Source organism: Saccopteryx leptura, chromosome 3, assembly GCF_036850995.1.
Source record: "Saccopteryx leptura isolate mSacLep1 chromosome 3, mSacLep1_pri_phased_curated, whole genome shotgun sequence".
NCBI lineage: Eukaryota > Metazoa > Chordata > Mammalia > Chiroptera > Emballonuridae > Saccopteryx > Saccopteryx leptura.
This window is the reverse complement of record NC_089505.1, coordinates 74433898-74504502: the sequence shown is the minus strand read 5'-3', so window position 1 is coordinate 74504502 and position 70605 is coordinate 74433898. Positions and strand designations below refer to the sequence as shown.

Below are 70605 nucleotides of genomic sequence, written 5' to 3'. Positions count from 1 at the left end.
TGTCTTTGCAAAATAAGCATTAGTCTTTGAAAATGTTCTTATTCCATAGCGGGTTAGGGACATGACCACTACTCCAGCTGTAGAACCTAGTTCACACCAGGAATGTTTTCTTGAAAAGATCTGAAATCGGACAGAGTTGAGGAGCATGGAGGTGTCAAAAATGAGATGGGAAGTCTAGTGACGTGAGGAAGGGAAGAGGTAGAGAAGCTTTTCTATTTTTAGATCTTGTATAATTTATTTTCTTTCTTTTCTATTGACATATAATTCACAATCCATAACTGCACCCATTTAAAATGTAAAATTCAGCAGCGTTTAATATTTGCAAAGCGATGCAACCATCCCCACTAATATCATATAACCTCCAAAAGAAAATTGGTACCCACTGAGCAGTCAGTTCTCATTCCCCTTTCACACCAAGCCTGGCAAACCATTAACATGCTGACTGTATGGTCTTGCTTCTTTGAGACAGTTCCTATAAATGGAATCACACGATATGTGGTCTTTTGTGCCTGGCTTCTTTCATTCAGCATCATGTTTTCAAGGTTCATCCATGTTGCCATGTGTACCAGGGCTTTGTTCCTCTTCATGGCTGAATAGTATTCTACTGTGTCGATCGATCGCCTTTTGGTTCTCCATTCACCCATTGTTGGTACCCTCTGGCCACTCTGAATAGTGCTGCTGTGAACAGGGGTATACAAACATGAATTCCCGCTTTCAACTGGGTTCTAGCTACGAGTAGACTTCCTGAGTAGATTTCCTGGGATGTACGGTAACTCTATGTTTAACTTCTTGAGAACCTGCCAGACTGCTTCCCAATGTGACTGCACCATATTCTCTTCCCACCAGCCGCATATGTGGGTTCCAACATTTCCACATTCTTGCCAACCCTTGTCAATTTCCTTTCATTTTATCATAGCCATGCAAGTGAGTTTGCATACCATTTTTAAAAATGTATTGAGTTCACACTTTTAACACCACTGTTTTAAACAGAATAACAAATCTTTAAGCAGCCTGTGAATGCACGCCTCTAAGCTGCCAGAGAAGGACCCTATGCTCCCACTCCGTGCAGATTGATAATGAACTTCATAACCTAACTTGGGCACATGGCCAGGCTTTCTTTCCAGTGCCTAGGTCAAGGTGTATCTCATTACTTAGATTCCTCCAGACCAACATCATAGACCCTTTGTAATTTATCTTGACTATTTGTAAATAGATGTGTGACATTTGACCAGGATATGTGGACATCTCAGGGCGAACCCAGATCATAAGCCTGTGGGGCCATAGGAAGAGATAGTTTTGCAATAATTCACTTCTCATTTCTAGCAAATTGTTATGGGAGAGAAACTGTAAGCTGGACAAGAGGAGAAGTGAAAGGTTAACGCAGGAGTGATGCCTCTCTGCTGCCATCGAAGGTCCAGGGACAACTGTTCCCGCCCTGTGTTTACGTGTCCATGCAGATGTCCTTATAGAATTGGTGCTTTTGAGGGGTTTTTGGGGTTAATGCTATCAGAAGCAGACTCTTTTTTTTCTGAAGTGAGAAGCTGGGAGGCAGAGAGACAGACTCCTGCATGCGCCTGACCAGGATCCACCCGCCATGCCCACTAGGGGGTGATGCTCTGCCCATCTGGGGCATTGCTCCATTGCAACCAGAGCCATTCTAGCACCTGAGGCAGGGGCCATGGAGCCGTCCTCAGCACCTGGGCCAACTTGCTCCAGTGGAGCCTTGGCTGCAGGAGGGGAAGAGAGAGACAGAGAGAAAAGAGAGGGAGGAAGGGTGGAGAAGCAGATGGATGCTTCTCCTCTGTGCCCTGATCAGAAATCAAACCCAGGACATTCACATGCCGGGCTGATGCTCTACCACTGAGCCAACTGGCCAGGGCCAGAAGCAGACAAATATTCACACAAAAGTGGCATTATGGGGGGAGTGGGGAAGAAGGACTTTGAGGAGAGGAGACTAAACAACGGTGGGATATTCTAGTCCCTCAGCTCACTCCTGCTGGAAAGCACAGGAGACAGAGAAGGGCACAAATATGGGTGGGAGCTAGGACACTCCTGTCCTCCCCAAATAACAGTCATCGCTAAAAGGGTGATCCTGCGGCACATAAATTCCAAGTCATCTGGGATACTTCCAGATGCAAATGCTCATGTAGGAAAGGGAAAGAAGCTATGATCTAGAATGGAAAAAAGTGGCAAAGGCGCCTGGGGGAACACAGGTGCGAAAGCAACCACAGCGGCTATTACGGAGGGAGGTGAGGTGGGTGGGATACTGGGTGGGAAGACTGTCTTGTTGCTGCAATCTCGTTATCCTGCACAACGAGGCAGAGTCCCCACGGGGTGCATGAGCCAGTGTTTTCATCATCTCCTCTCCACGTTGGAGATCCTCATCTTCCTTCAGCTTTATTGAGGTACATACTGACACAATGGTAAGATAGTGAATGCAATGATTTGGTATACATATATATTGTGAAAGGATTTCCCCCATTGAATTGATGAACACTTCTCTCACCTCATCTATTTGCCTCTTTTTCTCCCCTTGGCTGAGAATGCTTAAGATCTACTGCGTTAGCAAATTTCAGTTATGCAATCCAGTGCTGTTAACAATAGTCACCATGCTGTTCCTTAGGTTCTCAGAGCTTATTAATATCTTATAACTGAAAGTGTGTACCCTTTCACCAACCTCTCCCTGTGTCCCCCACCTCTCAGCTCCTGGAAACCACCATCTTGCTCTCTGTTTCTTTCTCTGTTTCTTTTTTTTTTTTTTTCTTTTTACAGAGACAGAGAGAGAGTCAGAGTGAGGGATAGACAGGGACAGACAGACAGGAACGGAGAGATGAGAAGCATCAATCATTAGTGTTTTTTTTTTGTTTTTTTTTCCGAAACTGGAAATGGGGAGAGATAGTCAGACAGACTCCCGCATGCGCCCGACCGGGATCCACCCGGCACGCCCACCAGGGGCGACGCTCTGCCCACCAGGGGGCGATGCTCTGCCCCTCCGGGGCATCGCTCTGCCCCGACCAGAGCCACTCTAGCGCCTGGGGCAGAGGCCAAGGAGCCATCCCCAGCGCCCGGGCCATCTTTGCTCCAATGGAGCCTTGGCTGTGGGAGGGGAAGAGAGAGAGAGAGAGGAAGGAGGGGGGGTGGAGAAGCAAATGGGCGCTTCTCCTATGTGCCCTGGCCGGGAATCGAACCCGGGACCCCTTGCACGCCAGGCCGACGCTCTACCGCTGAGCCAACCGGCCAGGGCTAATCATTAGTTTTTTGTTGCTCATTGTGACACCTTAGTTGTTCATTGATTGTTTTCTCATATGTGCCTTGACCACAGGCCTTCAGCAGACCGAGTAACCCCTTGCTCGAGCCAGTGACCTTGGGTCCAAGCTGGTGAGCTTTGCTCAAACCAGATGAGCCCGCGCTCAAGCTGGTGACCTCGGGGTCCCGAACCTGGGTCTTCCGCATCCCAGTCTGACGCTCTATCCACTGCACCACTGCCTGGTCAGGCTCTCTGTTTCATTTTTAAAATAATTTTTATTGATTGATTTTAGAGAGAGAGAGATGAAGGGAAGGAGAGAGGGAGAGAGAGAGTGAGCAACATCGATTTGTTGTTCCAGTTATTTATGCATTCATTGGTTGATTCTTTTTTTCCCTTTTGAGAGAGAGAGAGGGACAGACAGGGACAGACAGACAGGAAAGGAGAGAGATGAGAAGCACCAATTCTTCATTGCGGCACCTTAGTTGTTCATTGACTGCCTTCTCAGATGTGCCTTGACAGGGGGGAGGGGCCGGCCTCCTGCTGAGCCAACAACCTTGAGCTCAAGCCAGTAGCTGGACTCAAGCCAGAGACCATGAGGTCATGTCTATGATCCCACACTCAAGCCAGCAGCCCCACGCTCACGCTGGTGAGCCCAAACTCAAACCAGTGACCTCGGGGTTTCAAACCTGGGTCCTCAGCGTCCCAGGCAGATGCTCTATCCACTGCACCACCGCCTGGTCAGGCTCATTGGTTGATTCTTGTATGTGTTCTGAAACCTTCAATGTTGGTGTATTGGGATGACGCTCTAACCAACTGAGCTGCCAGGCCAGGGCCCTACTCTCTGTTTCTATGACATTAGTATTATCATTGTTGTTGTTGCTGTTATTTAGATTCCACGTGTAGGCAATACCACACAGTAGTTGTCTTTTCTCACTTGGCACCAACACCCTCAAGGTCCATTCATGTTGTTGCAAATGGCAGGCTACTCTTTTCTTTCATGGCCGAGTAGCATTCTGTTGTATATACATATACCTCATAGGAAATGATTTCTGAACTGGGTGAGAATTTGGACTTTCATTCGCCTGTGACTGGACTTGCCAGTAGCTCTGAGCATTACAGCTGGTTGGGTACGCGTGTTACCTCACCAGACTATCTGTTCCCTGGCGCAGGTTTAGAATATCACATCTCTCCAGTATTGACACCCAGTGGCCATCCCAGAGCTGCCCTGACCTTGTGGCAGACTAGCCTAACAGGTTGGACACACCAGGATTCCAGTCTCTCCTCCCTGTGAGACCTGAGGGGATTCAGCTGACTTCCTGGTACTCGGTTTACTTAGGAATGAAATGGGAATAGTTCACGTATCGTATGTGCTTATTGCCAAGATGGGAAAGCAAGCCTGCATGGCTCGCAATAAACGATTGCTATTACTGCAATCAGTGGAATATTACTGGACATTTCCCACGTGTGAGTCGTGCTTTAGAAGTACTGACCCATTTAATGTCCAGGAAATGAGCTATTATTGTTATGTTTGCTTTGAATGGAGAAGATTAAACAAAATGCTTAAAGCAATGGGACATTCCTGCTCTGAGGTGGCAGCTCTACTTTAAAAAAAACAAAAAAACTTTATTTTCCAGTTATAGTTGACATACAATATTATATTAGTTTCAGGTGTACAGCATAGTGGTTAGACATTTATGTACCTTACAAAGCGATCACCCCGTTAAGTCTTGAACTCCCTGGCACCATCCCATGGTTATTACAATGTTATTGATTATATTCCCTGTGCTGTTCTTTACACCCCCATGACTGTTCTGTAACTACCAGCCTGTATTTCCTATTCCCTTCACCTTTTCCACCCAGCCCACCAACCTGGCTCCCATTTGGCAACCATCCGTTTTTTTTCCTCTGGATCTGAGTATCCTTGTGGTTTGTTTGTTTGTTCATTTATTTTGTTTTCTAGATTCTGCATAGTAGTGAAACCACATGGTACTTGGCCTTTCTCTGTTTGACCCCACAATTCCATTTCCGGGTATTTATCTGAAGAAATCGTAAACACTATGCACCCCTAGGTCCATGGCAGCATTATTTACAATAGCCAAGATATGGAAGGAACCTGAGTATTCGTCGATAGACAAGTAGATTTAAAAAGCTGCGGTATAGGCCCTGGTTGGTTGGCTCAGTGGTAGAGCATCAGCCCAGCGTGTAGATTTCCTGAGTTTGATTCTCAGCCAGGGCACACAGGAGAGGCACCCATCTGCTTCTCCACCCTTCCCCCTCTCCTTTCTCTTTATCTCTCTCCCTCCCACACACAGCCAAGGCACCACTGGAGCAAAGTTGGCCTCAGCCAGGGGCTGAGGATTGCTCCATGGCCTCTGCCTCAGGCGCTAGAATGACTCCAGTTGCAACCAAGCAATGCCCCAGATGGGCAGAGCATCGCCCCCTAGTGGGCATGCCGGGTGGATCCCAGTTGGGCGCATGCAGGAGTCTGTCTCTGCCTCCACACTTCTCACTTCAGAAAAATACAAAAAAAAAAAAAGCTGTAGTATATTTACACAACGGAATACTACACAGCCATACAAAAGGATAAAATATTGCTAAACATTACTTGTTCTGCTAAAATCCATTGGGGTGTTTCAGGAGCCAAACTAACTCTTTGACCTGCTCCTCTCCCTCCAGACTCCAGAATAATCTTCGTCTCCGCCTTTAGCTGCATCATCATCTTTCTCCTCTTTCCCTCTGTCTTCCTCATCTACAGATGCAGTCAGCACGGTGAGTTGTTTTTTTTTTTGTATTTTTCTAAAGTTGGAAACAGGGAGGCAGTCAGACAGACTCCTGCATGCACCCGACCAGGATCCACCCAGTATGCCCACCAGGGGGTGGTGCTTTGCCCATCTGGGGTGTTGCTCTGTTGCAACCAGAGCCATTCTAGCACCTGAGGCAGAGGCCATAGAGCCATCCTCAGTGCCCCGGCCAACTTTGCTCCAATGGAGCTTTGTCTGCGGGAGGGGAAGAGAGAGACAGAGAGGAAGGAGAGGGGGAGGGGTGGAGAAGCAGATGAGCGCTTCTCCTGTGTGCCCTGGCCAGGAATTGAACCTGGGACTCCTGCACGCCAGACCGACGCTCTACCACTGAGCCAACGGCCAGGGCAGCACAGTGAGTTTATAGAAACACCGGTGAAAGCCACTGGGGAAGGGGAGTAAAGACAAGGAGTCTCTCATTAGGTAAATTCCTTCCTGTGTTTTTTTTTATAGGTTCATCACATGAAGAATCCACCAAGAGGTACATATACTTGGCGGGTCTCGCACTGCATCCTTCAGAGACCCCATTTACCCAAACTCCATTTCTCATGCCCAGCCCCACCCTGTTCCCCCTGGCAACCGCCCCTCAGAGTCTGTGCTATGACCTTCCTCCTCTCCTCTCCAGAGCCCTGATCCACCCTCCAAAATCTTCACATCGCATACTTTTTTTTTTTTAACTGAGACAGAGAGAGGGATAGATAGGGACAGACAGACAGGAACAGAGAGAGATGAGAAGCATCATTAGTTTTTCATTGATTAGTTATTGATTATTTCATTGACAACTTAGTTATTCATTGATTGCCTTCTCATATGTGCCTTGACCGTGGGGCTACAGAAGACTAACCCCTTGCTCGAGCCAGCGACCTTGGGTCCAAGCTGGTGAGCTTTGCTCAAACCAGATGAGCCCGCGCTCACCCTGGCGACCTTGGGGTCTCGAACCTGGGTCCTCTGCATCCCAGTCCGACGCTCTATCCACTGTGCCACCGCCTGGTCAGGCTCATATCACATACTTTAATGTGCATTTCTTTCTCTCAGAACTAGCCATTCCGAATTTTCCAAGCAGGAGGCTTCAGGTAAGCGATAAGGGAAGAACCCGGGAGAGAATCATGGGATAGAAGTACTCTTGCCATCTGTGAACTGAGTTGTTGTTCCTCATTTGCATGCAAATTCATTGAAGCTGGAGAGGGCATCATTCTCGGTGAGTTCTCCGTGTGGAATTTCCCCCACAGCTCGCTTAGCACCCAGGCTGGTCCCCTCTGCTTCCCGGTTCAGCCCACACTCTGCTTCTATGGGTGCTCCAACTCCCAATTAGGAGGCCAATTAACATCATGCTGAAAAACATGTGCTTTGACCAAACTCCTAAAATCAGAAAGGAGGATGGTACTTCCCAGGGGCTGCAGGTTGGGGGGTAGGGGACGAATTGGGGAGATGATGTTTAAGGGTGCACACTTGAAACTCGTAGATTAATGTCCTGAAGATCTAATACCAGCATAATCATTATAGCCCACAATATGTATTACAAAATTTAAAGCAATAATGTGCCAGTATGGAGATGTGAGTTAATGCCAAGGTGGTATCCAAATGACGATGTATAAATGTACCAAGTCAATGATCTGTAAGCCTTAAACTTATACAATGTTATATGTCAATTATATCTCAAAAAAACAACCAAACAACAACAAAAAAGTGCCACGTACTTTGAATGACAAAGTAGCTGATTCTCAGCTCCCAAAGTCTCTCCTCATCACCAGTGTGGTCTGAGAAAGATCATGAAATCCCTGTGATTTGGATCCTTCATTTCCTCCCATATCTTGTGGGAATAAAAATCCCCATTTAAGAGGCTCGTGTAAATCTAGCAATATCATAAACATAAGGGTTTCCTGGAGTTTCCAGGAAATTTTCAATGTCAGATGGACAGCATGAAAGCATCAATTAACAAAGTTAATTTCCATCCATCAACTTTTTTACTATTTTAAATACCGATTAGTTGGGATTTAACATTGATTATTATTCCATCTAAGAGCAAGACCAAATAACATTTATACAGTTTTACACAGGACACAGGTTCATTGAATCATCCTTTAAGGCAGAACAAATAGAGGATTATCAAAAGGTACAAATAGTTTACTGTCTCATTTAAAAAATACTTACGCATGTTGCATTTATTTATATATAGTATACATATACATATATTTAAAGTTATTTGTTTTTTAAAAAAAGCATAGTGGCCCTGGCTGGTTGGCTCAGCGGTAGAGCGTCGGCCTGGCGTGCGGGGGACCCGGGTTCGATTCCTGACCAGGGCACATAGGAGAAGCGCCCATTTGCTTCTCCACCCCCCTCCCCTCCTTCCTCTCTGTCTCTCTCTTCCCCTCCCGCAGCCAAGGCTCCATTGGAGCAAAGATGGCCCGGGCGCTGGGGATGGCTCCTTGGCCTCTGCCCCAGGCGCTGGAGTGGCTCTGGTCGAGGCAGAGCGACGCCCCGGAGGGGCAGAGCATCGCCCCCTGGTGGGCAGAGCGACGCCCCTGGTGGGCGTGCCTGGTGGATCCCGGTCGGGCGCATACGGGAGTCTGTCTGACTATCTCTCCCCGTTTCCAGCTTCAGAAAAATACAAAAAAAAATTAAAAAAATTAAAAAAATTTTAAAAAGCATAGTTCACAGGTTCACAAATTGAGTACCAGTTAACAAATCTCATCCATTTCAAATGTTGGGTTAATGGCATCAATTAAAAAATATTGATAATAATATTATTATAATAATATGCTAGGCCTTGGCCATGTGGCTCAGTAGATAGAGTGTTGTCTCAATGCAGTAAGGTCATGGGTTGGATCCCTGTTCAGGGCATGTATGAGAATCAACCAGTGAATGCACAACTAAACAGAACAACTAAGTGGAACAGTGAGTTGACGCCTCTCTCTCTCTCTCTCTCTCTCTCTCTCTCTCCCTCTCTCTCTCTCTCTGTCTCTTCCTTCCCTCTTTCTCTCAAATGAATTAAAAAAAATTTTTTTTGTAAGTGAGAGAAGGGGAGATAGTGAGACAGAGTCCTGCATGCACCCTGACCAGGATTCACCAGGCAACCCCCATCTAGGGCCAATGCTTGAATCAACCGAGCTATCCTCAGCGTCAGGGGCTGACACTCAAACCAATCAGTCCACTGGCTGCGAGAAGGGAAGAGAGAGAAAAGGGGGAGAAGGTAGGGGAGAGAAGCAGATGGTTGCTTCTCCTGTATGCCCTGACTGGGAATGGAGCCTAGGACATCTATACGCCGAGTGGACACTCTATTCACTGAGCCAAATGGCTGGGGCCAAAAGAAATTTAAAATATGTAATATTATGATGTGGTACCTCCAGGTACTGGAATACTATTAAGCTATGAAAAAATGAGGAAACTACTGATAGATGTGATAAACGGGGTATATTTCAAAAACACTTTGCTAAATGAAATAAGCCACACACGAAAAGCTATATATGGTATTTCTCTATATAAAATCTCTAGAAAAGACAAATTAGTAGTATGGCTGGGGTGGAGGTGGGGGTAAGGGTAGGACTAGGGCAGGGGTCAGGAACCTATGGCTCACGAGCCAGATGTGGCTCTTTTGATGGCTGCATCTGGCTCACAGACAAATCTTTAATAAAAAAAAATAATAACATTAAAATATAAAACATTCTCATGTATTACAATCCATTCATTTCCTACTGCTCATGTTCATGGTTGCAGGTGGCTGGAGCCAATCACAGCTGCCCTCTGGGATAATACCAAATTTTTATTGGATAATGAGAAACGTACACGGGTCATTATATGGCTCTCATGGAATTACACTTTAAAATATGTGGCGTTCATGGCTCTCTCAGCCAAAAAGTTTCCCTACCCCTGGACTAGGGTGTAGGAGAGCAGGGTTTAACTGCAGATGGGCAAAAAAATTGGGGGATATGTATGCTCTCAAAGTGTAGCTAGTGATGGCTTCATCATTCAACAAACTGACTACAGCTTATCCAATTGTACCCTTATAATTGGGGGATTGTATTGGAATTTAGTAAGGAAATTTTAAATTGTTTCCTTATAAGTAATATCTCAATAAAACGGTTTAAAACAATGATATAATATTACATTACCAGTAGATGTTCTCATAGGATGGTAGGTAGGTTTTTTAAGAAAGAGAGAAGAAGGGCGGAGAGAAAAACATCAACTTGTTGTTCCACTTATTTATACATTCATTGGTTGATTCTTGTATGTGCCCTGACCTGGTATTGAACCTATAACCTTCGCATATCAGGACAATACTGAGCTACCCGGCCAGGGCTAAGACAGTAGCTCTTATTCTCAAAGGCAATATGTGTAATGATTTTCCTTAGCACCAGCTAGGATTGGTTGTTGGTAGCATATTAGTAATACTAGAGCCGAAGTCCTCATCCTTCCTGAGACACAGCCGTTCTAGAATGTCTACTGGAACTGTCTGCCAATACGGAAACGTCCTGTGGCTGCACTGTCCGCTACCACAGCCCTCAGCTGCATGTGGCTATCCCCTTTGAAATACATCTTGTCTGATGCACTTTAAAATTCAGTTCATTGAAATCTAAATATGTGGCTCACGGCTACCACACTGGACAACTCAACTCAGAATGCCCGTGTGTATCCATCTCTTTTCCCCCAAAGACTGAAGACCCCCAGGATGAGACCTGTGCTGACCTAAAGGACAAGGCACCCCCTGAGCCAGCTTCTGTCCCCTCCGAGGAGCCCCCAGGATCTTGTGAATGTGCAACATTGGATGTGTAGGAGGCCGGCAGAGCCGCTGCAGGAAGGACTGCTCCCAGGGGAGGAGGGTTTGGAGTCAGGCGGCCGAGATAACTGGAAATCCACGTCTCTCTGTGTCCTTGGCTCATCCGTAATAATAAAATTAAGTTCTTTCTTCTTTTTAAAGTATTTCCTACTGCTTGGCCTGTGGTGGCGCAGTGAATAAAGCATTGACCTGGAATGCTGAGGTCACTGGTTCAAAACCCTGGGCTTGCCGGGTCAAGGCACATAGGAATGCTTCTCATTCTCTCTCTCCCCCCGCCAAAAATAAATAAAATCTTTAAAAATATAAAAAATAAAAATAAAGTATTTCTTACTGATTGATTTGAGTGAAAGAGAGAGAGAGCAAGGCATCAATTTGTTGTTCCACTTTTTTTTATGTATTTATAGGTTGATTCTTGTATGTGCGCTGAGCGGAGATCGAACCCACAACCTTGGTGTATCGGAACCATGCTCTAACCAACTGAGCTACCTGGCCAGAGCAAGATTTCTCTTTTTGTAATTTTTATTTATTTATTTAAGCAAAAGAGGAAAGGAGAGAGAGAGAGAGAGAGACAGGAATATTGACCCATTCCTGTATGTGCCCTGATCCAGATGGAAACGGCAACCTCTGCACTTTGGGAAAATGCTCTGACCAAGTAAGCTATCCGGCCAGGGCCAGGGCCAGTTTTTTCTTCTTGCTTCCACTCCTCTCAGAAACTACTAGATAGGTTTTGTCTAAAATCTGGAGAGTGACTTTAGTATGGTTTGGCTTAAAACATAGGCTAAGAATGTGTACTATTTACATGGGCTGGTGGTACTCATAAATACTTGTGGACGGCACTACATAAACAGAAAATTCTTTCCCCAGAGAAGGCTGTGGTCAGGTGAGGCATTCCCTAGACACAGGGATTTTGAAAAGGAGCACAAAACATGAGCCGCAAGAGCAGATGCTCCATTCTGAGCTCACGACAGCAGCCCTCTGTCGCATGCAGCTGGGTAAGCAGCTGTGCTGGGGTCATGATTCTTCCACGCTGTGCTGAGTAGAATGTAGTCTCAATTCAAGACCAGTTTCCTGTCTGACATGAGTGCCATTATGTTTCTGTTTATATTATTTCCTTGTTATTAAAGTCACAGGCCACAGTGAAGTTAGACTTACAGAATATAGGTGGATTTTGTCACGTGGTGCCCATAACTTAATTTATGTGAAGACATCAAACTAAAGATTTTGTTGAATGTGGACTGTTTTTGTATGTGACAACAGCACCAAGCGACATAAATACAAGAGCTTTGCCGCCTGACCAGGTGGTGGCGCAGAGGATAGAGCGTCGGACTGGGATGCTGAGGACCCAGGTTCGAGACCCCAAGGTCGCCAGCTTGAACGCGGGCTCATCTGGTTTGAGCAAAAGCTCACTAGCTTGGACCCAAGGTCGCTGGCTCCAGCAAGGGGTTACTTGGTCTGCTGAAGGCCCACAGTCAAGGCACATATGAGAAAGCAATCAATGAACAACTAAGGTGTTGCAATGCGCAATGAAAAACTAATGATTGATGCTTCTCATCTCTCTCCATTCCTGTCTGTCTGTCCCTGTCTATCCCTCTCTCTGACTCACTCTCTGTCTCTGTAAAAAAAAAAAAAAAAAAAAACAAGAGCTTTGCTTCCAAAGTTATGTCACTTAATCATGCTTGGAAGTCATTTTTTTAATATAAAAACGAATGAAAGCACAAAGATTAGGAATGTATATATAAATATTCTTAATGCGTAAATATATGTTAGATGACTTTTCTCTTTTTAAGTTTTTCATAAAGAAAAACACCAAATAACATAAGTGGAAATATCCACACCAACCTTATTTTCTTTCTTTTCTTTTTTTAGCAAGCGAGGGGTGGGAGGGACAGACAGACAGGAAGGGAGAGAGATGAGAAGCATCAATTCTTTGTTGTGGCACCTTAGTTGGTCATTGATTGCTTTTTCCTATGTGCCTCAACCGGGGGGCTACAGCTGAGCCAGTGACCCCTTGCTCAAACTAGCAACCATAGGGTCATATCTTTGATCCCACGCTCAAGCCTCGATCTGCACTCAAGTCAGTGACCTCAGGGTTTTGAACCTGGGTCCTCAGCCTCCCAGGTGGATGCGCTATCCACTGTGCCATCGCCTGGTCAGACAACCTTATCTGTTGACATTAGCATTTCGCTATGTTTTTACTTCTGCCACTCCCCATCTCTTTTCTCACTCTCTTCTCCAGAGGTCACATTATCCAAGATAATGTATATTACTCCTATGCATTTTTCATACTTTTACAGAACGAACATCTATCAATAGTTCATCTATGGCACTTTTTTATGTTATTAATATATGTACATATAAAATAATAATTCAGCCCTGGCCGGTTGGCTCAGCAGTAGAGCGTCGGCCTAGCGTGCGGAGGACCCGGGTTCGATTCCCGGCCAGGGCACACAGGAGAAGCGCCCATTTGCTTCTCCACCCCTCCGCCGTGCCTTCCTCTCTGTCTCTTTCTTCCCCTCCTGCAGCCAAGGCTCCATTGGAGCAAAGATGGCCCGGGCGCTGGGGATGGCTCTATGGCCTCTGCCTCAGGTGCTAGAGTGGCTCTGGTCGCAACATGGCGATGCCCAGGATGGGCAGAGCATCGCCCCCTGGTGGGCAGAGCGTCGCCCCATGGTGGGCGTGCCAGGTGGATCCCGGTCGGGCGCATGCGGGAGTCTGTCTGACTGTCTCTCCCTGTTTCCAGCTTCAGAAAAATGCAAAAAAATAAAATAAAATAATAATTCAAAAGAATATATGCACCCCTATTTTCATTGCAGTATTATTTACAGTAGCCAAGATCTGGAAGCAGCCCAAGTGCTCATCAGTAGATGAATGGACAAAAAAGCTGTGGTTCATTCACACAAGGGAATAAAAAGAAGAACATCTTGGCCCTGGCCAGTTGGCTCAGTAGTAGAACGTCAGTCCGGTGTGTGGAAGTCTCGGGTTCGATTTCCAGTCAGGGCACACAGGAGAAGCAACCATCTGCTTCTTCCCCCTTCCCCCTCTCCTTCCTCTCTGTCTCTCTCTTCCCCTCCTGCAGCCAAGGCTCCAATGGAGCAAAGTTGGCCTGGGCGTTGAGGATGGCTCCATGGCCTCCATCTGAGGCACTAGAATGGCTCAGGTTGCAACAGAGCAACGCCCCAGATGGGCAGAGCATCGCCCCCTAGTGGGCATGCCGGGTGGTTCCCGGTCAGGCACATGCGGGAGTCTTATCTGTCTGCCTCCCTGCTTCTCACTTCGGGGAAAAAAAAACACAACAACAACAAACAAACATCTTTCCATTTGCAACAACATGGATAGAGGGTATTATGCTTAGTAAAATAAGTCACTCAGAGAAAGACAAATACCATGTGAATTCACTCATATGTGGAATCTAGAGAACAAAATAAATGAACAAACAAACCAGAAACAGACCCATAGATACAGAGAACAGACTGGTGGTTGCCAGAGGGGAGGGGATTTGAGGGACTCATGTAAAAAGTGAAGGGATTGAGAAATAGAGGTTGGTAGTTACAGAGTAGTCATGCAGATGTAAAATATAGCACAGGGAATGAGGTTAATAATATTGTAACAACTATGTGTCTCATAGACCTGCAACTAATATAAAATGTTAATAAATGTTAACAGTAACTGAAAAAGCCCTGAATCTATGGGGGGAAATATATACATACATATGTATGGACTGATACTGCCTATTACAATTCTGTGGCCTATTTTATTGCCCACACCAGTATGCTTTTGAGATTTGTCCAGGTGGTTTTTGTGGGTCCAGCTGATTGTTTACTGTATGAAATTCGGTTGTTAATCACACTATGGAATAGTACACAGCCATAAAAAGGAATGACACACTGTTATAGCCACAACTTATATGAACCTTGAAAACATTATAAGCACAAGAAGTTAAACACTAAAAGCTACATATGGTAGCATTCCATTTATCCAGAATGAACAAGTCCTCAGATACAGCAAGCGGGTTAGTGGCATCTAGGTGGGTGGGGACAGAGGAATGAGGAGAGATTGCAAAGGGGTGTAGGGTTTTCAGGGTGATAAAAATGTTGTGGAATTAGATAGTGGTGATGGTTGTACAACCTTGTGACTATACTAAAAAACACTGAATTGTGCACTTTATTTTTTTTAATTCAGTTTTAGAGAGAGGGAAAGAGACAGAGAAGAGGGGGGAGGAGCAGGAAGCATCAACTCCCATATGTGCCTTGATCGTGCAAGCCCAGAGTTTTGAACTAGCGACCTCAGTGTTCCAGGTCCACACTTTGTCCACTGCGCCACCACGGGTCAGGCCTGAACTGTGCACTTTAGAAGTGTGGGTTTTATGGTTTGTATGTAGTATCTCAATAAAATGAATTTTTGCTAAGGACCCAAACCACAGTTTCTCTTTATTCTTTCCTCAAATGCTAGATGTTTGGGTTGTTTCCATCAGCAAAATGCTGCAATAAACACACTGTGCCTGCCTTCTTGTTCACAAGTGTGATTTCTCTAGGGTGATATTTTGGAGTAAAATCTGTCTTCTGTCCATGCCTTTCATCCCACTAAGAGAGGGAGGTTGATAACTAAAGTGGTTTTCCTTATTATATTTCCAGCAGGAGGTATACATTTCCAATTCCCCTGCATCCTGGCCAGTGTACTACATACACTTCATCATGTCTGCTGATAAAAATATGGGAACTCATAGCCCATTTTCAGCTCATTGGTTCTTTATTTTGTATTTTCCTAATATGAGTGAAGTTTATTGACTGTTCAGGGTTCCTCTTCTGTGAATTTAAGGTTTCTATTTATTGTTCCTTTTTCTGTTGAATTGTTGGCCTTTTCTTTGCTAATCTGAAGGGTGTGTTTACAGAGTGGGCACACTTTTTCTTTGTAAGGGGTATATTGCAAACATCTCATATTTTTATTCTTTTTGTACCTTTCAATGTTAGCTATTCAAGTTAGTAGTTTATTTTTTAGGGGGCTTTTTACTTACTAAATCCATTTAGGAAAAGATATTAGTGGTAGCCCTGGCCAGATGGCTCAGTTGGTTAAAGTTTTGTCCCAAAGCAGAGTTGCTAGTTCTATCCCTGGTCAGGGTACATACAGGAACAGATCAATATTCCTGTCTCACATTCTCTCTCTAAAATCAATTTTAAAAAAAGATATTAGTGGTTACTTTTAGAAGATGATAGAAAGAAAATTCACAAAAGTTGTTTTTTTTAAATTGAGAGGAGGAGAGATAGACTCCAGCACATGCTTCAGGATCCACCCAGTGATCCTCGTCTTGGGCCGATGCTCAAATCAATCAAGCTATTTTTAGTGCCTGAGGCTGACACACTCAGACCAACAGAGCTATTCTCAGCTCCCAGGGCCACACTTGAACCAATTAAGCCACTGGCTGCAGGAGGGGAAGAGGGAGAAAAATGGAAAAGGGGGAAGAAGTAAAGCAGATGGGCACTTCTCATGTGTGCCCTGACTGGGGATTGAACCCAGGACATCCATATGCCAGGTTAGCGCTCTATCCACTGAGCCAACTGTCCAGGGCCTCACAGAAAGTTTTAAACAGAAATACAACAACTAAAAATCCAGTGTTTACCCTGCCTTTCACTTATAACCTGTACCCGAAGACAACCAAATAGCTGCAGAGGCTAAGTTTTACTCACACAATTACTACAACAAATACACAAAGAAAAAACTTCCAGGTCTTATCTTCAGCTAAAGCATGTCTACCTTATCAGGCATAGTAAAAGAAGAGGTGGTTTAGTGTCTGTTCACACAGAAACTATTAATACCAGATGGATAAAACATCCAGATAAAAAATAGAAGGGAAATCAGATGCTTAGAATCAAAAGAAATTATCTTTTTTTTTTACAGAGACAGAGAGAGAGTCAGAGAGAGGGATAGACAGGGACAGACAGACAGGAACAGAGAGATGAGAAGCATCAATCATCAGTTTTTCATTGCACATTGCGACACCTTAATTGTTCATTGATTGCTTTCTCATATGTGCCTTGACTGTGGGCCTTCAGCAGACCGAGTAACCCCTTGCCGGAGCCAGCGATCTTGGGTCCAAGCTGGTGAGCTTTTGCTCAAACCAGATGAGCCCGCGCTCAAGCTGACGACCACGGGGTCTCGAACCTGGGTCCTCAGCATCCCAATCCAATGCTCTAGCCACTGTGCCACCACCTGGGCAGGCAAAAGAAATTATTTTTCAAATCTTACTGCTCACGGTGGCAGAACCAATCTAAATCCCAGGAGCCTGCTGACTGCTGGAGCAGGACTCAGCAAACTACTCCGAAAAAGAGCAGAAAGGAGTGTTTTCAGCTTCTGTCTGAAGGTAGCTGTGGCTGATGTGTGAACAGGTAGGTGCAGCTGTGTTCTAATAAAACTTTATTGACAAACACAAGTAGTGGGCCAACCATGTCCTAGAATGTCAGGAGCCGATCAATGACTGCTGGCTGACGAGGTCACAGCAGAAGAAGATCAAAAACTGCTGATTGACAAAGTCACAGCAGAGAAGACCAATGGCTGCTGGTTGACAAAGTCACTGCAGTGAAGACCAATGGCTGAGGGTTGACAAAGCCACCACAAAGGAAAGGCACAATGATACTTCCCCCTTTGACCTTTTGAATTAATCTGGCATTATATTCCCCCCTTTTCTGGGTGTGTGCTATTATTTATGGCACAGGGATAATAGTACCGTGCTTTCCCTGTAGATTCGTAGTAATTTCTTTGGAAATGAGACAGAAGGTGTAAGTTCCACAGAAAAGCCTGTAAGCCCCTTGAACTGGGTTCATAAACATAAGAGGCTGGCTATGATATCCCTCGTAAAGGGTTAAGTTTGTAGGAGAATTTCTTCTTATTAATCATGTTAGAAAGAATAAAGTTAGAACTTAACTAGTGTATGAATATAGTAATAAATAAAATTTGACTAGACAATAGAATCTTAGGTAAGGTGTAGCGGAGTGGCCTGTTGCGTGGCCTTGGATGGAAGCACAGCCGGCAAGTAAAGAATGTTTTGTTAAGAGACTTGTTTTGTGACTGAAGGCAGTTGCTGGGCTTTTTCTCAGTAAAACATTCTCATGAGATTTTTGTATTTTCCAAGAATAAGGAGAGGAATGTGGTGGAATCCATAGCAGCAATAGCAATTAATGCCTTTTGATATTATGTTGCTACTAAGCTATCTTGCAGGTGCACTCTATGTATCTTTAAGCAAAAGTTACTCTTGATGCTATGCCAGTTTCTTAATAAGCAAGCCTTTTGAAGTCTTGTGAGAAAAATTAGGACACTGCATGAACTCAGGGCCATTTGCCTGAGCAAACGATGGTCCTTTGCTAGACCTTGATGATTTCGTCTGCTATCTCTCTCTGCGCTCTTGACTCACAACAACAGTAAGGTAGAGTTATTAATTAGTACTAATCTTTTAGAAGTTTGTACCAATATTGTTATTGCTATTCAAGTTATTGTATAACTGTACTTTGAATAACTTACCACCTGATTTGTAGCTTATAGATATGAATTAACTGTTATCTGGAAATATGTAACCATAGTGAAACAAAATACCATGTGATTATAACTTAGTGTGTGTGCATAAAAAGAAAGCTAGACCAGCATTTAGCAGAGATGCCTGGCAGTAAATGCTAACGAGAGAATAAAGAGAAAGAAAAGAATTCAGCTCTCTCACTCGATTCGTGCTGACGCCGTCTCTTCCTGTGGGACCCCTGGATTCCCCCCGGGACTGGACCCCGGGACTAGAACAACAGTGCTTTATGAAATCTGAACAAATGGCCAGAATAAGAATTGAATTAAATCAAAAAATACATGTGCTAGGGTGCAAGGAAAGACTTTTTTTTTCTTTTGCCTGTTTCTCTCTCTCTCTCTCTCTCTCTCTCTTTTTTAACAGAGACAGAGAGAGATTCAGAGAGAGGGATAGACAGGGACAGACAGACAAGAATGGAGAGATGAGAAGCATCAATCTTTAGTTTTTCATTGCGCGTTGCAACATCTTAGTTGTTCATTGATTGCTTTCTCATATGTGCCTTGACCGCGGGCCTTCAGCAGACCGAGTAACCCCTTGCTGGAGCCAGCGACCTTGGGCTCAAGCTGGTGAGCTTTTGCTCAAACCAGATGAGCCCGCGCTCAAGCTGGCGAGCTCAGGGTCTCGAACCTGGGTCATCCGCATCCCAGTCCAACGCTCTATCCACTGTGCCACCGCCTGATCAGGCTTGCCTGTTTCTCAGTTTCTGAATCTGTAAAAATGGAAAACAAGGACTAGACAGTTTCTGGAGTCCTTTCTGTCTTTGACCTGTTGAGCCGCTGGTGCCATCTAACTGACAGTGGATGTGGTTTTGCCAAGGGAGGGGGTGCAATGACATCTCTTTGGAAAGAGACCCAGCTGGTTCTGCTACTCTAGTGGTTCTCAACCTGTGGATCGCAACCCCGGCAGGGGTCGAACGACCAAAACGCAGGGGTCGCCTAAAGCCATCGGAAATACATGAGAACCGCTGTGATGGGCCCTGTTTTGTAGGAAACTTTGTGCCTTGTAGTTTTGCTTTTGCAGCCTGAGTCACATCAAAAATTCAGTGATGGCCCTGGCCGGTTGGCTCAGTGGTAGAGCTTCGGCCTGGTGTGCGGAAGTCCCGGGTTTGATTCCCGGCCAGGGCACACAGGAGAAGCGCCCAACTGCTTCTCCACCCCTCCCCCTCTCCCTCCTCTCTGCCTCTCTCTTCCCCTCCCGCAGCCAAGGCTCCATTGGAGCAAAGTTTGCCGGGGCGCTGGGGATGGCTCCGTGGCCTCTGCCTCAGGCGCTAGAATGGCTCTGGTTGCAAGAGAGCGACCCCCAGATGGGCAGAGCATCGCCCCCTGGTGGGCGGGCCAGGTGGATCCCGGTCAGGCACATGCAGGAGTCTGTCTGACTGCCTCCCCGTTTCCAGCTTCAGAAAAAAAAAAAAAAAATTCAGTGACGGACCCTGGGTTGAGAAACAGGTAAAGGAGACCAAGAGCAGAGAGGTCCCCAGAGTCTGGGGCCCTGATCCTCCCACCTCCTCTGCTCCTCCCCCAACTCCAAGCCAGCAGAGAAGCACCGAACAGAGGGAACCAACCCTACCAACACCTGGACCTACCTGACTTCCAACCTCAGAACTGTGAGAAAGGAAATTTCTGTTGTCTGTGCCGCCCAGTCTGCGGTGCTCTGTTTTGGCAGCCAGAACCCATTAATCCAAGGAAGTGGGGTGGGAGCAAGAGGCCAGGCCGTGCACAAACCCGACTCCAAGTCTCTGGCTTATGCTCCAGGGTCCCATCGGAATTTATTAACAAAACGCAGATGCGAAGATAAATGATTAAGAACTTCAAGATGGTGCCCTTGCGCCCTGGCCCAGGGGCTCAGTGGATAGAGCTTCATCATGGCACTCAGAGGTCTCAGGTTTGATCCCGGGCCAGGGCACATATGAGAAGCAACCAATGAGTACACAACTAAATAGAACAACTAAGTGGAACAATGAGTTGATGCTTCTCTCTCTCTCTCTCTTCCCTTCCTCTTCTCAAACTAATGGAAAAATAAAAATAAAAATGATGGTGCCTGACCTGCGATGGCGCAGTTGATAAAGTGTCGACCTGGAACACTGAGGTCCCCGGTTCGGAAACCCCAGGCTCGTCTGGTCAAGACACATATGGAAGTTGATGCTTCCTGCTCCTCCCCTCCTTCTCTCTCCTCTCTCTCTCTCTCTCTCCTCTCTAAAATAAGTAAATAAATAAAATCTTTTTTTAAATAAGATGGTGACCTTGGAGCATTAAAGCCCAAACACAGGGTCCCCTTCTAAACAGGAGGTCTTGTTTACACTGGGCGCATGCGCACGGAGCTGGTGCGTTGCATCTTACTTCACTCAGAAGCGCAAAGGGGTGGCACCTCTGAGGGACCATCTCCTAGCCCCCGCCCCCACCAGCGCCAAGTTGACAAGATCACATCGAAGAGAGGCAAGGCGGGGGTGGCATATCTCTGTTCCTCTTGCCGTGGAAGTCATTCTCTGAAATTTGGGAGCTCTTGGTGACCATCTGGCTCACCATGTGGAGAAAGACGGTCTTTCCTGAGAAACACGAAGATGACTCACAGAACCCAGTGACAGTGCCTACAATGCCTACAGCTTCCTTTTTTTTTTTTTTTTTTTTTTTTTGCTTGCTTCCAAAATTCAGTCTCTCATCCCTCCTTGCAGCTTTCTTGTTTGATCATTCTTGGCAGCCTCTGCACCAGAAACAAAAGAAAACAAAATCCAAATAGTCCTTTGAGTCTAAACTAGTCTGAGAGGGGTTTTGTTTTGATCAAGTCATCTTGACAAGTATTTGGTGAATGAAATTGACTCTAACAGAATTAATTTATGGACGTCCATTCTCGTATTTATCATTCTTAAATTAGGAAAGTAAGCCTTTAATTTAGTTTTTTAATTTTTAAAATACGTTATTTATTTATTTTAGAAAAGAGGGAGAGAGAGAGACAGAGAAAAAAGGGGAGCAGGAAACATCAACTCCCATCTGTGCCTTGACCCAGCAAGCCCAGGGTTTCGAACCAGTGACCTCAGCATTCCAGGCTGACACTATCCACTGCGCCACTAAAGATCAGGCCTAGTTTAGTTTTTTAATGTTTTTATTTCTTGGTTTGAGAGAGAGAGAGAGAAACACTGACTTGTCCCACTTATTCAAGCATTTACTGGTTGATTCATTTTTTAAAAAGAAGAATATCTAAGGTAGTTTTATTTATTTTTATTGATCTTTAGAGAGAAAGTTGAAGAGAGAGACAGAAAAACATCTACCTGCTGTTCCACTTAGTCATGCACTCATTGGCTGATTCTTGCATGTGCCCTGGCTGGGGAATGGAACCTGCAACCTTGGCATCTTGAGATGGTTTTCTAACCTACTGAACTACCTGGCCAGGGTGCAAGTCTTTAATTTTAATAAAGTGATTCCTGACCACTTATTTTCAGAAATCACGAATACAGTAGCAAGTGGAGTCCAGGTTGTTTTATTTTCTGACCACGTGGGACATGCTGAGAAGGGACCAATAATCACGTGAAGAGGAAAGTTCTCAGTTTTTAAACACTATTGGGTATAGAAGTTCTGGGTTATGTGAACTTGGGAAGATTTCTTTCTTTCTTTTTTTTTTTTTTTTTTTTACAGAGACAGAGAGTGAGTCAGAGAGAGGGATAGACAGGGACAGACAGGAACGGAGAGAGATGAGACGCATCAATCACTAGTTTTTCATTGCGTGTTGCAACACCTTAGTTGTTCATTGATTGCTTTCTCATATGTGGCTTGACCGCGGGCCTTCAGCAGACAGAGTAACCCATTGCTGGAGCCAGCAACCTTGGGTTCAAGCTGGTGGGCTTTTGCTCAAACCAGATGAGCCTGCGCTCAAGCTGGAGACCTCGGGGTTTCGAACCTGGGTCTTCCGCATCCCAGTCCGACGCTCTATCCACTGCGCCACCGTCTGGTCAGGCGATTTCTTTCTTTTTTTATCTTTCTTTCTTTTATTTTTTTGTATTTTTCTGAAGCTGCAAACGGGGAGGCAGTCAGACAGACTCCCGCATGCGCTCGACCAGGATCCACCCAGCACACCCACCAGGGGGCGATGCTCTGCCCATCCGGGGCATCGCTCTGTTGCGACCAGAGCCAACTCTAGTGCCTGAGGCCGAGGCCATGGAGCCATCCTCAGCGCTGGGCCATATTTGCTCCAATGGAGCCTTGGCTGCAGGAGGGGAAGAGAGAGACAGAGAGGAAGGATAGGGGGAGGGGTGGAGAAGCAGATGGGCGCTTCTCCTGTGTGCCCTGGCCGAGAATCGAACCCAGGACTTCCGCACGCCAGGCCGACACTCTACCACTGAGCCAACTGGCCAGGGCTGGGAAGATTTCTTAAAATCTCTGGAACTCCACGTCCTCATCACAGACAGAGAGATGGCTGACAGGTTGCTGTGGGCAGTGTGACCAATCCTCCCAGTTTTCCCAGGACTGGGGGATTCCCAGGATATGGGGATGGGAAATTTCCCAGGACATGGACATTTCAAGGCCAAAACTGAGAATGTTCCAGGCAAATCGGAATGAGATGATCACCCTAGTTGTAAGCATATCCATTGTAAAGATGTAGATATGATAATTACAGATATGATTAAGAAAACTTTTCCTTTTCCCCCACCCCCATCATACCCACCTCATAGGTTTCATTCTTTATCTCTGCCCTTGGGGGACACCTGAGGCAAGTCTCATGACCTTTACAACCATCTTAGATATAAAGACTTACAGTCACTGTGCCCCCCCCGCCTTTTTTTTTGTTTCTTTAGTAGTATGGCAAGGGAAAAAAATAACATTGGTTCAGTAATTAAACAGCTTTTGGCAGGTTGCCACAGCTGCAGTGGGCTTGGTCAGCTTTTTCTTTATCTCCCCACCTGGAGCTTCGACGCTCCCCACGCCCACCTCCCTCGAGACTGCAGTCTTCTCACCTGCAATTAGTTCTCCATGCCTGTAAATCCATCTCCTCCAGTTGGGCACCAAGGACGACTGCCTCAATCTTTGGACGTCTAACAGAGCAGTTCCTGCTTCCCTCCGCAGGGTCCACTTGCCACCTCCAGGTGGCGCTCGTTGGAAGAATATGACACCTCCTGATTCATTCATATTTTCTCTCTCTATCTCTTTCTCTTACTCTTCATCCCACCCTCTGTCCCCACTTTTCAAATTGTCCCCTGAATCTGTTCAGAACTGTGAGCCACAATCTCGATCACTTGAAATGTTTCAAACATGAGCCAGACCCTTTGCTTCTCTGGGCCCTGCAGGGCACCCCGTATTAAGTACTGAGGGATCCATTGAAGGCTTTCTTCCTCTTGAAGGTTGAAGTGAGAAATTGTCACCCTCGCCACACTCCTACTTTGGTGAATCTGAGTGAAGAGTATGTGGATCTTCAGGGCATTATTTTGACTCTTGCAACTTAGCTGTAAATTTTAAATTACGTCCCAAAAAGTTTTAACATGTATATAAAAAGGACAGGAGAGGGGTCGATTTCAAGAAGCTTCTGGTTTAGTAAAAATTGACAGCTACAAAATAGTCACAAGAATGGAAAACACAGCTCAGGGAATATAGTCAATAATATTCTAATAACTATGAAGAGTGCCAGGTGAGGGACTAGAATTATCGGGGTGATCACTTTGTAAAATATATCATTGTCTGACTGCTATGCTGTACACCTGAAACTAATATAAAATAATATTAAATGTCAACTATAGTTGAACTCTTAAAAAATTATTGAAAAAGAAACTTCTGTTTTGTTTCACTACAAAAAAAAAATAAGGTAAAGAGATGCAATAGATTAGCTCATAATATGATGCGATTCCAGTTATTTGTCTCTGGGGGGGCCTCTATTCCCTTCTCTCACTTCTAAGAAGTCCACGAAGACCCAGGGTACAAAAGAGGGTGCAGAGGACAGACCCCTCTGGACAAACAGCCATTTCCCCATGACCGGAAGTCCCTCCCCCACAGCAGACATCTCTCTGGGGTCTTTCCTGAGCTGGCTGGGCCCAGAATCAAGTAGATTGAAAAATTGTTGATGATCCCTGTGTCTAGCACTTATCTCAGTTTATAATTACACCATTCATGAGTGTGATTATGTGATTAATATGTTTCCATCGCCAGACTGTCAGCTCATCGGGGGTCCCTTTTTTTTACTCTCTACTGTTCGCTGAGCCCCAAGCACCACTCGGGAAATAACAGCGAGACTGGTGACAGTGTAGCAAAGCGGAAGGAAGCTGCTTTTAACCCTGGGACAGGGCACAATTATTTTATAAATGTTATAATATCCATGAAATATCTGATAACATCTGTATCATAGAATATGTGATCATTATCTATGTGATATATAGGATAATGTCTATGTAATATAATGTGATATCTATATAATACATATGATAATATTTATGTAATGTGATGTAATATCGATGTAATATGTTAGAATGTAATATAACATATTATGTATTAAGGGCACACATCAGATTATTTCCTAGCAATAAATACCTGGGCAATAAATATCAAAGCAAATTAGAGAATAACCTAATGTGAAAATCTTTAAATTCAGGACAGAACAGGCTCAGTTGTATTGACACAGGTCTTTTAAAAGATGGAGATAGGTCCGTCTCAGCCCATGGAATAGAGCGTACACACCTTTCTTTGAGAAAGTTTTCTGAACCCTTTTGATAACCATTTGTGGTCTTCATTAAATGCTATTAAGTGCTTTTTAAATATATCCTACTTGCATTAAAAATATATAAATGTTATGTTACATGTTATAAATATAACATTTCTATAATATAGTGTTATATTGCATAAATATGTTACATATATGCAATATTATAAATAATATAAATATATTTACATAATGTGATAAGATATTAATATCATAAATATTATAATATATGATGATATATTATAATCATATAATATATATAATTGTATTTATAACATAATTAAATATAGAAATGTTCAAGAGAATATATTAATATACCGGTATTATAATATTCATAATATTGTTCAAATGAGAATTGATTGAATATAATTACATACTATATATACTACTGGTATAATAATATAATGTATAATATATTCTATATAATATTCTATATAATTATATTTGTAACTTATCATTAAATATAGAAACATTTGAGAGAACCGAACTCAGAATATGAATGCATTTGTATTCATAAGCCAGCACATGCTGTGCATTTTAAATATTTTTCAGTATTTAAGAGACTTTGGCCTCCAAGAGGTAAGTGATCGGCTTCAGAAATTCCTATCTAGTAGAAGAATTCAAGTTGTGATTTCTGAGTTGAAATCCGTTCATTGGTCTTCACGATGGAGGAGGCTGACCGTTCAGCCTGAGGGACTTGGAACACCTGACACGTGGTCCTCATTCACCAGTGACTACTTGTGCTGTTGTCGTTCCTGCTTCTACGACATTCTGTTCACAATGGTCAATGTGTTCTCCGAGATGAGAGACACTCTCTACAGTCCTCCCCAGAATTTTTTTTTCTGCGTCCATAGTCCTACAAAACAGTCTCATCAGGACAACCTGGGCGGTTTCTATCAATTGCCTCAAAACTCCCCAGCCCTGGCGGGTTGGCTGGGTTAGTTAGAGCAGTGGTCCCCAACCCCTGGGCCGCGGACCAGTACCGGTCCATGGGCCATTTGGTACCGGTCCACAGAGAAAGAATAACTTACATTATTTCCGTTTTATTTATATTTAAGTCTGAACGATGTTTTATTTTTTAAAAATGACCAGATTCCCTCTGTTACATCCGTCTAAGACTCACTCTTGACGCTTGTCTCGTAAGTTCAACAATTATATTTTAAAATACCACAGTTTTGGCCCCAGCCGGTTGGCTCAGTGGTAGAGCGTCAGCCTGGCATGCAGGAGTCCCGGGTTTGATTCCCGGCCAGGGCACACAGGAGAAGCACCCATCTGCTTCTCCACACCCCCTTCTCCTTCCTCTCTGTCTCTCTCTTCCCCTCCCGCAGCTGAGGTTCCGTTGGAGCAAAGTTGGCCCAGGCGTTGGGAGTGGCTCTATGGCCTCTGCCTCAGGTGCTAGAATGGCTCTGGTTGCAACAGAGGGACGACCCAGATGGGCAGAGCATCGCCCCCTGGTGGGCATGCCGGGTGGATCCCAGTCGGGCGCATGCAGGAGTCTGTCTGACTGCCTCCCCGTTTCCAACTTCAGAAAAATACAATAAATAAATAAATAAAAATAAAAATACCACAGTTTTTACTCTGGTCGCATAATTTTATTTTGTGCATTTATCCGTCCCACCCTAAAGGCCGGTCCGTGAAAATATTTTCTGACATTAAACCGGTCCGTGGCCCAAAAAAGTTTGGGGACCACTGGGTTAGAGCGTCCTACCATAAGCCAAGGTTGTGGGTTCAATCCCAGGTCAGGACACATACAAGGATCAAACAATGAATGTCTGAATAAGTGGAACAGCAAATCAATATTTCTCTCTCTCTCTCACCTTTCTCTCTGTCTAAAATCAATAAAAAATTAATTAATTTTAAAAAAACAATCCTCCTGCCTGGCCTGTGGTGGCACAGTGGATGAAGTGTGGACCTGGAATGCTGAGGTTGCTGGTTGGAAACCCTGAACTTGCCTGGTCAAGGCACATACAAGAAACAATGGCTCCTCTCCCGCGCCTTTCTCTCTATATATCCTCTCTCTAAAATCAATAAATAAAATCTTTAAAAAAACAACAAACAAACTCCTCCTGCCTGACCTGCTCCGCAACCCCAAAGCCAATGGCTCATTTCAGCAGCACCCATTTCCAGGTACTGAACTCTTAGTCCGCTCCGGCTGCCCTAACCAAATGCGACAGGCCGATGGCTTACAACAGAAATGTATTGCTCACCGTTCTGGAGGCTGGAAGTCCAAGGTCAAGGTGCCTCAGGGTTGGTTTCTTCTGAGGCCTGAGGAAGAATCCGTTCAGCCTCGTAGATTGTCTCTTCACCTCAGCTTCTGTCTGTATTTGTGTCTTATCCTAATTTCGTCTGGTTACACTGCATCAGGGCCCCACCCGTATGACTTCATTTTAATGTGGTTACCTCTGTAGAGACCCCTGCCTACACATAAGATTGCATTCAAGGCCCAAGGGTTGAGGACCCCGATGTATACTTTTAGAAGGGACTTGCCTGACCAGGTGGTGGCACAGTGGATAGAGCGTCAGACTGGGATGCCGAGGACCCAGGTTCGAGACCTCGAGGTCACCAGCTTAAACACGGGTTCATCTGGTTTGAGAAAAGCTCACAAGCTTGGACCCAAGGTTGCTGGCTCGAGCAAGGGGTTACTTGGTCTGCTGAAGGCCCACGGTCAAGGCACATATGAGAAAGCAATCAATGAACAACTAAGGTGTCGCAACATGCAACAAAAAACTAATGATTGATGCTTCTCATCTATCCGTTCCTGTCTGTCTGTCCCTGTCTATTCCTCTCTCTGACTCTCTCTCTGTCTCTGTAAAAAAAAAAAAAAAGAAAAAGAAAAAAATAGAAGGAACACATTCAACCCATAACAATGTTTGTGTTCTAAGTTCTAGAATGTTCCATCACTCTCTATGGGTTCACTGACATGTGGCCTCAGGGCTCATAAATAGAATGTACTGGGTTTCTGGGGAATAGAGGGGTCACTTTTCTTTACCCTAGAATGCACAATCACATCGCAAATGGACTCCAAATCAAAGCTGTTAAATTTCCAAACCTTTAATACCTAATCAGACCATGGTGAGGTCAAACCCTTTCTCCCCTCCCACTTCCCTATTTCCCCAGATTTGGGGTTAATCGGAAGAAGACTCTCCCACAAGTGAAGGCATCCAGGTGTGAGAAATGAATAGGTCCAACCCCCTCCCAACAGCCCCTGAACTCATGCCCCCATCCCTAGTTACCCCATCAGGTCCCCACTAACCTCCCCAGGGGACCCTCGTTTGCAAAAAGCCTCTCCCCACCCCACCCCTCAAGCAACCCAAATTCAGCCACCAAGGAGAACATATTTACAGAGGGACAAGATGAGGACACGAGAGACAGGTCTGTGCAAACAACATGGGCCCCAGAGCAAAGAGAACAGTTTCTCTAGGACATGGGGTGAAAGCTTTTGAGGGGAGAGTGGTAAAGAAGAAAGATTAAGAAAGACTTTAGAGAAAACACAATGGTGGCTCTAGGTGGCTCTATGTCCCTGCTTGGGACAGAGTGAGCCCCAGGGCCAGGGTGGCAGGGTGAGCAGGAGAAAACAGATGCCCCCCAGCAGCAGGACCAGGCTGGCCCCCACAGCGCAGCCCAGAGACCAGGCGTACTCATAGGCCAGGGCAGGGGCCGGGGGAGGCTCGGGGCTGACTCTCTGCATCAGGGCTCGCACGGAATGCCGGAACACCTCCAGGCTGACCAGGAGCAGCAGGCCTATACGGAGAGGAGAGACATGGTGCTCAGGCCCTTGGGGACCCCTTACTTGTGTCTCAATATCTTCTTCTCCAATGCACCCCATCACATGCTTCTCAAATAAGAAACCTGGGGGAACCCCCAAGCACCCTCTCATTCATTCACTCAACAACTAGTTACTAAACACCTATTAAAAGCAGATGCCATTTTGGAAGCTGGAGAGAAAGAGGAAACAATACTTGTTAAGAGACAGAAAGTAAAATAGTGAGTTCCTGGGGCTGGGGAGTGGGAATGTTGATGTTTAATGGAGATACAGTTTCAGCTGCGGAAGATTAAAAAGTTCTGGGGCTGGATGGTGGCGGTAACTGCACGACAGGGTGAACGTACTTAATGACACAGAACTGGACGCTAAAAAATGGTAAAAATGGCCCTGGCCAGGTGGCTCAATTGGTTAGAACATTGTCCCAATACACCAAGGTTGCAAGTTCGATCCCCAATCAGGGCACATACAAGAATCGACCAATGAATGCATAAATAGGTGAAACAACAAATTGATGTATCTCTCTCTAAAAATCAGTAATTTTTAATGGTAAATTTATGTTATGTGTATTTTGCTGCTTTCATAAAGAAAAAAAAAGCAAATCCCAGAATCCAGAATCATGAACATCAAATTAAGACCCCATCAAGGCTTTCGTAGAATGACTGTGGAATCTGAAAGAGTCAATTTGAAGAACCACTGAGTGGAATGGTGGTTGCCAAGGGCTGAGGCTGAGGACGATGGGGAACTGTTGGTCAAATTATTCAAAGTTTCAGTTACACAGGACGAGTAAGTGCTGGCGATCTAATGTGCACCATGGGGACCATAGATAATGATTCTGTTATCTACCTGAATTTGCTAAGAAAGTAGATCATGATATTCTCACCACAGTCAATTAAAAGGTAAACATGTGAGGTGATGGATGTATTTTTTAAAGCTGATTTTAGAGAGAGAGGAAGGCGGGGAGAGAGAGAGAGAAACATCAACTTGTCGTCCCACTTACGTTTGCATTCATTGGTTGATTCTTATATGCACCCTGCCTGGGGATCGAACCGGCAACCTTGGTGTATCAGGATGACACTTAACCAACTGAGCTATACCCGGCTAGGGCTGATGCATGTATTAACGAGCTTGGCTGTGGTGATCAATTCATGATGTACAGGCATATTGAAACATCACATTGTATCCCTTACATATACACCATTTCTCCTTGTCAGTCATACCCCTGTAAAGTAAAAAAATAATAATAATAATAATGGTGGATCACAAAATAAAAAGAAAGGCAATGAAGTCAAGTTGTAATACAAGTTAATGTTTTTTAAAAAAGAAAGAAAGAAAGAAAGAGAAAAGAGGAAAAAAATAAGGAGCAAGACAGACAAAAAACTCTGACCTCGTGGAGCTTATATTCTACTTGTAGGAGACAGGCAGTAAAGAAACAATGCCCACAGGACACAATGAGAAAGTCTAAAAACTAAAGCAGGTAGATGTGATAGGGACAGTGAGAGTGACCCAGTCCCCATTTCTGCCAACCATAGCCCTTCAGAAAAGAGGTCTGAATTTGCCAGACCTTCTGATTCTTCAAAAAGAGATAGAATGTATAAATGATTATGACCTGTATGGGAGTTCACCCAAGCTTTAACTACTGGCTCAGAGAAACCTTTCCACACTGTCTACCCAGCAAAGTGCACTATGGGCCATCGCAGGCCTGCCGCCGCTGGTTTGCTGCCTCCAAAGTAAACACATGAGTAGACAAGATAATTTCAGAGACTGATGCACACTGGGAAAGAGATAAAAACAGGGTGATGGGAAGAGGAGTGAAACCCAGGGGTGGAGCAAGGACTTTAAATAGTGTCATCAGAAAAAGCCATTTCAGCTGAGACCTGAGAGAAGGATGGAGAGAAGCCAGCCACGCCCCAAAATGAAGTGATGGCTATTCCAAGCAGAAGGAGTGGCTGGTGTGAAGGCCTGGGGGAGGATAGGGGATAGGGTGTTTGAGGAAAGGAAATAAGGTCAGTGTGACCAGAGCGAAGAGAATGGGAAGGAGGGGAGTGGTGGGCAATGGAAATGCAGAGGTGGGCAGGGATCAGATCACACAAGACCATCTATCTGATGGTCCTCATGGTCATGGATCCTAGCCGCCTCCACTCTCAGATACTGGAGGCTGGCTCCAACCTTAGTCCCTGACCCTCCTTCCTTTTTGCTCTTTGGTTCCTTCACAGTTTTTAATCAGGGTCCTGGAGAATGCAGCTGGCAGCCTGTGTATCATGGTTCAGTGGCCTCTCTTGGGCCCTTTATGGCCCCACACAGCTGAGCAGTAGGGTATTGGAGCTGGAAAGACACCTAGACAAGGAGAAGCCACTATTCAGTCTCCTTCACTTCTTTGCTAGTTCATGCATCTCTCATTCATTCAATAGCTCTTCATTGCCTGACCAGGAAATGGTGCAGTGGATAGAGCATCGGACTGGGACATAGAGGACCCAGATTCAAAACCCAGAGGTCACCAGCTTGAGTGCGGGCTCACCAGCTTGAGTGTGGGGTTGCCTGCTTGAGCGTGGGATCATAGACATGACCCCATTGTCTCTGGCTTGAGCCCAAAGGTCACTGGCTTAAGCCCAAAGTCACTGGCTTGAGCAAGGGGTCACTCTCTCTGCTGTAGCCCCCAGTCAAGACACATATAAGAAAGCAATCAATGAACAACTAAGGAGCCACAATGAAGAATTGATGCTTCTCATCTCTCTCCCTTCCTGTCTGTCTCTGTCTGTCCCTCTCTTTGTTTTTGTCACAAAGACAAACAAACAAAAAACAGCTCTTCATTGAGCTCTCATTATAAAATATATACATGAGATTGACACAGGCCCCATCTTTCTAGTGCTTCATCCCGGAAGGAGAGATGGACAATACTCAGGTAAATGTACTGCTGTGGACCAACTTGCGTTCTCCCCAAAGTTCATGTATTGAGGTTCAATGTCTTGAAATACGATTGTATTTGGAGATAGAGTCTTTAAATTAAATAAATTAAAAATGAGGTCACGGGGTGAGCTCTAATCCAACATGGCTGCTGCCCTTACAAGAAGAGATTAGGACACAGACACTCACAGAGCTGACGACCATGTGAGGACATCGGGACAAAAGGGCCTTCTAACTAGTCAAGGAGAGAGGCCTCAGGAGGAACCAGTCCTGCTGACACCTTGAACGTGGACTTGCAGCCTCCACAACTATGAGAAAATACATTTCTGTCGTTTAAGCCAGTGGTCTCCAACCTTTTTTGGGCCATGGACCGGTTTAATATCAGAAAATATTTTCACGAATCGGCCTTTAGGGTGGGATGGATAAATGTATCATGTGACCGAGACAAGCATCAAGAGTGAGTCTTAGACAGATGTAACAGAGGGAATCTGGTCATATTTTAAAAATAAAACATCAGGCCCTGGCCGGTTGGCTCAGTGGTAGAGCGTTGGCCTGGCGTGCAGAAGTCCCGGGTTCGATTCCCGGCCAGGGCACACAGGAGAAGCGCCCATCTGCTTCTCCACACCCCCCTCTCCTTCCTCTCTGTCTCTCTCTTCCCCTCCTGCAGCCAAGGCTCCATTGGAGCAAAGATGGCCCGGGCACTGGGGATGGCTCCTTGGCCTCTGCCCCAGGCGCTAGAGTGGCTCTGGTCGCAACAGAGTGATGCCCCGGAGGGGCAGAGCATCGCCCCCTGGTGGGCAGAGCGTCATCCCCTGGTGGGCGTGCCGGGTGGATCCTGGGCACATGCGGGAGTCTGTCTGACTGTCTCTCCTGCTTCCAGATTCAGAAAAATACAAAAAACAAAAAACAAAAACAAAACATCATTCAGACTTAAATATAAATAAAACAGAAATAATGTAAGTTCTTTATTCTTTCTCTGCGGGCCAGTACCAAATGGCCCACAGACCGATACCAGTCTGCGGCCCAGGGGTTGGGGACCACTGGTTTAAGCCATCCATTCTGTGGCGCTTTGTTATAGCAGCCCTAATAAGCAAATGCTTATATAGCTAATGACCTTTCTAGACACATTAGAAAATATTTGATCTAATGAGTACTACATTTCACAAGATGCAGCATCTCTTTTTTGGACCCTCAACTCCAAGAATGCAACAGTCCTTGCAAGTTCCAGATCGAAATCTAATACTAGTGTGTTTAGAGGCCCTCCAATATCCAGCCAACAAAAGGGCTTAGAACTCTCATGTTCGAGCCTACTCAGCTCTTGTGCCTCCCAGCATGCAACCATGTTTGGAGGCCTCGCAACCTCCTAGCATGCAACAGTGTTTGGGGAACCCAACTCCCAGCATGCAACAGTGTTTGGGGAACCCAACTCCCAGCATGCAACAGGGTTTGGGAATCCCAACTCCCAGCATGCAATGTCCTCAGTTCCCAGTCTCTCAACCCTCACCTGAGAGACCAAGGCAGACAGCTCCAACTCTGAGCAAGAACTCTGCGCCTTTGTTGAGCACCATGATGATGCAGAGGCACCCCAGGACCATGACTGCCAGGCCTAGCACCGCAATCACCGCCGCTGCCAGATTCACCTCTGCGAGGAGGGAGGGGGAAAAGTGGAAAACACAAGATGGAGGGGGTGGGGACAACTTCCCTATAGGGACTTACAACCAGGGTAGTGGGAAGTTCAGGACTAGGGAAGAATTTTCAAGTAGAAGATTATCCAGTCTAACAGTTAATTATTCTGTTGAAGGAACTAAGACTCAGACAGGATCAGCTCTTTGCCTAAGGTCGCAAAGAGGGGACAGAACCAGAACTAGGAGATGGGAACTACCAATGATTACATATGATCTGGTCACCATCAGTTTACATGTGAGGAAACTGAGGCAGTGGGTGTGTGGGTGACAATGGAAAAGGTACGTTACAGTCGAATGACCCAAGCCCAAATTCTTCCTGGCTACTTCCTAGCTGGAAGATTCTAGTAAAGTCACTGAACCTCTCTGAGCCTTAGTATTTTCCTCTAGAAAATCAGGATCAAAATTCCTCTTGGATCAGACCGTTGCAAGGACAGGTGTAAAGTGCCCAGTGCAGCACGAGCACTGTGATTACCACCTCAGAAGAGCAGCATAATTTGCCCAAACTCACTGAACATCAAGGCAGAAGAGAAAGGTGTAGAGAAGGTAAGGAGCCAGTGTTTACTGAGGACCTACTGTGTGCCAGACAGACACCACAGTGTATGTTTTACCTGCATCATTTGACTAAACCAGAAAGGATTTATGACAATGATCCCAATTCTCTTATGGGTGGGGATATTTTGGGACTGGGGTGATGGAGGGGCTATGGTTATTATAGGAAGGGTAAGTGCTAAATTGTCCAGGATGGTAGCCACTAGCCACATGTGGTCTTCTCATTTTAAATGGATTGAAATGAAAGACAATTTTGAACTCAGTTTCTCAGTCACACCTAACATACCCCAAGGACTTAGCAGCTATGTGAGGCCAGTGGCTCTTCCCTGCCGGTCAGCCCAGGCACAGACATTTTCATTTTCACAGAAGATTCTCTGGGAGAATGCTGCTTTCAAGTCAGAATTATTTGGGTTCGAATCCTGACTCTACCTCTCCACTTCCTCGGAAAAATAAATGTAACCATTTCTGAACCTCCATTTTCTCACCTGGAAGGTGAAGATCAGGGGTCTCCAAACTTTTTACACAGGGGGCCAGTTCACTGTCCCTCAGACCATTGGAGGGCCAGACTATAAAAAAAAAACTATGAACAAATCCCTATGCACACTGCACATATCTTTTTTTAAAGTAAAAAAACAAAACAGGAACAAATACAATATTTAAAATAAAGAATAAGTAAATTGAAATCAAGAAACTGACCAGTATTTCAATGGGAACTATGCTCCTCTCACTGACCACCAATGAAAGAGGTGCCCCTTCCGGAAGTGCAGTGGGGACTGGATTAAATGGCCTCAGGGGGCCGCCTGTGGCCCCGCTGGCTGTAGTTTGGGGACCCCTGGTAAAGATAAAGCCCCTGCCTGCACCTGACCAGGCGGTAGCGCAGTGGATAGAGCGTTGGACTGGGATGCGGAGGACAGAGACCTCGAGGTCGCCAGCTTGAGTACAGGCTCATCTGGCTTGGGCAAAAAGCTCACCAGCTTGGACCCAAGGTTGCTGGCTCCAGCAAGGAGTTACTCAGTCTGCTGAAGGCCCGCGGTCAAGGCACATATGAGAAAGCAATCAATGAACAACTAAGGTGTCCCAACGAAAAACTGATGATTGATGTTTCTCATCTCTCTCTCTCTCTGTTCCTGTCTGTCTGTCCCTCTCTCTGTTCCTGAAAAAAAAAAAAAAAAGCCCCTGCTTGTGGGTGGTGTGGCTAGGATGGAGAGCTTAGAAATGAAACATCTGGCACCGTGCTTAGCATTGATAGATGTGCATTTGGGAGAGGTGAATGTACCGCCCGCAGAGAGGGGCTAGGACTTGCCCAAAGTTGCACAGCATGTGGCAAAGCAGAGCAGGGCTATGAGTGTCAGGCACAGGGCTCTGGAGAACCATGACCCTACTGCCACCAACCCCCAAAGGAGGGACTTGCTGAGGACATAGGAGCTGAGCCTATTCCAGGCCAAAGAGAAGAGGAGAATGCTACCAAGTCATCCTCTATCACGGCCAGCATTTCCACACACACACACACACCCCACCGTGGGTGCAAAGTCCTCACCTTTCTTTGTGGTCCTCTGGAAGATGCGTGCATTCTCCCCCGTAGTGAAGAATTTAAAATAGGTGCAGTTAGCTTCTGTGGGAGCAGGAGAGAAAGAGAGAGAGAGAAAGGGAGATGTTGACATGGAAGTCCCTTAGCCTCCTTGATAGACAGAAGAGAAAAACAATGCTCATAAAAGCCACCTGCTGACACAGGGCTTATCCAGCAGCTGGGATTTCGGTGCAGAACTTTGAGGCCTAGATCTGTGGCTTTGAGTTGGCTATTGACCTCTCTGGGGCCTCTGTCTCTTCCTCTATTACACGAGATAATAGCCTCTTTCTTGACTCCATCATACAGATTTGTTGAGAGTCAAATGGGATTAGAAATGTATAATCAATTTATTCAACAAAGGACATCAAAATCCAGGCAACAGGCTAACAGAAGAAATCCTTATCTCAGAAAGGATTCCTATCTAGAACACACAAAGGACTCCTGCAGATGGGCAAGGAAAGAGAGATAACCCGCCTGGCCTGCGGTGGCACAGAGGATAAACTGTCGACCTGTAATGCTGAGGTCACCGGTTCAAGACCCTGGGCTTGCCCAGTCAAGGCATTACCGACAAGCAACAAGCAACCAATGAACAACTAAAGTGAAGCAACTATGAGTTGATACTTCCTGCTCCCCCCACCCCGTAAAATCAATAAATAAAATCATAAGAAGAGATTGAGAGAGAGAGGTAACCCAACTGAAAACAGGCAAAGGGTATGAATAGTCAGTCACAGAAGTGGAAGCCTGGATGACTCACAAATATGTGAAGCGACACTCCACCTCCCCAGGGATCACAGAAATGCAACTCAAGTCAGCAGGAAGATGCCACTTAAGAGCAATTATTAAAATATTAAAAGGATATTATCAAGTACTGGAAGGATAAGAGGGATCAGCTGGGAGTGTAAGCTGGTACAGGCATACTTTGTTTTATGACTCTTCAAATATACTGTGTTTTCATCAACATCGAGGTGAGACCCTTCACCAGCAGAAATCTTATGACTCACTGAAGGCTCAGATGATGATTAGCATTTTTCAGCAATAGAGTCTTTTTAAATTAAAGTTGGTACATTATTTTAGACATAACACTATTACACACTTCATGGATTACAGTATAGTATAGACATAACTTTTATGTGTATGGGAAACCAATAAATTTGTGTGACTGGCTTTATCGCAGTGGTCTGGAACTGAACCCATATCTTCAAGGTATGCCTGTGCCTGCATTTTTGGAAAATACTCTGATAGCCTTTAAGATATGCAAGATGTTTATACCCTATAATCAGCCATTTCACTTCTGCGGATACATACAGACAGAAGCCATGTGCAGGAACATATATGTTTACACCAACAGGGAGTTAGAAGACTAAGGGAAAGCAATCTGGAGAGGTTTGAGAGAAACAGCATTGAGGAAAAAAAGTTAAAAATAAAAAACATGAAAAATCGATAGCATGATGTAATGTATGTAAACTAAAACACCTACAGATATAAAATAGCATTGTATTTTTCAAGTCAAAAGACTTATCCAGGGATGTATATTCAAATCATTAAAGAGACGAGTCAGTAAGAAATGAAATGAAAGAACAACAATGTTAAATAGAGCACAGGAAGGATCCTGCAAAGGCTGGTAATGATTTTTTTACATAAACTGAACAATAGGATTTATTCATCTTCGTGTACTCGAGGGGCCAGGAAGTCTGGGGAAATGGGAAGGAACTTCTCAAATTGAAGGAGAATGTGGAGGTAATATAAATATTAGATGCTGATGTAGCACCCAGCTCTGTTCTAGGTACCTCGTGTGCATTAATGCGCTCATCTACATAGCAGCCCCATGAATAGTTGGTATTGCCCCATTGTACAGAAAAGAAAAATGATGGAGAAGTAGTAAACTGAGGTGGAACACTCAGCCCGTGGCTTGAGGGATGAAGGAGGGTATGAGATGTCCCGTCAGGAGCAGTGACAGTTTTCATGCTGCATGTAGCAGAGTGAAGAGACCCTACTGTAGCAACCAATGGAAAACGTGGTCTACATCCAAGGGGAAACAAAAGTCCCACCCAGCAGGCGTCGTGCATCATTCTGGAACAGTGTGAGGTGTATAGCATCCCATTTTGGCTACTAATAATCTAGGACATCTTGTCTCTGACCCCAAAGGAAATGGCACATTCCATTTAAAAAAAAGTATTTATGGGTCACCCTTGGAATGTCCTCTGATAGGCCGTGGGATGTGTGTGTATTTCTAAAATAATGAAGGAGGTGAGATGTCCTCCAAATGGCCATGAGTGTAGGATGATGGTAATAGCCTTGTAATGATTTTGAAGTTCTTTCTGACTAATCAGGGGTCATCCAGAGATGCGAGGGACCCTATGCTATGCAGTGTGGTAGGGTGGGACAGCTCCTCCAAGTGCAGCAAGGACCTTTGGTATATTTTGTGGACTACTGAGATGCAGTATGTCACAGTTACTAAAAACAGAGCCGACAAGGGTTTCAAACCCCATAAGACAAGCCTGGGTGGATTGACAGAACCCCTTATACCTCTCTTCATTTTTCTCTTCTGTAAAATGGGAGCAATAATAACTGCTCACAGGGTTGCTATGTGGATAATAACAATACACATGAAGTACCTAGAACGGAGCCAGAAGCTATATAAGCATCCAATATTTACATTACATTACTGGGGCATCTCGTTTTGCAAAAGTTTGGGAATTTTCCACTAGAGGATCTGAGGGCTGAGTGGTAGCCCGTCTGCCAGAGTGAAGTGTTTAATCTGAACGCTGAGTAAACGGGTAGTTCAGTCAGCAGGGATGCTTGACATCCCACTTCACTAGCAAGGGCTCCACTCATCCTACTTGGGACCCAATGAATGTACATACAATTCCTCATCTGGAGAAGTGAAGGAGGGGGGAAGCCCCACCTGGAGCCCAGAAGGATAGGCGAACTTTGAGGGGGTGTGGAAATGATAGGATAGCCTTCAGACAGTAAAGAGTGTTGGAGATCCCTGTGGGCGATTAGCACATGGCCCTGAGGGGTGTCAGATAGAGGTGGCATGAGATCTGGTTCCCAAACAGGACAGACTGTACCCCCGGGGTATAAGCAAAGGACACGGCATACCCTGTCAGGAAGAGTGACAAATAGGGGATGGCTCCCTGGCATAGTTAAGGGAAAAGAACCACTCTGTGGGAAAGGGAAGGCGTGGGCATGTCTGTAAGAGAAAATGAGAAGGACGAAGTGTGCAGTCCAGACTGGCATCTAGAGGTGAGAGGGACAGGAAGTGAAGAACATTTCCTGGGAAGTTGCAGAGGCACTGCCCTGGGGTGTTGGGAGGTGTGTGGTGAGAGCTCCATGTGATAGAATCAGTAGGTAATATCAGGCGAGGATCCTATTTGGGGCAGGGGGTCAAGGTGGTCTGTCTCCCAGGGCCTGCAGGATGGAAATCCAGGCTGTGTCAGGGACAGCAAGCTGGCACCGGGAACCCAGACTCTCTCTCTAGGGGCACAGGCTGAGTGTGGGCATGGACAGGGCACAGGCTGTCTCAGGGCTGTGGGTGTTGCTGGGGGCACAGGCTGTCTGAAGTCACAGGCTGGGTGGTGGGACCCAAGCCATGCTTGGAGAAACAGTTTCTCTAGGCTCTCTGTGGGAATACCGGCTGGTCTGGGGACACAGAAATGTCTGGGACCACAGGCTGTACTGGAGGTACAGCAGCTTTGGAGATCATAGGATAATCGGGCACAGGCGGGTCTAGGGGTCCAGGCTGGCCTGGGAAACAAGCTAGCCTGCGAGGACATGCTAGTCTGCAGGAACAGGCTGGCGTGGGGGTACAGGCTGGTCTTGGAGCACAGTTAGTTTAGGTACAGACCTTCCACAAGTTTGCTCCTGGGGCAAAGGCCATTGAGGAGCACGGGGCGATGCGGGTTCAGATGGTTTCCTGGAGTGCAAGTTCCCTCCCTGGGGCTCAGGCTTTCCCCAGGGCACAGCTCTCTACCACCCAGGGCCCCCCACTGTCCGGAGCCGGATCCCGGGGGGCGGGGCCTCACCTCCGGGCAGCTGGGCGGGGCCGCACGTCTCTCGGCCCGCGGGCACGTCCGCCTGCCACAGGCGCTTGGTGCACATCTTCCACAGCCCCAGGTGCGCGGCGTCGCAGACGGCGCTGCCGTTGGCCTTGAAGGTGTTGAGTTCCACCCAGAATTCAGTGCCCACGGCCAGCACGGCCAGCGTGGCGCCCACCGCGGTCAGGAGAAGCAGCCACTTGACCTTCCCCTCCTGCTCCGGCGACAGCCCGGGCTGGCGCTGCCCGCGACCCCGCCGGCCGGCCGCCACCCGCCTCCGGTCCTGCTCTTGCATTAAAAAGTTGGACCACATCATCATCCGCGCGCGCGGCCGGGGGCGCTCCGGTGCAGACCGGGCTGAGCTGGGGCTCGGGGGCGGAGCCGGGCTGGGGAGGCTCCCGGGGTCCTGAAGGGGGCGAAGGGCTATTTCCACTGGGCTATACAAAACGGAATCCCTGAGTCTCCCCGGAACCTCGAATGGGGCACCGAGACTGCCTTCTGCGTCTACAAAGAGGAAAGAACGAGAAGCCCCTCCCCCGGGGCTGGGAACCCTCTGACGTTCAGAAAAGGGTCCGGGTTGGCCACAGAAATTCAGCAAAGACGGTGGAACCCGGAGGTAAACCAGGTTCCCCTCCGGCCCAGAGCTAGAATCTGGGTGCCAAGAAGGGGCCTGAGGGCTCCAGAGGCAGGAGAAGTGGGTGCCGCCCGAGGCTCGGAGGGCCTGCTGCGGGTCCCCACTGGGCTCGAGGGTTGAGGGTACCTAGGAAAGGAAGCTGAGTTCCCTGTGTGTCACCTCCTGGCTTCTTCTGGACTCAGAGTCTGGGGAGGGAGGAGTTCGGTCTCTGGGGTTTAGGAGGGAGATCAGAACTCCTCCTGGGTCTCAGAGAGGCAGGAGGACCCCCAACGTTCACAGAAGGGAACAGTAGCTTCCTGGCTGGGGTTCAGGAAAGGGGGGCTGGGGACCTGCTGGAATTCAGAGGCAAGAGATCAGAGGTCTCTACTGGGGCTCAGAGCAGGGACACAGCGGTCTCCAGAGAAGGGGGCTGAGGGCGCCCCCAGGACGCAGAGGGGGGCCTGGGGTCCCCACTGGGGCTCAGGTAGCGGGGCTCTGCTCCGCACTGCGGCTCAGGGTATGGGAACAGCGACACCCCACCCCGCCGGGGTTCAAAAAACTGCTGGGACCCGGAAGGGACTCCGTATTCCCTCGGGATCACTGGGCTCCCCCTCCCCCGGGCTCCCAAGGCCTGCCCGGCCGGGACCGCGCCAGGCTCAGCTCCAGGCCGGGCGCCTCCCGCAGGCCTCCCACCCCCGGCTGCCGGGCAGGGACCCCTCTCGCCCTCCTGCCTGGGCGCCGCGCCGGCCCCAGCTCCGCGACCCTCCGAAACGTGGGCTCCGCACCGCCGCCCGCCTGGCCTCCGGACTAGCACTGCGCTCGCGGCGGCCTCGCCCCCCGGCCGCCCACCCCCACCCTCCAGGCTATTTCGGGATCGACCCGTAAATAACACCAGCACCTGTCGCCGGGCGCCTGTTGCCATAGGGATCCCGGGTATTTTAAGGGGACAAGGGTCGGGGGAGGGGCTGGGGACCGGGTCCTGACCCGGCTGAAGCTTGAAGGGACATTTATTTCCTTAAGGGGCAAGCGCGGGAGCCGAGGGTCCGATCTCCCAGGTGAGGGGTGAGAGAGCAGAATAGGAAGCTTGGATATTTGGTCCCGGAACAAGCCCAGCTGGGACCTGGAACTGCTGCGTCCGAGGGAGGCGGGGCTGGGGCGGAGTCTCGGATCCCTGAAAGAGGAGAAGAAACCCGGGGACTTCAACTCCGAGTACTGGGTCAGAGGGGACTGGTGGCTCATTCTCCCGGGTCTGAGGGAGGAGGGGCTGGGAGTCCCGACTCCTGGATCTTGAAGGTGGAAGGACAGATTCCTGTGCTGGAGTCGTCCGCTCTTCGGGAGGTAGAAAGGTGAGGCCCAGAGAGAGGCTGGTCATTGAGACCATGGGAACCAAAGCGGCGGTCTTCATCAGTTTATTAGAAGGGGCGCCTCAGAGGACTTTACATGCAGTTCTGCTCCCTCAGGAGCAGGGACAGGACAGCCACGTGGAACAGCAGCAGGGCCTGGTCCTCACCACGTCACCCCCGCCCTGGGCCCTTGTGCCAGCGGCCCAGGTGGGATCCACCCTCACCAACACCTCTGCCCATAGTTGACTGCTCCAGCTCGCTGGTGCGTCCTGGCTTCCCTGCGCACCCTGCTCTGGCTGCCACAGTGTCGCTTCCGTGGGAGCACACACCGCCCTGGGATGTGATTGTGTGCGTCTGTGGGCTCTCCCTCCAGCCTGACGCATGGACTCACCTCCTGCTCCAGTGCTAAGCACCCCCCAGCGCGGGACCACACAGGAGGCCTTAGAAAATGTGCATTAGGTGATGTAAATGACTGAATGGGTGAATAATGAATGGGTGGATGAATTGAAATGATGATACATAGACATCCCATCCCAAACTGGATGTGCCCCATCAGAGCACATGTCCCTCTGCTATCCAACTGACTGCCCTGCCTGTCTCCAGACCTACGCAGCTCTGAGATGCAGGGCCTGGTGGTACCCAGAAGGCCTCAGGAAATTTCTGAAATGAATGAGTGAAACTTGTTTCTTCCTCCATCTCTGGGTCTTCCCAGGCCTTGACGATGTCCAGAGGGGAATCCAGGTGTGGAGCAGGGCAGGACAGCCCAGGGAACAGTCCACCTGCCCCCGGATACAGGTCTCCTCCAGGCCCTAGGCCTCCCCATTGTTCTCAATTTATCTGCTGTAACAGCTCACTCATTTAGTGGTGCATTTTCTCTCTCTCTCTGTGTGTGTGTGTGTGTGTGTGTCCACCATCACCTGTCTGCTAGGCTCACTGTCTCTCCTTTCACAGGAAGGGTATGAACTTTCCCATACCCAAAGGACCTCCTGGTCTCCTTTTCCTACACTCCTCCTGTTTATTTTTCTTCTTTTTTAATTTTAGAGAGAGAGGAAGGGAGAGAGAGAAACATCAATTTGCTGTTCCACTTATTTATGCATTCATTGGTTGATTCTTGTATGTGCCCTGCCTGGGGATCAAACCTGCAACCTTGGTGTATGGGGATAATGCTCTAACCCACTAAGCTACCCAGCCAGGCCTCCCTTTCTTTTTTTTTTTTCCACTGAAGCAGGGCTTCCGTCCCCACCATTGTATTGCAATGACCTCTTAGGGTCAAACCTAATGGCTGCTTTTGGGATTTTTTCTGTTCTCAGCAGCATGGTGGATTTCCTCCTGGTCTCCCCCCTTTGCTGCAACCCCTTCTGCCCCGTGCCCTACCCCCAGGCTCCGGCTGGGGTTGCTTCTTTGTCCACACTCACCTCCGAAGGTCACTTCACCCAGTCCTATGGCTTTAAAAGTCTCCTATATGCTGACTTTTCCAAAATTTGTATTTCCAGCCATGACCTCTTCCCCAATTCCAGTCTCACATTTCCCACTGGCGACCTGATACTCCAACTTAGGTTTCTCACAGGCATCTCCGAAGGAGGATGCTGGATTCCTCCACCCAAATCCAGTCTCCTTCCCTGGTAGCCCCCTGGGGCACACCCAATTAAGAGTTCCAGTCCTCCCTCCCCTCTTCCTTCTGTTTCTCACTCCCTCTCCTGCAGCATCCAGTTCATTACTATAGATTCTGCTTCCAAAATCCCATTTTTCTCCATCTTCACTGATTCCACGTGGATCCAGGCCACCATCCGCCTGCACCGGACAAAGCCAAACAGCCCCCTAGCTCCTTGTTGCCGTTTTCACTCCTAAATCGATTCTCAGCACAACTGTACAGTTCAGTTATTTTGTTTTTTAATGAAAATATAATCACGGTATGCCTGTGCTCATTCCATGGAGTCTAGAAATCCAAGTTTCATCCCCAGGGCTAAAAGGTGATGTGCACATCCCCACCACCACCACCACACACACACACACCCCAACCCCCTGTTCTGACTTCACCTTGGCCTGCCAGCCCTCCTTAACCTGCCGGCCACCTCGGCTCGTCCTGGCCAAGCTGGGACTCCGGGTTCTGTGCTGCCCCCAGTGGCCGGAATGCTCACCCTCTTTTCTTACACCAGTCTCTGTTCAAAGGTTACTTACTTCTGCAGAGAGGTCTTCTCTAGGGCCTGCCCGGTCATTGTCACCACATCCTGCTTGGTTTTTAAAGCAGGTCCCTGTCACTGAAATTCTCTTCTTTGCCTCTCCTGTGAGTTCCAGGAGAGCAGGATCCTGACCTTCAGCAATGCACATACCTTGGGCCTCTCCTGAATCTAGAGCGGGTTGATGCTCAGTGAATACTTCTTGAACACTGAAAACAAGCAAGCAAGCGAAAGAAATGGCTTGTCCCTCTGCAGTACACTCGCTTTGGAGTCTCCGCTTTCCTTTCTAGGCAGACCGCTGGACCTTTGTCCGTGGCTCCACCTCTGTCTGTGTTTCGTGTCTCTGAGCCATCTCATTTCTGATTTGTGCAGCTTCGTGTCTGTCTCTCCTGTCCCTTTTCCTCTCCTCCCTGGATCACCTTCCTTTTTCTCTAGGTCTCTGCCCCACCTTGTCCCTCAGGGTCCCCAAACCATGAGCACTGTCCTAGTTTGGTTCTCTAGTGTTCTCATCCTTCCTCCCCTCCTTCTCCTTCCCTCTGCCCATCCCCCACCTCTTTCTTTTTTAATTTCTATTTATTGGTTTTAGAGAGGATCATCATCAGTTTGTTGTTTCACTTATGCATTCATTGGTTGATTACTGAATGGGCCCTGTCTTGAACCTGCAACCTTGGTCTATTGCTCTAATCAAGTGAGCTAGCCGGCCAGGGCACCCCTCATTTCTTTCTCTTTGGTCTTTGGACCCTAGACTCCACTACTTCAACCAGTTGTCCCCTCCTTCACCAGAGCCCTCCGTCCCACCAAACTTGCTTCTAACCACACCCTTCTTCCTGTCCCCTTTCCATTGATCACCCTACACCAAGTTCTCCCGTCTTGTTAATGTGTATTCCTCTCCCCACATGTTCCAGTATCTCTGACACTGTTCCCACCACATTCCTCCCTGGTCGCCACCCTCCAGTCTCTTTCCCCCTTTCTAGTCCTTCCACAGGGTCCTTGGGGGGAGTCCCAACACTCAGCCCTGGCCTTGTCCCCCTGTCCCACCCTTTTCTGCTCCTCCTCACTGTCTGCCCTCCTATCAGACTAGGGGCCCCCTAGGGCAGGGCAGGGCCTGATTATCTCTGTATTCCCAGCATCTCAGAGCACTTGGCCTGGCACCTGGGAGACCTCAGGAAATACTTGTTGAGCCAAAGATGGTTAACCACTAAATGCTGTCCCTTCTTCATTCTCAGTGACCCATCCCAACTCCCCCACAGCCCTTGCTCAGCTCAACTGCCATCCCTGTCCCACAGAACCGACCACATGCCAGGGGCTTCTCTGAACACTCACATCTGATCCTGCCCTCTGCCTGCTCAAAGCTCTTCTGGATTTCTCTTGCTACCCTTAGAACCCCTCAACTTAGAACCCCAGTACTTTCGAATCTGCCATCTAGCTGCTTCTCTGGGCTTACCTCCTGCCCCACCTTGTCCCTCAGGGTCCCCAAACCATGAGCACTGTCCCCATGCAGCACGTTGTTCCACTCCTCCAGGGCTTTGCCCCAAAGCTTTCCTACCTGGCCAACTCCTACTCATCCATTTGAAACCCTTGCTGGGCATGATGTTCTCCAGAAAGTCTCCCTAAGTGCTGCCCACTCCTGGCAGCTGGTCACTGCATTCTCTGTCAAGGTGCTCACTGTCTTTGTTACAGCACCAATTGCCCTGCCTGGACTGTGTTTTTTGACAGCTCTCCCATAAGGTCTGCTTCAGTTTCCTCTCCAGGGATCCCAATTCTAGCACATTATTTGCCTGGTACATTAGTAGAGGTGCAAAAATGTCAACGAGTGAATGAATGGCTGAATGAATGAGTGACATGAATCTCGAAGTTCCCAGTGCCTCTCCTGCACAACAGACACCATGCCTGTGCTTTAGGATTTGTGGAATTATCTGCTTTCTCCCACGAGTGCGAATTTCAAGAGTCAGTGCCTGTGTTTGATGCTGAATTGCAGTGCATCTCTGCCTCTCTCATCTGAGTTCCTGCCTTGCCTTTGTACACTATTCACGTTGCACTCCTGCTGACAGCCATTCTTTCCATGGCTCCCCACCGCCCTCAGAACAAAACCTAAACTCCCAGCCTAACCTACAAGTCCCTGAGAAGTCTGGCCCTGTCTATATGTCTCCAGTCTCACCCTGTTCCAGGTGCGCCTGGATCAGGACTCCATAGCTTTCCCTGGAAGCTCCTCCGGTCCTGCCCCAGAGCCCTTGCATATGTTCTCGGTCTGAAACTTCCTCCCAGCTTCACCTGGCTGCTTCTTGTCATCCTATCTCTGTAAGCTAAAACGTCCCTTCCTTTTAAATTGGGTTAAGCACCCCTTAACGGAGCATTTTGGACTTTTCCTATGTCCTAACTCTAATGTACTGTTTGTAGACACAAATCCTTGTTCGATGTACAAGATGTAAACTCTACGAGGACGGTGGGGACCCTGTCTGTTTTCCTCCCTTCTGGAGGCTCAGCATTCAGCCCAATGCCAACACTTCAGTACAGAAATAAATTACTGGTAATGGCTGAACAAGTCACTCTCTGTGCCTGTTTATATCTTTGGCAGTGTCATCCTGGTACATAGCAGGTGCTTAATAAACCTTTGTGATATAATGAATGGAAAAGTGAATGAGTGTCCACATCCCTACCTTGTCACTCCGTCTTTTCACATCCCTTTTCTTCACCTGTCTCTTTATAGAGAGCATATATATAGTTTGTAGGTATAACTATATATTTGTGTGTTATGGCCCCTCTCCAGGAGTTGGGCTGGGCTGGGAGACCCTCCCTCCCCCCGCCCCGCCCCCACATGCACACAGAAAAACATTAAAAAGAAAACATCTCAAAACTTCAAAAAACACCACAGCCCCCCCCCCACCCAACCCCACAAAAAAAATAAAACACGGCGCTTCCTCACATGGCCCCTTCCTTTTCTTTCCCTTCCCCCTCCCTTGGGGTCCCTGATCCGAGGGTGAGGAGCGCTCCCCCACGCCTGGGTGGGAGGGGGCGCTGGGGGGAAGGCCAAGCAGTCTCCATCCAGCGCGCTCACCCGGAAAGAGGGGACGGCCCGACCCCCGGCAGCCTGGTTGCACGCGCGCCCGCGCACGCGCCCTGGTGCCCCCCGCGCTCCCCTACACCGGCGTGGTTTTCCTGTTGAGAGTGTTGGTGTTGGAGGCGGCGGCCTCCTTGGCCAGGGTCCCGGGGGCGGGCGCCGTGGGTGCAGGCGGGGCGGGCGCGGGGGCAGCAGGCGGCCCGGTGACGGTGACCGTGACGCCGCCACCCGCCTCCTTGGGGAAGGCGTTATGCAGCGTGAGGAAGCCGGACGCCCCCCCGCGGTCCCGCTCGGCGCCCGCGCCGCCGCCTCCGGCGCCCCCGGCCGCGCTGCCGAACGCCCCTCCGCCGCCGGCCCCCGCCAGCCCCGCCGCCACGCTGCCCTTGGACGGGTCGCGGCTGAGTGTGTACATGGAGATGTCCGTGGAGGCGAAGCCCGGACCCCCGGCGCCACTGGGAGACGCGTCCCGCGACGGCGACGGCTCGCTGGAGCGGGAGCTAGAGCGGGAGCGGCGGCGGTAGCGGAAGCGGTAACTGGGCAGACGGAGGATGGCCGAGGGGCCGCTCCCGCCACTGCCGCCCGCGCCCCCGCCGGCCTTGAGCAGGTCCGAGCGTGACTGGCAGTGCGCCTCGCGGCTGCGCTCGATGTAAATGTTGACGGCTAGCACGCCGATCACCTCGGCCAGGATGAACGACAGCCCGCCGAAGTAGAAGGACCAGCCGTACGAGTAGTGGTTCTTCTTCTCCTCGTCCCGCTTCGGGCCGGGCTCGCCCGCGTTGGCCGAGATGTACACGATGACTCCAATGATGTTGCTCAGGCCTGGGCGGGGATGGTCAAACGGGAGCCTCTAGGCCACCCCGGCCCCGCCCCGCCCTAGATCCCGCCCCCGCGCGCCTAAGCCCCTCCCCCGGTTGTACAGGCCCTGCCCTGGTGGTCTGAGCCCGGTCCCAGGTGGTCTGACCTCCTACCCAGCTGGTCAGGCCCCGACCGCAGGTAGCCTAGGACGTGCCCCAAATGGTTCAGACTCCGCCCCGTATGGTTCAAGTCCCGTCCCAGGATAGCCGAGGCCCCGCCCCCCCAACCTAGGCCACACCTCAGGGTCCAGATCCCACCAGGCCCTAACATCACCATTAACGTTATGCACCTGGGTTTCCCACCCTCTGCTAATTTAACCTCTTAATGAGCTAATCCCCCTCCGAGTCTCTAGGCCCTGGCTGACCTAAAGTCTTCTTTTCATGATTATCATCCCAGTCTGGTTAACTCTTCTAGGTCCTCCCCCTGCTGGTCTAAAATTCATCCTTATTAGAGCAGGTCCCATTTCTACTCTAAGTTCAGCCTTTGGATTGCCTGACACTATCTCCCGAGTGTCTAAGCCAGGCTCCTCCCTGGTCTCAGGTCTAGCAAGCTCTGCCCCCTGAATATCTTGATCCATCTCTAAAGTTTCCTTTGCTCCTCATGATAAATCCTGCCCCTTCTCTGGGTTCCACCTCTTCAAAAAAGCTCTGCGTCCCCCTCCCCCGGAACTTCGCAGCACTATTCATTCCGGGTAGAAAGGGAATCTTACCCCTTAACGAGATGCCTCCTGGGGATTGGTCTGAAGGTTTGCCAGGACCAGCCCCTTCCTGGATCTGCTTGGGTCTAAGGTCCCAGCGTCTAAAGTAGGCTCCGCCCCATCTGCATCGAACCCACTCTCTCCTCCACTGCCTGGTCTCCTACTGCCCAGTCCCGCCCCTGTACCTTCAAGACCCCTAATCACGTCTCACGGTCCAAGCCCCTCCCCTCCCGTCGCCAGAAACGTGAGTTTTGAAACCTAAACTCTCCGCATCGCGTATTACGCGCTAGATACCCGTCTGTGCTGGGTTCGCGCTCCAGTAAACGGCGCGAAAGCGACACCTACCTTGCCCAGTGGGTGGCGATGGAGCTTGGGAAGAGCCTAGGCAGGCTCGGGGCCCCAGGGGACGTCCGGGGCAGGGTGGCTTTGCACACACAACCACACACACACGTGGCGGCGTATGTGGGCCGCCCCCTCTCTCTGCTTCTCACCTGCTGCCACGAACAGGATTCCTGCGCCCAGAATGATGTTCCTCTTGGACTTGTAGACCCGGGAGGCCGCCACGCACACGCCCCCAAGCAGCAGCAGGATGGCGCTGAGGATGGGGAAGATGCTGGAGGCCCGGACGACTCCTGCGAGGGAGCAAGGAGGGGATGGGGAGGAAAAGGGACAGGGTGGGCTTCAGGGCGGTCAAACGCGGGCGCCCCCGGCGCGCTGCTCCTCCAGCCTCCTTTCGCCTCCACTTGTCCCTCCTTACTTCTCCAGTTTTCCCTCTCTGCCTGTGTTCTGGTTATTTCATTCATTGCCTCCTTCTCCTTTTTAACATTTTTCTATTTCTCGGTCTGATTTCCTTTTTCTTTCTTCCTCGGTCTATTTTTCTCTCTCCTGGCATTTTTTTTCTTCTTCTTCTCCTTATTTCTCTAAACCACTCTCTCGCTCTTTCTCTGAACTTCTCTATTTCTGTGAGTCTCTTCCTTTCTTTTTCCTTCTCCCATGATTCATCTCTTTATGCGTCTTTTTTAAAAATTTTCTCAAGATTCCTCTATCAGACCTTATTATTTTTCTCTCCCTCCTGCTCTCCTTTCTGCCTGGCTTTATCTCTCCCTCCCTTCTTTCCATCACCACCACCCCCTTTGCTGTTTGGCTTTATTTATAGCTCCGGATTTCTCTTCTCTTTCTCTCCTTCTCCCTTTCTCAAGTCTCGCTCCCACCCTGCAGTCCTTTCCACCCACCCCCCAAACGCTAGGCAAACAGATTTTGCGATCTCTGAGCCCAGCGGATGCCATAGCCAATCATAATTCAGGATTTGCCGCGTTCTCAGGGTAGCTACCAATCGCATAACAGACTTCCCCAGCTCGCTCCAAGAGTGGCCAGTCGGCACCGCAGATTGCTTCACAGCCCAGGGCGCAGCGGCCAATCCCAGCCCAGAGAACAACAACCAGTCATAGTTTGAGTTGCCGCCAGGGCAGCAGGACGGCCAATAAGCTCCCGTAATGCCCCTTAGCCCTCCCGGAGGTGAGAGGAGGGGGCGGGCGAGAGACCACTGCGCCAATCCGGGGCCAGAGGATCTCAGTGTCTGAACTTGGATTAGCTGGCACACTCATCTCTGTATGTCGATCTAACTGCCGGCTCCGCTCCCGCCCACCAGCCTCCCCGGCCCCACCCCCTCCCCGCCCAGAGCACACAGACACCCCAATCTGTCCCGACCCCAACGTACGGAGCAGATACTCCGCGCTGTCATGGTCATAGTCAGTGTCCTCTGGGAAATGGTTGATCTTCACGCAGACGCCTCTTTTCAACCCTGGAGGGGGACGGACGGAGGTGATGGTGTGGAGGGGACTTAAGAGTTGGGGGAACGCCCTGTGGAAGAAATCCCACCCCTTTCCCCAACTCGCCCTCTCTGAGTTGATTGGGAGGCAGAAAGTCCTGGCTCCTGAGCCTGTCCCAGCCTCTGGGACAAATTTTCAACCTCTCTGGCCTCAATTTCTTCACCAGTTAAAAAAAAAAAAAATCCAAAATCAATAAAAGGCCACAAGGACCCTTGCTCTGAAACCTGGGCTAGGACATCAGCCTCTCCGGCCTTCCGTTTCCCTCTCTATAAGATGTCAGTTTCAACAATGTCAAGGCACCCACCCTTCTTTCTAACTCTGAACTAGGTGACTGAAAATGCGTGGAATAATGAAGGAGGCTGCAGAGGGCGAGGAAGGCTACATTTCCCGAGAGGCCCTTTGAAGTCTTGAGTCCATCTGAGGGGGAAACAGCCCTGGTGGTTCGTGAGAGTTGTAATCTTTTCAATACTGTGTTTAAGGAGGATTCCCAGCGTCTTACCTGGAATCCCTCGGAAGGGGATGAATGATCAGAGCAAACAGGCACACGAGGGGGTATTCCTCTAGAGCTCATGCAGTCCCACACCACGCGTCCCCCCAGAATCCTATCCTCAAGTCCTGGACCTCACACCCTTTGGGAACCTATCATCTCATTTCTGAGGGACAGGTCCTGTTCTACCACATAGCGAGAGATTGACATATACATAAGCATGAAGATAAATACAGTTTAGTTTCCTTGATTCTCCAGGCTCCTTCCAAACTCCAGGCTGTCAGACAGTCCACTCACATTCTTCACTGATGACAACTTACCCCGCAAGTGGGCAGCTCACGGGGCACCTCCTTGAGGAAGCTTTCCCTGGGCTCCTGCACGCGCACATGCACTCACTCCTCCCGCTAAAGTTGGGTCCAGTTCCCCTTCTGGGGTGCAGCGGCTCCCTGGGCTACCCCCTTTCTGGCATGCATCAGGTTGATTTATGGGTTTCTTCTTAGCAAGCTGAGAGTTTCTGCAAGGTGGGGGGAGGGGGACGCATGGGGTCTGATTCTTCTGTGTACCCTTAGCATTGTATGGCACAAAGGAGGCCTCAAGAAATGGGTGTCCAATGAATGAATGAAGAAAAAAGGAAAGAATGAATGAAGATTAAATGAATGAATGATTATAAGAAGAGCAGAAGGAGAGATTCAAGGCAAAAGATGGCAGGAAAAGGAATGGTGATAATGACAAAGATTGGGAAGAAGGAATATAAGGTAGTGAGTGAGTAATGCCACTAAAAGCTAACATTATTAAGTGCTTCCTGGGTAGATGAACTCATCCAGAGCTTCCCAGAGGCCCATGAAATAGGTAATGTTATTGGTGGTGTGCAGTGGCCAGACATTGGGAAATGAAATCCCACTGCTTGATGATGAAGCCTGACTCCGTCACATCCTTATTTATTCTGTGACCTTGTGGGCACTACTTAGGTCACTTTACTCCAGTTCCTTCACCTAAAAAGGGGGAAAATAAGACCTCCCTTAAGGGGTTGTTGTGAGGATAGAGATTTAACACTTTGCCTAGATCACAATGAAGTGCTCAGTCATTATCAATCGACATACCCATTGTCCAGATGAAGAGACAAAGGCACAAAAAGGTTTCATCAATTCACAGCTGATGGATGGTGAAAGCAGACTCAAACACACAGCAGTTTGCCTTACTGGAATGTAAGCATATGAACTGTTTACCATTGTATCCCCAGCACCTGGCACATAGTTAATACCTGATAAATATTTTTATGGACCCTGGCTGGTTTGCTCAGTGGTAGAGCATCGGCCCAGAGTGTGGAAGTCCCTGGTTTGATTCCCTGCCAGGGCACACAGGAGAAGCATCCATCTGTTTCTCCACTCTTCCCCCTCTCCTTTCTCTCTATTTCTCTCTTCCCCTCCTACAGCCAAGGCTCCATTGGAGCAAAGTTGGCCCGGGCGCTGAGGATGGCTCCATGGCCTCTGCCTCAGGTGCTAGAATGGCTCCAGTTGCAACAGAGCAATGCCCCAGATGGGCAGAGTATCACCCCCTAGTGGGCATGCCTGGTGGATCCCAGTCGGGCGCATGCAGGAATCTGTCTCTCTACCTCCCAGCTACTCACTTCAGAAAAATACAAAAAAATAAAAATAAAATATATATAAATAAAAAATAAATAAATAAAATAATATATATATTTATGAAAGAATGATTGGCCCTGGCTGGATATCTCAGTTGGTTAGAGCATTGTCCCAATACACCAAGGTTGTTGGTTTGATCCCCAGTCAGGGTACATAGAAGAATCAATCAATGGATGCATAAGTAAATGGAACAACAAATCAATGTTTCTCTCCCTCTAAAAATCAATTTTGAAAAAAGATTCCATTAAAAGAAAAAAAATTATTAAATGGGCCAACAAGCACAAGAAAAGATACTCACCATTATTAATCACTAGGGAACTGCAAATCAAAACCACAACGAGATACTACCTTGTAACCATTAGGATGACTAATATAAAAAAGAAAAAAAAAGAAACAAGTGTTGGCAAGGATATGGAGAAATTGGGACCCTTGTGCACTATTGGTTGGAATGTTAAATGGTGGAGTTGATATGAAAAATAGTATGGAGGTTTCTCAAAAAAATAATAATAAAATAAAAACAGAATTACTAAATGATCCAGCAACTCCACTTTTGGCTATACACTAAAAATAATTGAAAGTGAGGTCTCTAAGAAATATTGGCACACCCATTTTCCTTTTATCCTTTTCTCTTTCTCTCTTTCTTTTTTTCTTCCTTCCTTTCTTTCTTTTTTGAGAGAGAGATGGGAGGCATCAACTCATAGTTGCAGCACTTTAATTGTTCATTGATTACTTCACACATGTGCTTTGGGGGGGGGGGACTCCAACTGAGTCAGTGACCCCTTGCTCAAGCCAGTGACCTTGGGTTCAAGCCAACGACCCTGCACTCAAGCTGGTGAGCCTGTGCTCAAACCAGAGACCACGGGGTTTCAAACCTGGAACTTCAGCATTGAAGGTTAATGCTCTATCCACTGCACCACCACTGGTCAGGCAGTACACCCATTTTATTTTATTTTTTTATTTTATTTATTCATTTTAGAGAGGAGAAAGAGAGAGGAGAGAGAGAAGGGGGGAGGAGCTGGAAGCATCAACTCCCATAGGTGCCTTGACCAGGCAAGCCCAGGGTTTCGAACCGGCAACCTCAGCATTTCCAGGTCTACACTTTATCCACTGCGCCACCACAGGTCAGGCCAGTACACCCATTTTAATAGCAGCATTATTAACAATAGTCAAAGCAACCCAAGTGTCCATAATTGATGAATATGACTTATACATTCAGTGGAATATTATTCAGCTGTAAAAAGGAAGGAAATTCTGACATACACTACAACATGGATGAACCTTGAAGATATAACGTTAAGTAAAATAAGCCAGTTACCAAAGTACAAATGATTCCACTTCTATGAGGTGCCTAGCGGAAACAAATTCAGAAAGACAGAAAGTAAAATGGTAGTTGCCAGGGGCAGGGGAACCAGAAATGGGGAGTTATTGTTTAATGGGGTCAGAGTTAAAGTTTTACAAGATAAAAAGAGTTCTGGAGATGGATGATGGTGATGGTTGCACAACAGTGTGAGTGTACTTAACACCACTAAACTGTACCCTTAAACATCATTAAAATGATCAGTTTTATGTAATGTGCATTTTATATTTTTTTTTAAAAAAATTATTGAATAAATAAATGAATGTACACTCTCAAAAGCAAACTCTTGCCAGTCAGCACATCCATTACAGAGTGGTAGATAAGACAGGGGATTCAAGTACTCTGCTTTCTGGAAGGGGATCACAGAACTTCTCTCACACTGACAATTCAGTGGGATTGAACGTGAACAGCACAGGGCACACAGACTTTTCCGGCAGAACGACAGTAATGAAAACAAGCACTTCCTGAGAGCTAACCGCACACCAGGCTCTTCTCCAATCCATTGACAGCTAGTAATGCACTCAGTGCTTAGGATTAACCCTAGGGGTAGTACGAGGCAATAACTGCCCCCCCCCCCAGATGAGGAAACCGAGGCATGGAATTAAAGAAGCTGCTGAGTTTCATGTGGCTCAGGTCACAGGAAGAGAGGCAGGAGGACTGGGCTTCAGGGCCCAGGGGAGCACAGCGGTGTGGGTGGCTACAAGCACAGGCTCTGGACTCATATGCCAGGGCTGCTACTTCCCAGCTGTGTGGCTTTGGGACTTGAACGGCTTCATAGGCTCAGTTTCCTCATTTCAAAAATGAGGATGATGTGTGTGCCCTGGCCGGGTAGCTCTGTTGATTAGAGTGTCATCCTGAAACATGAAGGTTGAAGGTTCGATCTCTAGTCAGGGCACATACAGAAAGAGATCCATGTTTCTGTCTCTCTCTCTCTCCCCCTTACTCTCTCTAAAATTAATTTTTTTAAAAAATTAAAATAATGATACGACCTTATAGGGTTTGATAAGAATTCAATGAACCCTGGCTAGGTAGCTTAGTTGGTTAGAACATCATCCTAATATCCCAAGGTTGCAAGTTTGATCCGGAGTCAGGGCACATACAAGACTCAACCATGCCGGACCAAGTGATTGCGCAGTGGATAGAGCAGCAGCCTGGGACTCTGAGGACCCAGTTTTGAAACCCTGAGGTCGCCGGTTTGAGCGCAGGCTCACCAGCTTGAGCGCGGGGTCATGGGCTTGAGCTTGGGGTCATCAACATGACCCCATGATCGCTGGCTTGAGCCTAAAGGTCACTGGCTTGAGCAAGAGTTCACTAGCTGGGCTGAAGCCTGTCCCCCCACCCATCAAGGTACATATGATAAAGCAAAAAATCAACAACAACTAAGCTGCTGCAAGGATGAGTCGATGCTTCTCATCTCTCTCCCATCCTGTCTGTCTCTTTCACACTAAAAAGAGAGAGAGGGAGAGAGAGAGAATCAATCAATGAATGTATAAATAAGTGGAACAACACATGGATGTCTCTGATCCCTTCTCTCTCTCTAAAATCAATCAATCAATAAATCTTTTTAAAAAGAATTCAATGAAACACAGTCAAGCACAGAACACATGGGAGTCATGGGGCTATAACCCGATTGGGATGGGAGAGCTCTCCATGTGCAGCAACGGCAGTGATGTGTCCTCGACTCTCCCCCAGGACCTGCCTAGGTCCAGGTGAAGAGGGCGCAGGTGAGATGAGGAAACGTGGAGAAGTGGGTTTCAGCTGGCTCTGCCCCTCGCATGTTGGGTGGCCATGTAGCTGACTCACTTCCCCTTTCTGGCCACCAGCCTCCTGCCCTGACCAACACAAGTGATAATAACACCCTCCCAGCCTGACCTGTGGTGGCATAGTGGGTAAAGCGTTGACCTGGAACGCTGAGGTCACTGGTTTGGAAACCTCAGGCTTGCCCGGTCAAGGCACATATGGGAGTTGATGCTTCCTGCTCCTCCCCCCTTCTCTCTCTCTCTCTCTCTATCACTCTCTCTCTCTCCCTCTCTCTCTCTTCTTTCTAAAATAAATAAATTTAAATTTTTTTAATTAAAAAAAATAACACCTTCCCCTTGTGCAGTTGGGAGGACTCAACGAGATAATACGGCATGTGAGGTGCAGAGCACAGGGGCTGTGCACAGTTGGCTTGAATTAATGGTCTCTGGGTCCAGGTTATTGTGTCCCAACAAAACACCTGGGACAGTAGCTGACATTTCCAGGGAAGGGCTAGACCCACGGAGATGCCACCAGCCCCAGATAGCTCTCAGACACTTGAAATGTCACAAATGAGATGTGCTATAAGGGTAAAATACTCACTGATTTCAGACTTAGTATGAAAAAAAAAAAAGCATGACATTTCATTAGTCTTTTTTATATTGATTGAATGTTAAAATGTTATTTTGGCTCTGCTTGGTTAAGTCAAATATATTGTTAACCTTTATATAAATATCTTATATTGTATAAATGATATTCATTGAACTTTTTCCTGTTTGTTTTCATGTAGCTACTAAAATGATTTAAATCATATGGAGAGCTCATGTGAGGTTTCTATTGGGCAGTGCTAGGTGGGAGGCTGGGACTTCTGGATTCCCAAGGAGGAGGGGTTCAGGGTCACCCGAATTCCAAATAATAATAATAACAACAACAAAATATAAACTACACAATTTAGTCCTGACTCTGTGCTAGTCTTTAGATACCAAAGGAACTCATTGACTCCACAGTCCTGAGAGGCTAGTCTAATTCCCATTTCACAGATGAAAGAATGAGGCACGGAGAGGTTTACTTTTCAGCCCCAGGTCACCCTGCTGTGCGGGGCACACAGGCAGCAAACCCAGTCACTGCATTCTACAGCATCCCTCAGAGATGGGGGTGGACCCCAAGAATTCCCCAGGGGGACGGGGAGACACAACACCTTCAAGAACCAGAGCCTCCAGCCTGACCAGGCGATGGCGCAGTGGATAGAGCGTCGGACCAGGATGCAGAGGACCCAGGTTCGAGACCCCGAGGTTGCCAGTTTGAGCACGGGCTCATCTGATTTGAGCAAAAAAAAAGCTCACCAGCTTGGACCCAAGGTCGCTGGCTTGAGCAAGGGGTTACTCGGTCTGCTGAAGGCCCACGGTTAAGGCACATATGAGAAAGCAATCAATGAACAACTAAGGTGTCACAACAAAAAACTGATGATTGGTGTTTCTCAGCTCTCTCTGTTCCTGCCTGTCTGTCCCTATCGGTCCCTCTCTCTGACTCTCTCTCTGTCTCTGAAAAAAAAAAAGAACAAGAGCCTCCAGGGGACCGGTGCCTCCACTCCTGCCTCCCTGATGGGCTGAAGGCTGGTGTACAGGTTACTTTGTTCTCTTTAGGAAACAAAACAGAGCTGGATTCAAATCTAGACTCTATCACTTTATCAACTGTGTGACCTTGGGACAGTCGCTTCACTTCTCTGAGCCTCGGCTTCCATTTCCGGTGGGTAAGTATATAATTGGACACTGGACACGCAGCCCAGGGTTCTCGCGAGCATTCAGTGACAAGTGAATGACAATGATGCTGACAATAAATCCAGCCTGCGTTTCCCTGCCGCCTCCTCCATAAAAACGGTTTCTTCCTTTGGCCTCCTGGACACCCACTTGCCTTCCTTAGCCCCGCCTTCCTCAGCTTCCTCACCGGCCTCTTCTTGTCTCTCAAACTGCTTTTTCCATAGTGGACTAGCTCAGGGGGCAGCCCTTCAACCAGTGTTTTGGTTACTGTCCCTTCTCCTTCCCTAGATGACCTCTTCTGTCCACAGGTCATGAGCCCCCATTTGTGTCTCCAGCCCAGACTGCCCCCTGAACTCCGGCCTCGCGTCAGATTGCTGACTGCTTAGATCATGGCTCCCCAAACCGTGGCCCACGTGCCAAACCCAGCGAGGAATGAATTCTCTCTCTCTCTTTTTTAAAAATGACTGAAAAAATATCAAAAGAGATTATTTCAAGGCACGTGAAAATGAGATAAAATTCAGATGTTAGTGTCCGTCAGTGAGGCTTAATTGAAACACAGCCACGGCCACTCACTCACGCGCTGTCTGTGGGTGTTTTCGGAGGTGGCTGAGATAGGGACTACACTCCACCAAGGTGAAATATCTGGCACGTTACGGGATTTTTACCATGCTGACCCCTGCCCTAGAGGATATCTCTAATAGGCAGGTTAAATTTAACACGTCCCAAACTGAGCTTCTGATAGCAGTTCCTTATAATAAATTAGATGAGAGAAACAAAAGTAATTAAAATATTGACTGGCGTGGTAGTGAACACAGAATACGGTGTAGACTCGCAGGGGTCTCAAACTCAACTCAGCATGTGGGCCGCAGAGCAAGATCACAGCTGTTCGGCGGGGCCGCACTAGGTCTACAAAAGGCAACTGTTACGCAACACTTTTCAGTGTCACAAAACGACCAGAAACTGTAGTTCGTGAATTAGTCTGCGGGCTGCAAAAAATTGTTTGGCGGGCCGCGAGTTTGAGACCCCTGGTAGAGAGACGTGTTGTAGGACTGGGCACCTGAAACCTGTATAATTATGTTGACTAGTGTCAACCTAATAAATTCAATTTAAAAAAAACAACAACAAAAAACCCCACCGCCTGACCTGTGGTGGTGGCAGTGGATAAGGCGTTGACCTAGAACACTGAGGTCACTGGTTCGAAACCCCAGGCTTTTCTGGTCTAGGCACATTCGAGAAACAACTATGAGGTGATGCTTCCTGCTCCTCCCCCCCTTTTTTCTCTTTCTCTCCTCTCTCTAAAATCAATAAATAAAATCTAAGAAAAATAAAAATAAATAACCCTGCTTATGAACACCCCTCCCACCCACTCCCATTCTCAGGTGCTCAGGGCACAAGCTTAGAGCAGTGATTCTCAAATAGGGGAAAGTATATTTCTAGTCTAGAGACAGTTGACAAAATTTTGATTGGCAACACTCTCTCTGCCTGGGGGCTTAGGTCAGAGCCTTTGCTTTGCCTCTTGCTACAACCCGAAGGGTGCTGTGCTCCCCCAGACACCCAGGGGCTCATCGCCCCCGCCTTCAGACTTCCGCGTGTCACTGCAAAGTCTCCTCCTTGACAGTTTTACACAAGGGCCCTTTACACACTTCCATCTCCTTTGCTCTTGGCTCTAACACGCTGAATGTCTCATTTATTTATCTCCCTTATTATCTGATTCTCCTTCTAGAATATCAGACATAGAAAAACAGGGATTTGGGGGGGATGGATGGATGGATGGATGGATGGCATTCTTACTCGATACCCTAGGCTGCCCGAGGGGTTTCAGGATGCAAGCCCACCCACTTGGCTCTGTGCCTGCTGCTCGGTCATACCAGTGAGTGAACCTAAAGCCAAATGCCTGCAGGGAGTAAGCAACTGAGAAAAATGGATGTGAGGCAATAGGGAGTGAAGGTGATTGCGGGAAAATAGAGACCCTCCCACCCCCATGCCTTATCCAAAGAAGCAGATGCTACTCAGATCTGACCAATCGTGGCCAAGGCAGACCCCCTCCCCCACCCCGTGTTGTCAGTTTCCGGCTCATTCAAAAGAAGCCGGAAAGCAGATTTTCCATGTGAAATCTCCCTATTTTTAAATATTGGCAACCGATTCAGATTTTGGTTTCAGTTTAAAACACTCCACACACCAGCCCAAGCATATCTGCAAACCCCATCCATCAGACCTGCCTTGTTTTGGCTCTGCCCCATCCGCAGCTGGGTGACCTTGAGCGAGTGACTTAACCTCTCTGAGTTTCAGGCTACCTATTCCCAACAGGAGTGTGGCGCCCAACTCATGGGATTAGAGGAGACGATAACATTCCCTGCTCGTTCTGAGTGCTCAGCCCAACAAAGGAAGAAAGATGGAGAAAAAAAGGGATGAAAGAGAGAAGGGGGGTGGGGAATCTCAATCTTTTAAACTTCAAAAGGGGAACTTTGGTGTTGGCTAGTCCTACTGTTTCATGTTGCAGTCGGGCTGGGAGTGAATCCCCAGGTAAAAAGATAACAGCGGGACAGATGCAGAGCGGCATCTCTACGAGAGTGGCCTCGACAGAGAGAAAGAGAGAGAGAGAGAGAGAGAGAGAGAGAGAGTAGGACCAGGGAAAAAACAGAGGTGGAAAGAAGGAGATGAGTTGGAAGAGGAATGGGGTCTGGGAGGAGAAAGAGGGGAAGGCAAGCTGGGGGAGGCGGCGATGACACCGAGCCATCTGGAGGACAAGGGAGGACCAGGACAGGGTGGGGGGTTGGGAGAAACCCTGGTGGGGAAAGACAGGCAAGAGAAGGGAGAAAAGGGACGGGGGAGAAGAGAGGGCAAAAGGGGGAGGGGCGTGGGCGTGGCCAGTGAGGCAGCACGTTTCAGGGAAAAGCAACCAAAGTGAAGCAAAGAGATGGAGATGAGGAGAGGCCGGGAACGGGGCGGGAGAGGGCGCACGCAGAGAACTGGGTAGAATGTGGGAGAGAAAATAAGATAAGAGGTGCCCCCAGGTGGGGATTCAGAGGGGGGCCAGTTGGCAGAGAAGAGTTGAAAAGCTGGAGAGGGTCAGCAGGGTGCGCATGAGCGGACCGGTAGGAGCAGCAGGACCACCCACGGAGACCACCCGGGAGACTCGGCAAAGGCGAGGAGAGACGACCTGGAGGGGCGCAGCGGCCCCACCTACCTTCCAGGCAGCAGATCCTCCAAAGGCCCGAGTGGGTGAGGCCACCCGGGTCCTTCTTCTCGGAAGAGCCGCCCCCGCGGTGGGGTGGCCCGTCGTCGCCGGCTGTGAGGTTGGTGGTGTTGCAGATGAAGGCGCGCGTGTACAGCCAGTAGTCCGTGCTGATGGCGATGGTCATGAGGCCGAAGGCAGCGAAGGCGCCCACCGTGGTCAGTAGCACCTGCACCCCCTTCTCACACCACAGGCCCCTTTCCTCATTCCAGCGCTTCAGAGACTCCAGTTTGACCACGGGCAACCGGGGGGCCGCAGGCCACCACCGGGGCAGCGGGGGCGGGGCCGTGCCGGCGACTGGGGGGGTCACAGCACAGGCGGAAGCGAGGGGCCTGGGCCCTGCGGGGCTGGGGAGGGGCGGCGAGGACGAGGCTTGACCCGGAGGGGTCAGAGAGCGGCCATGGTCACCAGCTGGTAGAGGGCAGGGAGCGAGACAGAGAGAAAGGGTTAGAAAGTACCAGTACCTCTGCCCCCTCAAAAAAAGAACCCCATATTCCCTAGGTTGAACAAACTCCTTCCACTGTGCTTCCCACTGCCTCTCTGTCTACGACAACATCTGCCTCAGCTCAGGAAACTCTTCCCACCCAGCCCACTCCCAGAAGTACCCCTGCCATTCCTGACCCTCCAGGTCCCTCTTCCAGCCCCACCAGCTCCTCCCCTCCGGTCACTGTCCTGACCTGGGAAAAGCATCCCTCACTCCAGCCCCCAGTGCTTCCTCATCCTAAGGACCCCCTGTCCTCTTCCTCATTTCCCCCAAGACCCCCCTCACCATTCCCTCCTAGTCCCACCTCTTCCCCTACTATGTCCTCTAAGCAAGAAATATAAATCTCTCAATCTCTTCTCAGCTAAAAAAAAAAAAAAAAAGAAAGAAAGAAATCTGTCTTCCCAACAAATCCTCACTGTTTGCACAACTCAGAAGGACCACATTACCCCCCCCCCAAATAGGCTACCATTACCCCCCCCAAAAAATAGGTCCTCTGCCTGGCAATCCCCTTCCCCACGTAGACTCTCTCTCTCTCTCTCTCTCTCTCTCTCTCTCTCTCTCTCTCTGGACCAAAGTTCTCAACCTCCAACCTACTTTGGAAAGATCACCAAAGGAGACCTTTGATACCTGAGTCCCACCAGAAAAATTCTGATGTTATGAGTCTATTCTGGTGTGGCCCAGAGCATCTTGGCTTTTCCCAGCTCCCTGGAGGGTTTTAATGGACAACCAACAGCACATGAGCCCCAATGGTTTAGAAGAGTGCCCCCCATCACCATCACCTCTCCTGTAACAGCTCCTCCTGTGTCCCTGGGACTGACTCCCCCTTCCCCCTTCCAAGTCTTTTGACTCAAGAAAATGCCCCACTCTTTCCTTTGCTTAAAGAAATCTTCCAAACTGAGGCCCCACCATCTCTACAACTTAGACGAACTCATCATAACCGTCACTTTCTCCTCCTTCATTAAGAAAAATTTTCTCTGAGAGCTCTGTCTCATTTCCTACGCACGGGAATCCCTCCCTCCAGACCCCCCAATTCCTCTTCACGCAGGATCTCCAAGCTGTGAGCTGCATGCCCACTGCAGTCCAAGGAAATCTACCTCCCCCCAGCCCAACAGCCCCCCACCTCCCATGCCTCCGCCCTTCCTCCATCTCCCACTGCCTACAAACTCCCCCCAGGGCAGCCCTGTGACCGCATCACATGAGATGGACCCCCCTCAACTCTAGGTCTCCCCAACTCCCCTAGACCTCCACTCTCTCTGCAAGTTGCAGGAACTTCCCCCACCCCTGCCCGACCTCTCTCACAGCAGAGTCTCCCTCACTCGGCCCGCTTCCCTCGCTCTGACTCCCAGCATCTCTCCCTACTCAGGAAAGCCCCCTTCAAGCCCCCTAGGCTTCCCTTTTGGGGGAGACTCTTAGAACTCCCCCTGCTAATTTCACCTGTGCAGGAAGACACACTGAACACGCATTTTCTTCCAAATTTGATCAGATCCCTTCCACAGACGGCCTCTGAGAAAAACTGGATGCACAGGATGACAACTCCTCCTTCAGTTAGGAATAGTCCCCCCTCTGCCTCCTTCGTCCCTGTCCATTCAGCTCCCTCGGGCAGAGCAGAGCGCTCCCACCACCACGCCCCCAGCCCTCCTTCCGGGCGGGTGTCCGTTCACCTGCTCCTACCACTCACTCTTTCCTACACTTCCTTCCCAAACCACGGTCAGAGGCACGAGCCTGGAAGCCATAGAGGAGGGGGAAACACCATGCTGGTCCCAGGACCAAGGTGACCTTGGCCTTTTCCACCCCAACAGCTGGCCCCCACTGGGTCTGCTCCAAGGAGAGGCTGCTGGAAAAGGTTGTCTAGGGGGTGTCTCCATGGCAACTGGGCCCAGTACCCCACACATGTGTTTCCTCCCCCACCTCGGCGCCTGCCTGCCCACACGCAGCCCCTACCCGGCTTTGCTCATCAGACTCTGGCCAGCGACGCCCCCAGCCTCCCTCTCCGGGGCACTGGCCCCTTCCCCTCTCTCTGCGCTCCGGGCAGACACCAAGTTCCCTCTCCTCTGCTCCCCGGGCCTCTTCTCCCCCTCCGGGCCCCCCACCGGAGCACCGCCACCTCCACTGTCCTAGCACATCCCGGCTTCCACCTGGGTGAGCCTGCGACCCCAGGATGGACACGTCCCCCTGCCGGGCCCCCCACAATGCAGGTTCAGGACAGGAGGGAAACGGGGGCTAAATGAGGGAAATTCTCCATCAAAAAAAAAAAAAAAAGATGTGAGGATCTTTCATTTTGTCGTTCTGGGGGGCAAGCGGTTTGGCTTTAGGGACTGTTTCTTTAGTCCATCTGTCAGCGGCAGCAGATGAGAAGAGAGCAGGGGACCCCCAATGCTAAAGCTTCTGGATAGGACAGGGGTGACCATACCCTCTCCCTCTGAAGGGGACAGGCTCCGTCCTCCACAGTCAGGGGGTCACACAACCTGCCTTCTACCTCCACCCACCTCCGATTAATAAAAAGATCTGTCTCACCTCTGTTAACGATAGGTCAACTCTCCGATGCACTGGGGAGGGGACGAGGAGCCCCCCTGTCGGCACCCCCCCAGAAACACCCTGGGGTTCCCAGTTCTCACTGCTGCCCTCCCCCAGCAGCGAGGGACCCAGGCGTCCGACCTGGTTGGGGGGTGCAGATGAGGAGGCGGATGGGGGAGGGGGTGCTGAGGGGGGAGGGGAGGCCGAGGGGCAGCTCTGAGCTTGGGCCCCGAGGGAATGGGGAGGAGGGGGCCGGGGTGGAAAAAAAAAAAGGTGAGGAGACAATTCGGTTCTCGTGTCGCTGGGTAAAGTGCGGAGCTGGAGGGACGGAGAGGGAGGGAGGGAGGAGGGAGGGGGAGGGAGAGCCGCTGAGGATGGGGAGCCACGGAGAGGAGATGGGGGAGGGAACTGACTGGGGGGCAGGGTCCGGGTAGCAGAAGGAAGCTGGGGGGAAAGGGAGAGAGACCTGGAGAGGAAGGGAGAGAGACGAGGAGAAGCGGAAAGAGACCCGGAGACTGGGAAACAGAAAAGGGGGAGGAAGAAATTTGAGGGAGGCAGCGCTGGTAGCAGAAGGAAGTTGGAGAGAGACAGACAGACAGACAGACACGGAGAGAAACATCCAGAGAGAGAAGGGGACAGAGACAGAGACCCAAAAAGAGACACCAAGAGACTGGGGGGAAGGTGGGGGATGGGGGAGGGTTGGGGTAAGGGAGACGATAGGGGGCAGGGTCTGGGTAACAGAAAGAAAGAAGAGACAGAGAGAGTCATCCAGAGAGGGGGAGGAGAGACAGATGGGGAAAGAGACAGAGAGAGAGAGAGACAGAGAGAAAGACAGAGACAGAGAGGATGGGGGGAGACAGAAATACAGGGAGGACAGAAATTGGGGATGGAGCAAGGTCTTACCAGAGAGAGGGATGCTTTAGAAAGAGAAGAGAGAGACGCAGAGAGAGAGAGTACATGCGAGAAATTTAGGGGAGAGGGATCTGAGTGGTCTAAGGTGTCTGGAGACAGAAAGGCAGGTGCCGAAGGAAAGAGAGACCCAAAGAGATGGACAAATGGAGAGAAACTGTGACTGAGAAAGAGAGAGACCCAAAGAGTGAGAGACAGAGATAGAGACCGAGGAAGCAGCCGAAGGAAGGTGGAGCAAAACAGGAGAGGGTCCAGGCTCAGAGCAGTAAAGGGGGTCAGGGAGGAAGGACACCCCTGCCTCCTCCCCCTCCCGCATCCCCAGCCCCCGATCCCTACCCCCATCCCCAATTCAAAGCCACCACCCCCACCCCCACTAGCCTCCATCTCTCCACAGCATCGCTTGCCGCCGCCACCGCCTCTTCCTGTCGTCATAGCAACAGGATCCAGGCGCCCAGCCAAGGCTGGCAGCAGCGGCCGGAAATGAGGGGAGGGCCTTTTAAAAGGACCCCAAGAGCTCTCTCCCCTTTCCCAAAATCCAAGGGAAAGTTCATCATTCCCAGTCTTTCCGCCCCCACCGCTGAATCCCCAAGTAACAAGGGCAAAGATCCCTTGAAAATAAAAATATATTAAATTCACAAAGATAGTAAGTCTTTTTGAGTTGCACCAACTATATATATATATATATATATATATATATATATATATATATGCCCCTACCCACCTCTAATTCAGAGTTTGATTTCCCCAAGATGGGGATGGGAGTGAGGAAAGAAGCTTGGGTGGAAATAAGTCTGAAAGAAATCCATCTGGGGTTGGTTGGGAGGACTACGCATGCCACAGTTTTGAGAAGAATTAGAACTAGCCAGTGGGTAGGGAGTGAAACAACTTAAGGGAAAAGAAATCAGATGGAAGCAGAAAGTGTGGTCTTGGGTTCGAATCTCAGAGGTGTTTGTGTGTGTGTGTGTGTGTGTGTGTGTGAGAGAGAGAGAGAGAGAGAGAGAGAGAGAGAGAGAGAGAGAGAGACCTTGGGCAACACATTTCCTCTCCTCTGGTTATAATGGGGCCTAACTGCCTACAATTAAGTGAGAAGAACATAGATATTTCAGGGTTAAGTCCTCATGCTAATACAATCAAACAGGAAGAGCCAGCTGCTACCGAGCCTTGGGCTAGACGTTTTGCATAAGGTTTCTTATTGCATGGAATCCTTACAGGATCCTTGCACGACACTGATGTTCCCATATTATAGATGAGCAAACTGAGGCTCTGAGATGGGTAGTGGTTTGCTACCCACACTCACACAGGGAACAAAAAGGCAGAGCTAGGGATGAAGCAGCCTCTTTATAAAAGTTGCCAGGGCCCTGGCCGGTTGGCTCAGTGGTAGAGCGTCGGCCTGGCGTGCAGAAGTCCAGGGTTCGATTCCCGGCCAGGGCACACAGGAGAGGCGCCCATCTGCTTCTCCACCCCTCCCCTCTCCTTCCTCTCTGTCTCTCTCTTCCCCTCCCGCAGCCGAGGCTCCATTGGAGCAAAGATGGCCCAGGCGCTGGGGATGGCTCCTTGGCCTCTGCCCCAGGCGCTAGAGTGGCTCTGGTCGCGTCAGAGCGACCCCCCCCCCCAGGGGCAGAGCATCGCCCCCTGGTGGGCAGAGCGTCGCCCCCTGGTGGGCGTGCCGGGTGGATCCCGGTCGGGCGCATGCGGGAGTCTGTCTGACTGTCTCTCCCCGTTTCCAGCTTCAGAGAAATACAAAAAAAAAGTTGCCAGGGGTGATCCGCTGTGTTTGGGGGGCTGGCAGAAGACACAGATAACCTGTGTCCCCCACACATCCAGTCACCTCCCCCCAGAGGAGCCATACCTTCCTGTACCCAGCAGCTCAGATGCCCACTGGAATTTTCACAGGTCGGTTTACTCAGAAAAGGAGTCAGACACCCCTGGTTTAGAAGCAAAGAAATACCAGCCTTCAGCCTCAGAAAGAACGGGCCTGGAATTCACTCGACTGAGAAACATTGGTTCCGCCTGGGCTCTTCCACCAGGAGAGGAATACAGCTGCAGACAATGATGAGAGTGAATAGAAATTCAGTGCTGGTATTACAGATTCAAAGTGATTTGTGTGGTAGTTAGCGGTGAAGATCAGAGTCCAGGCTGACTTGACCAGCTTCTCTGCTCTTGGGTGGGTGGGGGTTGTTTGTGTCCTAAAGGAGAGAGAACTAAAAATAAACAACAGGAACAGAGACATTCAAAGGGTGAAAATAACCATAAGATAATAAAAACCAGCCAGGGCTTCTAAACCTTGAAACTACTGGCATTTGGGCAGGCTCATTCTCAGGGGTGGGAGCCATCCTGTGCATTGTAGGAACTGGAGCACCAGCTCTGGTCTCCACACATTGGATGCCAAGAGCAAGAGATTGTAAGGAAGAGATACCGGTCTGTTCCACCTCAAATCCTGTTTCTTATTGGAAAAGCTTTTTCATATTTGTAGCTGTTTCTTCTCTTACTTGCTTCTACATCCCTAAATGATTATCTTCTGAATGTGTCAACATTATGGATTTTTCCCCTCCTTTGATAGATAAGGAGTTGACTCATCCAGACTTCACTTTTTCCTCTTCTCCTCCCCATATAAATATTTCTTGTTCTTCTATTGGCTAATTTGGTGACATTAAGCAACAGACTTACATCATGATGTCTCTTTTCAGAGGGCATAGCTCTTCTTTTTTTGTAACAGCTTTATCGAGACAGAATCCACATACCATACGATTCACCCACTTAAAGTGTACAACTCAACAGCTTTTAGCTATAATCATCGGAGAGTGCAACCATCAACTTTAAACCCACTTTAGAACATTTTCACTTGCCCAAGGAGGGACCACATACCCATGAGCCAGTCCTTACTCCCAATCCCACATACATATACACACCCCAACCTTGGGCGACCACTTGTCTACTTCCTCTTTATAGATTTGCCTATTCTGGAGACTTTGTATAAACAGAATGTTTTTAGTGACTGGCTTCTCTCATTTAGTATAATGCTTTCAAGGTCCACCCATGTTGTAGCAGGTGTCAGAATTTTATTTTCCTTTTATGGCCAAATAATATTCCACTGTAGGGGCAGGCCACATTTTATGTACCCACTGGATATTTGAATGATTTCCATATTTTGGCTATTGTGAGTAATGTTGCCATCAACATTTGTGTATAAGTTTTTGCGTGGACATATGTATTCATGTCCCTTGAGCATAAGCCTGGGAAGGGACCTATTGTATCATAGGCTGAGAAGTGATGTAGCATCCCTGAACTTCCTTTTGTAAGATAGACATCTTAGACCTCCTGATCACCCCATCAGCACAAAGAAGGACCCTTCAATCCTGGCTGAGTAGCTCAGTTAGTTAGAGTGTTATCCCAAGACACCGAAGTTGTGGGTTTGATTCCTGGTCAGAGCACATACGAGAAGCAACCAATGTGTGCAACTAAGTGGAATAACAAATGAATGCTTCTCTCTCTCTTTCTTCTCTCTCTCTCTCTCTCTAAAAATCAATCAATTTATGAAAAATAATAAAAATGAAAGGACTCTTTAGAAGGGGTGTCACAGATGATGCAGATGACAGGCCCTTCAGGTCTCATTCCCAAATTTGCTTGTAAATTAATCTCACATAAGTCAGTCTCCACTGGGCTTGACCCAGAGACCTCAAGACCGTAAACTCAGGTATAATTCTGCTAATTCTCAGCACTTGAGAAGGCCCTTAATTCTCACTTCCATTGATCCAATATGTTAGGTAGAACTCTAAAAGAACCCCCAAAATTCTCATCCCCTGGTATACACACCCTGCAAAATCTGTGAATAGGAGCAGTGTCATCCCATGACTAGGCTACTTTATATGACCAGTTGAAGAGGTTTTGCACATGTAATTAAAGTCCCTAATCAGTGGACTTAAAATTAATCAAAAGGGAGATTAACCTCGGTGGGCCTGACCTAATCAGGTGATCTCTTTTAAAAAATGATCAAAAAGTCAAAGAAACTCAAAGTAAGAGGTTCTCATACTGTCCTAGGAAAATCAAACTGCCTTCTTGTAGAGAGGACCATGTGGCGAGGACCTGAGGGTGGCAACTGCTAGTGACAACCCAGGGACTTCAGTCACACAACCACAAAGAAACAAATTCTACTTAACCTGAAGAAGCTTGGGAGTGGGTCCATTACTAATTGAACCTCTGGATGAGGACACAGCCAGACAGTTGACATTTGATTGCAGCCTTGTGAGGTCCTGAGAGGACCCAGTGGCTTTGCACTGGGTTCCTGATCCATGGAAACTATGAGATAATAAATGTGTTGTTTTAAGTCACTGCCCTTTTGGTGATTTGCTGTGCAGCAACAGATAACTAACACACCCTGTCAATCACCTTGTCCTCTGAAGGTCACTTTGTATTGCCTAAATCCCTCCTCAATGCCTCGCTGTCCCTCCCCATGTGTGGACCCCCTCCCTCCTGGATCTCTTTCATAGTCACACCCTTCTCTTTGTCTTGCTCTTGTCTGGACTGTGCCACCAGCCTATACCCCTAGTCTCCCTCCAGTACAATTTTTACTTGGCCACTAAAGGCTCTTTCTAACATTTGGAGCTGACCCTGTCCCTCCTCTGCTTAAAATTGTGCTATGGCTCCCTATTGCCCTCAGGGGAAAACCTAAGCTTCTTGCCTACATCCTTTGCCAAGATTACTAGTCACATCTTAGGCCGCCCTCCCCACTGTAGCCTCCTGCAAATGCGACATGCCCCCTCCCAACATCCAGCATATTCATATTTTTTGAGGTTTTTGAGTGTAGCTCCCTTGCCTGGAAACCCCTTCCATCTGTCAGACATAGGACAAACCCTCTCCCTTCTATTTAAGATTCAACGTACAAGCTTCTTCCTCCAGGAAGCCCTCCCTGACCTTTCAAGGCTGCTTCAGGGGTTACAGCTGTGCTTCCACCACACCCTCTACAGCCCCCATTAGAACAGTCACCCTGAATTGTGACTTGTGCCTCAGGTGGTCTCCCCCAGCAGAGTGGGAGCTGTTCAGAGACAGACACACATCTGGTTCGCTTCAGTGTCCCCTAGAGCCCCATTCTGGGTAGTCAGAAAGCCTCAGTCTGCATGTGTTGAGTGGATGGATGGGTGGATGAAAGAATACATGAAAGAGTCCGGGAACAAACCGGTGGGTGCAGATTCTAGGGTCCCTACCCCCTAGCAGCCAATTACAACCTCTTGTCCTTGTCCCACCCCTCTCCCTGCCTCACATCCTGAATGTGCTGTTTCCCAGGTGCTCGAGTGTTTGTCATCAGCAGCAGCTGGGCCCTTTGTGTTTTCTCAAGAGGAACAGAGTGGTGGTGGCGCGTTCTCCCGCTGTACCAGGAAGAGAAGATCAGCGTTTCTAAAACGTCCTCATTCAAAATGAAGTGGAAATATTCCAACGCTAGGGTGTCAGGTGGCCTGAGTTTCAATCCTTGCTTTTCCTTGTCTCCTTAGGGGACCCAGAAAGAGACCCTTGTTGTCTCTGCACCTCCGTCCTGTCCTATCCTCTGTAAAAAAAGGAATTGCAGCCAGTGAGCTCCCTGTGGGTGGGATATTCTGGATTTGTCATTCAAAGTCACACATTCTCTGAATTTGGGCCTGGTTTTCTGGGTGTTTGTGGAGCTCCTGGAATTATCTCCCAAATTTTGCGAGTATGGGTATTATATTCTGGGGGTCCATAGCTTTGTTCTCTTTTACAAAGGAATCCCTCAGACCCTATGAGTTAAGAGTCACTGTTTATAAGTCAATTTAGCAAAATCTCATTTGCATTAACAAGAATAAAGTCAGAAAAAATGAACAAAGGAGAATATATAAACACATCATGTCTAAAGCCTCTGCGCTAATCACATTTTAGAGCAGATTATTCTTTGTGGCGGGGGCCGTCCTGTACATGATACAGTGTTTGGCAGTATCCCTGGCCCACCAAATGCCAGTAGCATCACCCACAAGTTGTGACATCCAAAAAATGTCCCCAAATACTGCCCTGTGTCCCCTGGGGGCAAAAACATTCTAAGTGGAGAACCACTGCTCTAGAAAAAAAAAAACACAACTAACAATTATTTCCTCTGGGAAATGGGACTGAGATTGAGAAAAAAGAGAAGAAAAAATTCCTTTTTCTTTCTCCCTTTCTCTGCTGCTTACATGGGAAAATCACGACTAAATTTATAATCAAAATGAGTTTATTGTTAAAGTAAATCACAGTTATCGTTCTGCTTACCCACGGTTTTGTTTTCCACGGTTTCAGTTACCTATGTTCAACCTCGGTTCAAAAATATTATATGGAAAATTTCCAGATATAAACAATTGATACATTTTAAAGTGTGCACT

At 48.3% G+C, this 70605-nt stretch overlaps 3 protein-coding genes across 3 annotated transcripts in view; 1 reads left to right on the top strand and 2 right to left on the bottom strand.

The window, feature by feature from the left end:
- Nucleotides 1–11103, top strand: part of VSTM1 (V-set and transmembrane domain containing 1) — a 19207-nt gene extending 8104 nt beyond the window's left edge. The window contains exons 5-9 of the mRNA XM_066372586.1: nt 5924–6016; nt 6499–6526; nt 7081–7118; nt 7318–7445; nt 10696–11103. Coding sequence (XP_066228683.1) covers nt 5924–6016; nt 6499–6526; nt 7081–7118; nt 7318–7445; nt 10696–10815 — 407 coding nt within the window. The 3' untranslated portion in view covers nt 10816–11103. The remainder of the gene's footprint in view (nt 1–5923; nt 6017–6498; nt 6527–7080; nt 7119–7317; nt 7446–10695) is intronic.
- A 16974-nt stretch (nt 11104–28077) lies between these two features.
- Nucleotides 28078–40996, bottom strand: CACNG6 (calcium voltage-gated channel auxiliary subunit gamma 6). Its single transcript, XM_066374186.1, has 4 exons — nt 39540–40996; nt 35485–35559; nt 33218–33355; nt 28078–28790 (listed from the first exon to the last, which is right to left on the bottom strand). Exons 1-4 carry the CDS (start codon nt 39868–39870, stop codon nt 28552–28554), a joined length of 783 nt encoding a protein of 260 aa, XP_066230283.1. The 5' UTR covers nt 39871–40996; the 3' UTR covers nt 28078–28551.
- Nucleotides 40997–46604: 5608 nt separating this feature from the next.
- CACNG8 (calcium voltage-gated channel auxiliary subunit gamma 8) lies at nt 46605–62311 on the bottom strand. Its single transcript, XM_066371947.1, has 5 exons — nt 62258–62311; nt 60292–60750; nt 50012–50095; nt 48786–48926; nt 46605–47561 (listed from the first exon to the last, which is right to left on the bottom strand). The coding sequence occupies exons 2-5, from the start codon at nt 60464–60466 to the stop codon at nt 46822–46824; spliced, it is 1140 nt and encodes a 379-aa protein (XP_066228044.1). The 5' UTR covers nt 60467–60750; nt 62258–62311; the 3' UTR covers nt 46605–46821.
- Between the last annotated feature and the right edge of the window lie 8294 nt (nt 62312–70605).

What these genes read in the sequence shown, in the direction of transcription:
- CACNG6 (XM_066374186.1), bottom strand. Translation starts at nt 39,870, where the DNA reads ATGATGATGTGGTCCAACTTTTTAATGCAAGAGCAGGACCGGAGGCGG. An exon ending in CCAGAGGACCACAAAGAAAG is followed by an intron (nt 33,356 to 35,484) that starts GTGAGGACTTTG and finishes CCCTCCTCGCAG; the next exon opens with AGGTGAATCTGGCAGCGGCG. An exon ending in TGTCTGCCTTGGTCTCTCAG is followed by an intron (nt 28,791 to 33,217) that starts GTGAGGGTTGAG and finishes CTCTCCGTATAG; the next exon opens with GCCTGCTGCTCCTGGTCAGC.
- CACNG8 (XM_066371947.1), bottom strand. Translation starts at nt 60,466, where the DNA reads ATGACCATCGCCATCAGCACGGACTACTGGCTGTACACGCGCGCCTTC. An exon ending in CAGCGCGGAGTATCTGCTCC is followed by an intron (nt 48,927 to 50,011) that starts GTACGTTGGGGT and finishes GCTCCCTCGCAG; the next exon opens with GAGTCGTCCGGGCCTCCAGC. An exon ending in AATCCTGTTCGTGGCAGCAG is followed by an intron (nt 47,562 to 48,785) that starts GTGAGAAGCAGA and finishes ATCCCCGCCCAG; the next exon opens with GCCTGAGCAACATCATTGGA.